The sequence below is a fragment of the Cibotium barometz genome, chromosome 9 (genome assembly GCF_041138505.1).
Source record: "Cibotium barometz isolate CiBa-2024 chromosome 9, ASM4113850v1, whole genome shotgun sequence".
Taxonomy (NCBI): domain Eukaryota; kingdom Viridiplantae; phylum Streptophyta; class Polypodiopsida; order Cyatheales; family Cibotiaceae; genus Cibotium; species Cibotium barometz.
Window position 1 is genome coordinate 9,364,384 of NC_141054.1, and position 72,089 is coordinate 9,436,472.

At 40.4% G+C, this 72,089-nt stretch overlaps 2 protein-coding genes and 1 non-coding gene across 3 annotated transcripts; 2 read left to right on the plus strand and 1 right to left on the minus strand.

The window, feature by feature from the left end:
* Positions 1 to 29,905: 29,905 nt before the first annotated feature.
* LOC147635238 (mavicyanin-like) lies at positions 29,906 to 31,150 on the minus strand. Its single transcript, XM_086802144.1, has 2 exons — positions 30,667 to 31,150; positions 29,906 to 30,558 (listed from the first exon to the last, which is right to left on the minus strand). The coding sequence occupies exons 1-2, from the start codon at positions 30,854 to 30,856 to the stop codon at positions 30,176 to 30,178; spliced, it is 573 nt and encodes a 190-aa protein (XP_086658270.1). The 5' UTR covers positions 30,857 to 31,150; the 3' UTR covers positions 29,906 to 30,175.
* Positions 31,151 to 55,163: 24,013 nt separating this feature from the next.
* LOC147635239 (rRNA 2'-O-methyltransferase fibrillarin 2-like) lies at positions 55,164 to 59,252 on the plus strand. The gene is made up of 6 exons (XM_086802460.1): positions 55,164 to 55,364; positions 56,382 to 56,770; positions 56,861 to 56,938; positions 57,024 to 57,200; positions 57,929 to 57,997; positions 58,834 to 59,252. The coding sequence occupies exons 1-6, from the start codon at positions 55,328 to 55,330 to the stop codon at positions 59,008 to 59,010; spliced, it is 927 nt and encodes a 308-aa protein (XP_086658586.1). The 5' UTR covers positions 55,164 to 55,327; the 3' UTR covers positions 59,011 to 59,252.
* LOC147635240 (small nucleolar RNA snoR60) lies at positions 57,281 to 57,349 on the plus strand. The gene has a single exon (XR_015266722.1). It is a non-coding gene; the product is annotated as a small nucleolar RNA snoR60 (small nucleolar RNA).
* Positions 59,253 to 72,089: the final 12,837 nt, after the last annotated feature.

Sequence of the window (72,089 nt, forward strand, 5' to 3'; positions counted from 1 at the left end):
GAAAAAAACAAAAAGCAAACAAAAACCATTACCAGTTTGGGATCCTATCTTACCCATTAGCCTTGAAAGGGTTCACATATGTACTTTACATGCAGAGCTGAGAATAATAGATAAACTAATCTAACTTCACTTGGACTATTCTTATTCAATCAAGGAAGGTCATGGATTAACTGAATTGTCTAATGCATGCATAGAAAAATGTGAGGCTTTGTTTATCAAAGATGGGTTTCCATGGAGGTTATGTGGAGCTTAAGAAAGACTTAAAGCAGTCATGAGAAACTAGTGATGTTATAGTTGATGTCTCAATGGGTGGAGCAAAGGCAAGGAGGTTCTTGTCTAACTTTGAAGGTAAACAATTGAATGCAGTTTGGGAGTGCTAGAAAGAGTTATGTGAATGCACAACAAATCAGGCAAATGATCCAACAATGGCCACAAATAGAATGGAAGTATGGGTGCATTTAAATACTTTTGTCGAGCTTTTTCGACAATCTAAAGCTGAAGGAGATTATACAAAAAAATTCAAAGAGGCTATCAAAGCTCTTGTAAACTCCATTTGTGAAAGCATGGGCAAAAAAGGATATTACCTTTTATCTGGTAAGCCACAATAACTAATGTCAACCACCTTTTATTTTACATGACATAAATTATAAAATGTTAAATAACTAACATGACACCGTTTGTTTTATCTTGTAGCATATCCTGTTGAACCACATTGTATTTTTTGTGGAGACCTATGGACCATTTGGCAGTATGGAATACACAAGGAATGGAAAAATCTCATTATCAAGCACGCACATGGTACTTCAGGACAACTCATCATGGTGTAGAGCACATTTATGGGTAAGAGAAGAGAGCTTGAAATCTTGAGAGTAGGAGATCGCTGCTCTGCGGGCTCTGCCTGATGGGATCCCACTCTTTCCTCTTTCTCTTTGTCTCTTGATGTTTTTTGCTCTTATCAAAAGATTTCCTCTACATCTTCTTCTACATTAGCATGTCAATTAAGCATGTATACATCCATTTGGGCTAGCGAACACACAAGTTTGCGTGCACACACACACTTGGCCTTATCGAGCTTTGTGTTGCTCCATCTTTAGCAGCATTTTCTGTGCATTTTTTTATTTTTATTCTTAAACAAAGGCTTGGACTCCTCTTGGTGTTCAATCCGACTGCCATTTTAACTTTGAGCCAAAACTATTGGAACCTACAGTGGTGTAGCTTTCCACAACAAACTCAAACTATTGTCACGATTTGTTTTTTTTTTGTTCCTCGATGTAATTTTTCTGATCGATACAAATTTGCAATCTTCTTCTTCTTCTTCTTCTTCTTCTCTCAAATGGATGTATGCACATGTAGCTACTATTACATATATTTATCCTACCTCCTACGATTGAGTACAACCAGCACTCAAGTTAAACCTTACTGGTGCTAAGAAGAACAAAGAATAAAATAACTAATCCTACCTTGCTAATGCTAGTGCAAGGAAAAGAAGAAAACTAATTAGATAAATCTCTTAATCATGTACTAAGACCAATGATGCTAAAACAATAACTAAATGAATGAGAATGATGTGGAGATGAAATGGAGAGCTAGCCCTTGGCTCTGATACCATGTTGAGAACAAGCTCTCCTACTAGCAAAACATCTACCTAATCAAGCACTAATTCTACATTAATCATAATATAATTAACAAGATTAATCTAAGGTGGATGATACCTGAAAGATCCCTATCCCCACCGCACAATGAATTTTGGGGTGCTAGCAGTGAAAGTAGCACTTCTTGCGTGGGGGCAAGGTCCCTCACTCGGGGCCTTGCCCACGGATATCCGGACAAGAGACTAATCCCTTGGTTCTTCCAAAACCAAACCCGAAAAAACTTCCCTTGCCTCTAGAAAGCACGGGTGATTCCTCCAAGATATTTTTACTCTAACGTAGTTAAAAGCCTTAACTAACTGAACTGATATGACTGAACCCATAAGTCCCATAGTCAGATCAAGGAAAAGATTACACTTGGATCATAGAAACCAACGCTTTTTTCCTCATTGAGAGGCACAGCCGTTGATTCTTTTCCATAGAACAATTTTTATTCGGGATTTACTTCATCTATCGTACCATAACCAAAATTTAGTCTCATTTTAGGGATCCATCAGTCCACCCCAGTCCCATAGGTTAGCCAACCGCCCAACCACTGTAGTGATGGGATCCAATTAGGAATTTGGTTAGGTTTTGTCTCGGTACCAGGGAAAAGAGTTCCCAGGCCCCCTAGCTGGATATTCATGCAAACTTAAAACTAGTCACACCACTTACGCACCCAATATGAAATTGCCTTTTTCACAGATTCAATTGTCTTTAAAACAATCATTTAATGAAACCATAGTGTCACACTGATCATAATCCTCTAAAATATCCGGTTGAATCCTAGTTTCCAATCATTCCTTTAATGGTGTACCTATGGCATCATTAGCAACCGAAATGCTCACCACCTGTCCACTCAGGGGCCTTTTCGATAGTTCCTACCTCATAGTACTCGACAATATATTCACATATCAAAATGGAATCTCCGTTGAAGATTGCAAGATCAACCAACAAATCCATATAAAAGAGCCATGGACTCATCTGTTGAGGACCAGCAAGGTCAATCAACCAGATCCATGCCCAAATTCAGAAAACAACTCTTACTCCTTGTTCCAATATCTTCCCCGATGCACGTGTGGGTATCTTCGGCAACCCAGAGCTCGAGCACCGTATGGTCAGCACCCTCTAGGATCCTTCGCAGGTCACCTAGCGCTTCACTCATAGGCCGCTTCCTTGGTCCCTCATCCACCGTACCGAAAGCTCACCATTTAAATAGACCTCGGCCGACCTTGTTATGCGAGACAACGTCCTCCGTTGACTCTCCGTCAGCTATTGCAACTTTATCAGCTAGGTCTCTATGACCTCATTCACAAGTTGGTCAAAATGCTTTCCCACCATTCTTGACATAAAGCAGTCATTTAAAAACAGGCCATAAATACAGTTTCTATAACGAACTCTTGTCTTTCCACATCAATCTACATTACTTAATCCACATTCATTTCATATGTATTCCCATTCTCCTCACATCATTTTCCATCTCATCACATCTTTCTTCATTTATCCTCATCAGATCTCATCCACTTGCATCTACCCATATCCATATCTTATCACATCATATTTTTTCACATCACATATCATCCATTCACATCTATCCCAATTTACATCACATCCATTTCACATCACATCTCCTTCATTCACATCTATCCCGATTCACATCCCATCTTTCATCCATTTACATCACATCTCATTCATTCACATCTATCTTGTTTCACATCACATCTCATCACATTCATTCACATCACATATTATTCATTCACATCCTGATTCACATGACATCACATCTCATTCATTCACATCACGATTCACATCACATTACATCACTTCTCATTCACTCACATCTATCCTGATTCACATCCCATATCATTCATTCACATCTCGATTCACATGACATCACATCTCATTCATTCACATCCCGATTCACATCACATTGCATCACATCTCATTCACTCGCATCTATCCATTTCACATTCACATTGCATCACATCTCATTCACTCACATCTATCCATTTCACATCACATCACCTGCATCCATTCACATCCATCACATCACATTCATTCATATCCATCATATTCACATCCACATATATTCATGTCACATCACATTCTTTCACTCGAAACTGACAAAAGAGTTTGTTCTTGGTCATAGTTTGATTCACGGTTCGAGTCTGATAAGATTTTTCCTGAACTATCTTTCTCGAAAGGGTTTGATAATTCAGTTACTACTTAAGAGAATTCTAATTTTGATATTAAACTTCTTTATGCATCTATTTATGCATTAAAAATCAACTTTAATGGGAATAGCACTTTTAAAAAAATCCTTTTATGCATCTATTTATGCATAAAATCAAATTTAATAAGAATAACACTTTTAAAATAAAAAGAATTTCTTTTAACATCTTTCTATGCATAAAAATCAATTTTAATGAGAATAACACTTTTGAAATAAAAATAATTCCTTTATTCATCTTTCTATCCATAAAAATCAATTTTAATGAGAATAACACTTTTGAAATAAAAATAAATCCTTTATGCATCTTTCTATGCATAAAAATCAATTTTAATGAGAATAACACTTTTGAAATAAAAATAAATCCTTTATGCATCTTTCTATTCATAAAAATCAATTTAATGAGAATAACACTTTTGAAATAAAAATAAAATCCTTTATGCGTCTTTCTATGCATCAAAATCAATTTTAATGAGAATAACACTTTTGAAATAAAAATAAATCCTTTATGCATCGTTCTATGCATAAAAATCAATTTTAATGAGAATAACACTTTTGAAATAAAAATAAATCCTTTTTGCATCGTTCTATGCATAAAATTTAATTTTTATGGGAATAACACTTTTGAAATAAAAATAAATCCTTTATGCATCTTTCTATGCATAAAAATCAATTTTAATGAGAATAACACTTTTGAAATAAAAATAAATCCTTTATGCATCTTTTTATGCACAAAAATCAATTTTAATAATTAATATCAATGATATCCATGCATATTTCATAGGTGAATATATACATGGAGTAATTAGAATATTTCTTTTAGATGCAAAAATGGTGGGAATTACTCTTTTGGAATAACATAAAAACAAACTTTCTTTTCCATAAAATTTTGGAAAATTTTACCATAACCTCCTTTGTATGGCTAACCATTTCGCATTTTTAACATTCTATTTTAACTTAAATTAATCCAAATTAGATTCATAGATCTCTAATCTAATCTCTTAGTTAATCTTTCTAGGATTAAGAAAGGTTGGAATGTAAAGAAGAGAAGGGGATGGCCTTTTCATCAAGGCATAGCATTAACTAAAAAACATAAAAATTAAGAAAACCATAGATTCTTCATTAAACAAATAAGAAAAATAGATTACATGGAGCTTGTAAGCTCTCCTTTGGCTTGAGGGATTGAGGGTTCTACTCTTGTTTAAAGCAAGAGTGGTCACCAATTCACTTTGGAGAGGATTAGGCCAAAAACAATTGAATTATTAAAAAATTCAATGTAGATGGACAGCAGCAGAGTAACATTGCATAAACACCATTAAGCTTTTACGAAGAGGGAGGCTTCTATTTATAGGAAAGTGAGCCTCTAACCAAGCAAACTGATTCTAGAATATTCCAGATCGATTTGGTCAATTTTTGACCATTTTGGGTCATTTCAGCTTACTTTTTGGATCTAGTTTTGAAATAGGAGAGAAGAGAGATGAAATATCTCATTTTATTGATTTAAAATTGGAGGTAATGATGAGAAAAAGGCACCTACTTCATGAGGGGAGATCCCCACACTGAGGTGTCAAAATTTAATTTTTTTAATTCTTTTCTTTGGTCCTTAGTCCCCTCTTCATCTTATGTGAGCATTTACTCATTTTTGGGGGGTTTTTCTTTTATTCTTCAATTTATCTCTTTCCTACATTTGGATTAATCCTATTGGTCTATAGAAACCTTAATTAAAAAAATTTAAAAAATCTGGACCCTTAGGCTAAGGTCTTTTGTGCAAATTATAATTTTTTTCTAATGCACCTCAGGAATTTCTTTTTGAACTTCTGTTTCAGGGAAATTTATTTTAATAAGAAGGGATATTTTTCCATCCAAAGATATCTAAAACAAAATTTACTCTCTCTAGAATATTTTCTCTCTCTAAGCCAAAACAGGTAGAAACAAAATCTTTTATTATTCTGAAAAGGGGATTAAATACAGGGGAAGAAACTTGACATCTTGAGGGACTGGGGAGGAATCTTACATCCTACCCCACTTAAAAAACACGAGATGTCCTCATCTCGTAGGTGGAGTATGATCTCTTTCATTTTCTTCTTCTTCTTCAATCACTTCCAGCGTTATTGTCTTGGAAGTGGACGGCCAATTTGGGAACATCTCTCTTTGACTTGCCCTTTTTTGAGGCGAAGGTCTTGCATTACTTTGGATTGAAACTGTGGGTTAGTTAGAGGGTCTAACCACCTTGGGATTTTCTTGATTTTGGTGAAAAGAAACCTGATTACTCTGGAAGGAAGGAGCTGGAGTCTGGAATCTTGATCCCTAATTTCCCTGCCCCGAAATCCTTGATCCAAAAGGAGTTGGGCAATCCATACTACGATGCCCAAATCCTTGCAATTATAGTATTTCACTCCTTTGTTCAAGGGTGGAACTTCTGAAGTTGAATTCCAGGGGATTGAGTTTCAGGAAAAGTATATTTCTTCTATTCTGGAACTCCCCATATCCTGGGCTTGACCCTGATATCTCTTAGGCGGTGGAAGGTTGGAATCACCTTCTAGTACTAAAAACCTTTTGAAAGGTGATGGTGCTGGGGGACCTTGACATCAAAGGCCTTGGCGAAATCCTTCGCCATCCGCACTGCTTTGGCCATAGAAGCTGGCTGGGCATTCTTCACCAGGATATTCAAAGATTCGTTCAGTCCCCGAATGAACCTGATCATCAGCTGTTCTTCATCTAGCAGTGGCGAGTATTTGGGGAGGAGAGCGAACGCTTGGTGATATACTTCAATAGTTCTGCTCCCCTAGGTTAACTCTAAGAATTCGTTCATCTTTGTTTTCAAAAAGCCGAGAGGACAGAACCTCATCCATGTCTGGGTATTCCGATCCAAACGGTTTATCTCGCAGTGGTTTCTCCATGCCACTCTGGCTTATTCTACAATCCTCAGCCTTGCAAGAGCCATTTTGCTCTTCTCATTGTACCCGGTGACATCAAAGTACTCTTCCATTGCTTCGATCCACTTCTCCACAGTCTCGCCCAAGTTTTTCCCTTCACCTTTGAAAGGTCTAGGCTGCGATCTATGAAGAGTTTTACGAACATCCAAGTTGAGCTCTTCCTCATCGAGTTGGGGGTTATCATTTCTACCACCATGACAACCTCGATCCATAATCCTATCAATACAAAAATTCTTGCTATATCCCTTTATTTATGATTCAAATCCGATTTTAGATCCAACTGATTCTGGGGTTCTTTAGATTGGTCAGCTCCCCACAGAATCATGGGATAAAGATACTCATTATCAGATAACAATTCATTCAGAACATATCATTCATATCTTTAACACAATAATGGTCTATTAGATCGAAATTTTCATCTGAACATTCCTCCATGGGGATTTCAATTATACAGATTTTTAATTTGTCATCCCTTAACTTGATCCATTGGGTCAAGAGTTAACAGTAGAAATCTGTCAAAGCACAATCCACTAATCTCATAGTGATTTGCTGAAGTCATTATCGTCATACCAGTTTTTACGAACATCATCCACAGGGACTCGTCCCATTCATCCTCATTGTGGTTTTGCTCAGCTTATCACTTATCAACCAAAAATTTAGGAATCATCATTTTTCAATCAGAATCCAAATCAACTCATCAGTTCTCAACCAAAAATTTAGAATCATACCAACCACATTTGAATTCATCATCTGGATAGCATTTTTGCTTATAATTTCAAGATCTTAGATTTACTCGTATATACTGCCAGTAAAGAGCTGCAGTTATACCCTCGGTATATATGGGTAGTCACGGTCCTTGGAACTATAAGGTAAATACCATCATGTCTAGGCCTCAAGCAAGTCAGGGATTCCATACAATTGCGGTACTTCCATCTGAAGACCCAATTATCAATTTATGAATTTCATTCTGAATATCAATTTGTATGAATTTCATCACACAATTCCAACCTTTTACTGCTACTTCATAAATTTATGACATTTTTGGCTTCTCGGTTGATCCACTTTAGCCAATTCGCTCTGATACCAGCTGAAAGATCCCTGTCCCCCCCACCGCGCAACGAATTCTGGGGTGCTAGAAGCGGAAGTAACACTTCTTGCATGGGGCAGGGTCCCTCACTCGGGGCCTTGCCCACGGATATTCAGACAAGAGACTAATCCCTTGGTTCTTCCAAAACCGAACCCGGAAAAACTTCCCTCGCCTAGAAAGCATGGGCAATTCCTCCAAGATATTTTTACTCTAACGTAGTCAAAATCCTTAACTAACTGAACTGATCTGAACGAACCCGTAAGTCCCATAGTCAGATCAAGGAAAAGATTGTACTTGGATCATAGAGACCAACGCTTTTTTCCTCATTGAGAGACACAGCCGTTGATTCTTTTCCATAGAATAATTTTTATCCGGGATTTACTTCATCTATCGTACCATAACAAAAATTTAGTCTCATTTTAGGGATCCATCAGTCCAGCCTAGCCCCATCCAGTCCCATGGGTTAGCCAACCGCCCAACCACTGTAGTGATGGGATCCAATTAGGAATTTGGTTAGGTTTTGTCCCGGTACCAGGGAAAAGAGTTCCCAGGCCCTCTAGCCGGATATTCATGCAAACTTAAAACTAGTGACACCACTTCCACACCCAATATGAAATTGCCTTTTTCACAGATTCAATTGTCTTTAAAACAATCATTTAATGAAACCATAGTGTCACTAATCATAATCCTCTAAAATATCCGATTGAATCCTAATTTTCAATCATTCCTTCAACGGTGTACCTATGGCATCATTGGCAACCAAAACGCTCACCACTTGTCCACTCAGGGACCTTTTCGATAGTTCCTAGCTCATAGTACTCGGCAATATATTCACATATCAAAATGGAATCTCCGTTGAAGATCAGCAAGATCAACCAACACATCCATATAAAAGAGACATGGACTCGTCCGTTAACCAGCAAGGTCAATCAACCAGATCCATGCCCAAATTCAGAAAACAACTCTTACTCCTTATTCCAATATCTTCCCCGATGCACGTGTGGGTATCTTCGGCGACCCCCAGAGCCCGAGCACCGTATGGTCAGCACCCTCTAGGATCCTTCCGCAGGTCACCTATAGCGCTTCACTCATAGGCCGCTTCCTTGGTCCCTCATCCACCGTACCAGAAGCTCACCATTTAAATCGAACCGAGGCTGGTCAAGACCTCGGCCGACCTTGCTACTCAAGACGTCCTCCGTTGACTCTCCATTCAACTGTTGCAACTTTATCAGTTAGGTCTCCACGACCTCATTCACAAGACGGTCAAAATGCTTCCCCAGCATTCTTGACATAAAACAGTCATTTAAAAACAGGCCATAAATATAGTTTTTATAACGAACTCTCGTCTTTCCATATCAATCTACATTACTTAATCCACATTTATTTCATATGTATTCCCATTCTCATCACATCATTTTTCATCTCATCACATCTTTCTTCATTTATCCTCATCAGATCTCATCCACTCACATCTACCCATATCCATATCTTATCACATCATATTTTTTCACATCACATATCATCCATTCACATCCATCCCAATTTACATCACATGTCATCCATTCACATCCATCCCAATTTACATCACATCCATTTCATATCACATCTCCTTCATTCACATCTATCCCGATTCACATCCCATCACATCTCATCCATTCGCATCACATCTCATTCATTCACATCTATCCCATTTCACAAAATTCAATGTAGATGGCTCAGGACAAGAGCAAAGTAATGGAGCATAAACACCATTAAGCTTTTACAAAGAGGGAGGCTTCTATTTATAGGAAAAAGTGAGCCTCTAACCAAGCAAATTGATTCTAGAATTTTCCAGATCAGTTTGGTCAATTTTGGACCATTTTTGGGTCAGTTCAACTTACTTTTTGGATCTAGTTTTGAAATAGGAGAGAGGAGAGATGAAATATCTCATTTTATTAATTTAAAATTGGGGGTTATGATGAGAAAAATGCACCTACTTCATGAGAGGGGATCCCCACACTGAGGTGTCAAAATTCAGTTTTTTATATTCTTTTCTTTGGTCCTTAGTCCACTCTTCATCTTATGTGAGCATACTGTTTTTGGGAAATTTGTTTGAATAAGAAGGGATATTTTTCCATCCAAAGATATTTAAAAACTGAACTATCTCTCTCTAGAATATTTTCTCTCTCTAAGCCAAAACAGGTAGAAACAAAATCTTTTATTATTTTGAAAAGGGGATTGATTATAGGGGAAGAAATTGGACATCTTGAGGGGCTGGGGAGGAATCTTACATCCTACCCCACTTAAAAAACACGAGATGTCCTCATCTCATAGGTAGAGTATAATCTCTTTTATCTTCTTCTTCTTCTTCAATCACTTCCAGGGTTACTGCCTTGGAAGTGGACGGCCGATTTTGAAACATCTCTCTTTGACTTCCCCTATTCTGAGGTGAAGGTCTTGCATTACTTTGGATTGAAACTGTGGGTTGGTTACAAGGTCTAACCCTGGGATTTTTCTGATTTTGGCGAAAAGAAACCTGATTACTCTGGAAGGAAGGAGCTGGAGTCTGGAATCTTGATCCCTGATTTTCCAACCCTGAAAACCTTGATCCAAAAGGAGTTGGGCAATCCATACTGCAATGTCCAAATCCTTGACAGTTATAGTATTTCACTCCTTTGTTCAAGGGTGGAACTTCTGAAGTTGAATTCCAGGGGATTGAGTTTCGAGAAAAGGACATTTCTTCTATTCTGGAACTCCCCATATCCTGGGGGGCTGACTCTGATATCTCTTAGGCGGTGGAAGGTTGGAATCACCTTCTGGAACTAAAAACCTTTTGAAAGGTGATGGTGCTGGCTTTGATGGGACCTTAACATCAAAGGCCTTGGCAAAATCCTTTGCCATCCGCACTACTTCCACCATGGAAACTGGCTTGGTATTCTTCACCAAGATATTTAAAGGTTCGTTCAGTCCTCAAATGAACCTAGTCATCGGCTATTCTTCATCCAGTGGTGGCGAGTATTTGAGGAGGAGAGCAAAGGCTTGGTGATATACTTCAATAGTTCTGCTCCCCTGGGTTAACTCTAAGAATTTGTTCATTTTTGTTTTCAAAAAGTCGGGAGGACAGAACCTCATCCTTAGGTAAATTTTGAGATCATTCCATGTCTAGGTATTTCGATCCAGATGGTTTGTCTCGGGGTGGTTTCTCCATGCCACTCTGGCTAATTCTACAATCTTCAGCCTTGCAAGAGCCATTTTGCTCTTCTCATTGTACCCGGTGACATCGAAGTACTCTTCCATTGCTTCAATCCACTTCTCCACAGTCTCGCCCAAGTTTTCCCCTTCACCCTTGAAAGGTCCAGGCTGCGATCTATGATGAAGAGTTTTACAAACATCCAAGTCGAGCTCTTCCTCATCGAGTTGGGGGTTATCATTTCTACCACAACGACCTCGATCCATACAAAAATTCTTGTTAAGTCTCTTTATTTATGATTCAAATCCGATTTTAGATCCAACTGATTCTAGGGTTCTTTAGATTGGCCAGCTCCCCATAGATTCATGGGATAAAGATACTCGTATAGAACTCATTATCAGATAACAATTCATTTAGAACATATCATTCATATCTTTAACACAATAATGGTCTATTAGACCGAAATTTCCATCTGAACAGTCCTCCATGGGGATTTCAATTATACAAATTTTTAATTTGTCATCTTGATCCACTAGGTCAAGAGTTAACAGTAGCAATCTGTTAGCACAATCCACTAATCTCATAGTGATTTGCTGAAGTCATTATCGTCATACCAGTTATTAGGAACATCATCACACAGGGACTCGTCCCATTCATCCTCATTGTGGTTTTGCTCAGCTTATCGCTTTCAACCAAAAATTGAGGAATCATCATTTTTCAATCAGGATCCAAATCAACTCATCAGTTCTCAACCAGAATTTTAAAATCATATTAACCACATTTGAATTCATCATCTAGATAGCATTTTTGCTTATAATTTCAAGATCTTAGATTTACTCGTATATATTGCCAATAAAGAGCTGCAGTTATACCCTCGCTATATATTGGGTAGTCACGGTCCTTGGAACTATAAGGTAAATACCATCATGTCTAGGCCTCAAGCAAGTCAGGGATTCCATACAATTGCGGTACTTCCATCTGAAGACCCAATTATCAATTTATGAATTTCATTCTGAATATCACTTTATATGAATTTCAATTTATATGAATTTCATTCTGAATATCAATTTATATGAATTTCATCACACAATTCCAACCTTTTACTCCTACTTCATAAATTTATGACATTTTTTGCTTCTCGGTTGATCCACTTTAGCCAATTTGCTCTGATACCAGCTGAAAGATCCCTGTCCCCATCGCGCAACGAATTCTGGGATACTAGCAAAGCGGAAGTAGCACTTTTTGCGCGGGGTAGGGTCCCTCACTCGGGGCCTCACCCACGGATATCCGGACAAGAGACTAATCCCTTGGTTCTTCCAAAATTAAACCCAGAAAAACTTCCCTCGCCCAGAAAGCACGGGCGACTCCTCCAGGATATTTTTACTCTAACGTAGTCAAAAGCCTTAACTAGCCGAACTGATCTGACCGAACCCGTAAGTCCCACAGTCAAATCAAGGAAAAGATTGCACTTGGATCATAGAGACCAACGCTTGTTTCCTCATTGAGAGGCACAGTCGTCGATTCTTTTCCATAGAATAATTTTTATCCGGGATTTACTTCATCTATCGTACCATAACAAAAATTTAGTCTCATTTTAGGGATCCATTAGTCCAGCCTAACCCCATCCAGTCCCATGGGTTAGCCAACCGCCCAACCACTGTAGTGATGGCATCTAATTAGGAATTTGGTTAGGTTTTGTTCCGAGTACGAGGAAAAAGAGTTCCCAGGCCCCTAGCCAGATATTCATACAAACTTAAAACTAGTCACACCACTTACACACCCAATATGAAATTACCTTTTTCACAGATTCAATTGTCTTTAAAACAATCATTTAATGAAACCATAGTGTTACTGATCATAATCCTCTAAAATATCCGGTTGATTCCTAATTTTCAATCATTCCTTCAATGGTGTACCTATGGCATCATTAGCAACCAGAACACTCACCACCTGTCCACTCAGGGGCGTTTTTGATAGTTCCTAGCTCATAGTACTCGGCAATATATTCACATTTCAAAATGGAATCTTCGGTGAAGATCAGCAAGATCAACCAACAGATCCATATATAAAAGAGCCATGGACTCATCCGTTGAGGACCAGCAAGGTCAATCAACCAGATCCATGCCCGAATTCAGAAAACAACTCTTACTCCTTGTTCCAATATCTTTCCCGATGCACGTGTGGGTATCTTCGGCGACCCTGAGCCCGAGCAGCATATGTTCAGCACCCTCTAGGATTTTCGCAGGTCACCTAGCGCTTCACTCATAGGCCGCTTCCTTGGTCCCTCATCCACCGTACCGGAAGCTCACCATTTAAATCGAACCGAGGCTGGTCAAGACCTCGGTCGCCCTTCTACTACACGAGACGTCCTTCGTTGACTCTCCGTCAGCTACTGTTGCAACTTTATCAGCTAGGTCTCCACGACCTCATTCACAAGACGATCAAAATGCTTCCCCAGTATTCTTGACATAAAACAGTCATTTAAAAACAGGCCATAAATACATTTTCTATAACAAACTCTTGTCTTTTCACATCAATCTACATTCATTTCATTTGTATTCCCATTCTCATCACATCATTTTCCATCTCATCACATCTTTCTTCATTTATCCTCATCAGATCTCATCCACTCGCATCCACCCATATCCACATCTTATCACATCATATTTTTTCACATCACATATCATCCATTCACATCTATCCCACATCTCATCACATCCATTTTACATCACATCTCCTTCATTCACATCTATCCCGATTCACATCCCATCACATCTCATCCATTCACATCACATCTCATTAATTCACATCTATCCCGTTTCACATCACATTACATCACTTCTCATCCGTTCACATCCCATATCATTCATTCACATCCCGATTCACATGACATCACATCTCATTCATTCACATCCCGATTCACATCACATCTCATTCATTCACATCCTGATTCACATCACATTGCATCACATCTCATTCACTCACATCTATCCATTTTGGCACATCACATCTCATTCACTCACATCTATCCATTTCACATCACATCACCTCCATCCATTCACATCCATCACATCACATTCATTCATATCCATCACATTCACATCCACATATATTCATGTCACATCACATTCTTTCACTCGAAAGTGACAAAAGAGTTTGTTCTTGGTCATAGTCTAATTCACGGTTTGAGTCTGATAAGATTTTTCATGAACTATCTTTCTCGAAAGGATTTGATAATTCAGTTACTATTTTACTGAATTTCTTTCTTTGAATATTCACTTAACTGATTTGTAAATTAATTACAAATTTCAATGATGAGAAATAAGTTAATCATTTATGTGAATATTTCGATCTCGATAGATCTCCTGAATTTTTCTTTTTACAATCCAGGAGAATATAAAACGATAGAAATTTTTCTCTTAGAGTATTTAATTATTCATTTATCAAATACTCATAGAATTTAAACATAGAATTTAAGAGAATTCTAATTTTAATATAAAAATTCTTTATACATCTATTTATGCATTAAAAATCAACTTCAAGGGGAATAACACTTTTTTAAAAAATCCTTTATGCATCTATTTATGCATAAAATCAAATTTAATAAGAATAACACTTTTGAAATAAAGAGAGAGATGAAATATCTCATTTCACTGATTTAAAATTGGGGGTAATAATGAGAAAAAGGCGCCTACTTCATTAGGGGAGATCCCCACACTCAGGTGTCAAAATTCAGTTTTTTAAATTCTTTTCTTTGGTCCTTAGTCCACTCTTCATCTTATGTGAGCATTTACTCATTTTTGGGAGGTTTTTCTTTTATTCTTCAATTTATCTCCTCCCTACATTTGGATTAATCCTATTGGTCCATAGAAACCTTAATCCAAAATTTTCAGAAAATCTGGACCCTTAGACTAAGGTCTTTTGTGCACATTATAATTTATTTCTAATGCACCTCAGGAATTTATTTTTGAACTTCTATTTCGGGGGATTTATTTTAATAAGAAGAAATATTTTTCCATCCAAAGATATCTAAAAACTGAATTATCTCTCTCTAGAATATTTTCTCTCTCTAAGCCAAAACAGGTAGAAACAAAATCTTTTATTATTCTGAAAAGGGGATTGATGATGACAAGGAAAGAAACTGGACATCTTGAGGGACTGGGGAGGAATCTTACATCCTACCCCACTTAAAAAACGCAAGATGTCCTCATCTCGTAGGTGGAGTATGATCTCTTTCATCTTCTTCTTCTTCTTCAATCGCTTCCAGCGTTACTGCCTTGGAAGTGGACGGCCGATTTGGGAACATCTCTCTTTGATATCCCCTATTCTGAGGCAAAGGTCTTGCATTACTTTGGATTGAAACTGTGGGTTGATTAGAGGGTCTAACCCTGGGATTTTCCTGATTTTGGCAGAAAGAAACCTGGAAGGAAGAAGCTAGAGTCTGGAATCTTGATCCCTGATTTCCCTACCCCGAAAACCTTAATCCAAAAGGAGTTGGGCAATCCATACTGCGATGTCCAAATCCTTGGTAGTTATAGTATTTCACTCCTTTGTTCAAGGGTGGAACTTCTGAAGTTGATTTCCAAGGGATTGAGTTTCGGGAAAAGGACATTTCTTCTATTCTGGAACTCCCCATATCCTGGGCTTGACCCTGATATCTCTTAGGTGGTGGAAGGTTGGAATCACCTTTCTGGAACTAAAAACCTTTTGAAAGGTGATGGTGCTGGTGGTGGGACCTTGACATCAAAGGCCTTGGCGAAATCCTTCACCATCCGCACTGCTTCGGCCATGGAAACTGGCTTGGCATTCTTCACCAGGATATTCAAAGGTTCGTTCAGTCCCCCGAATGAACCTGGTCTTCATCCAGCAGTTCTTCATCCAGCAGTTGGTGAGTATTTGAGGAGGAGAGCGAACGCTTGGTGATATACTTCAATAGTTCTGCTCCCTTGGGTTAACTCTAATAATTCGTTCATCTTTGTTTCCAAAAGGCTGGGAGGACAAAACCTCGTCCTTAGGTAAATTTTGAGATCATTCCATGTCTGGGTATTCTGATCCAGACGGTTTGTCTTGCGGTGGTTTCTCCATGCCACTTTGGCTTATTCTACAATCTTCAGCCTTGCAAGAGCCATTTTGCTCTTCTCATTGTACCCGGTGACATCGAAGTACTCTTCCATTGCTTTGATCCACTTCTTCACAGTCTCGCCCAAGTTTTCCCCTTCACCCTTGAAAGGTCCATGTTGCAATCTATAAAGAGTTTTACGAACATCCAAGTCGATCTCTTCCTCATCGAGTTGGGGGTTACCATTTCTACCACGACGACCTCGATCCATGATCCTATCAATACAAAAATTCTTGTTAAGTCCCTTTATTTATGATTCAAATCCGATTTAGATCCAACTGATTCTAGGGTTCTTTAGATTGGTTAGCTCCCCACAGAATCATGTTATAAAGATACTCGTATAGAACTCATTATATTAGATAACAATTCATTCAAAACATATCATTCATATCTTTAACACAATAATGGTCTATTAGACCGAAATTTCCATCTGAACAGTCCTCCATGGGGATTTCAATTATACAGATTTTTAATTTGTCAATCCTTAACTTGATCCACTGGGTGAAGAGTTAACAATAGCAATCTGTCAGCACAATCCACTAATCTCATAGTGATTTGCTGAAGTCATTATCGTCATACCAGTTATGAACATCATCACAGGGACTTGTCCCATTCATCCTCATTGTGGTTTTGCTCAGTTTATCGTTTTCAACCAAAAATTCAAGAATCATCATTTTCCAATCAGAATCCAAATCAACTCATCAGTTCTCAACCAGAATTTTAAAATCATATCAACCACATTCGAATTCATCATCTAGATAGCATTTTTGCTTATAATTTCAAGATCTTAGATTTACTCGTATATATACTGCCAGTAAAGAGCTGCAGTTATACCCTCGGTATATATGGGTAGTCACGGTCCTTGGAACTATAAGGTAAATACCATCATGTCTAGGCCTCAAGCAAGTCAGGGATTCCATACAATTGCGGTACTTCCATCTGAAGACCCAATTATCAATTTATGAATTTCATTCTGAATATCAATTTGTATGAATTTCATCGCACAATTCTAACCTTTTACTGCTACCTCATAAATTTATGAGATTTTTGGCTTCTCGGTTGATCCACTTTAGCCAATTCGCTCTAATACCAGCTGAAAGATCCATGTCCCCACCGTGCAATGAATTCTGGGGTGCTAGCAGTGGAAGTAGCACTTGTTGCGCGGACAGGGTCCCTCACTCTCAGGGCCTCGCCCACGGATATCCGGACAAGAGACTAATCCCTTGGTTCTTCCAAAACTGCCGAAAAAACTTCCCTCGCCCAGAAAGCACAGGCGATTCCTCGAGGATATTTTTATTCTAACGTAGTCAAAAGCCTTAACTAACTGAACTGATCTGACCAAACCCGTAAGTCCCATAGTCAGATCAAGGAAAAGATTGCACTTGGATCATAGAGACCAATGCTTTTTTCCTCATTGAGAGGTACAGTCGTTGATTCTTTTCCATAGAGAATAATTTTTATCTGGGATTTACTTCATCTATCGTACCATAACAGAAATTTAGTCTCATTTTAGGGATCCATCAGTCCAGCCTAACCCCATCTAGTCCCACGGGTTAGCCAACCGCCCAACCACTGTAGTGATGGGATCCAATTAGGAATTTGGTTAGGATTTGTCTCGGGTACCAGGGAAAAGAGTTCCCAGGCCCCCTAGCCGGATATTCATGCAAACTTAAAACTAGTCACACCACTTACACACCCAATATGAAATTACCTTTTTCACATATTCAATTGTCTTTAAAACAATCATTTAATGAAACCATAGTGTCACTGATCATAATTCTCTAAAATATCCGATTGAATCCTAATTTCCAATCATTCCTTCAACGGTGTACCTATGGCATCATTAGCAACCAGAACACTCACCACCTGTCCACTCAGGAGCCTTTTTTTGATAGTTTCTAGCTCATAGTACTCGGCAATATATTCACATATCTGTTGAGATATCGAGCTCATCTAGTGAGGCGGTGAACACTAATGACCCGCCTGGGGGATAGGCCCCACACTTACACCATTGGCATGGTTAGTGAGATCATGGGTGATATGCGGCCAGTGGGATGACAGGCTGTGTGACAGCCATTCTAGAGACTAGCATAGTTATAGCGCCAGCTCATTTAGTTGGGTTCACACTATAGAGAACCCTAGTATGTATTTGGTTGAGTACCTTTTCATATGTGTGTACTCTTATCTTTGTATATGGTGTGTTGAGTGTTGTGTAAAGAAGAAGAAGATTTTCAGGCTCTCACCTTGTGTGTTCTCTTTTAGGGTTTTGTGAGTGTGTGTGTGTGCTTGCAAGAGCTCAAGCTCTCTTCTCCCCTGCATCTTTTCATGGTATCAGAGCCTAGTTCATGCTAAGGGCTGAGCTGCAAGTAAGAGAAGCACAGGAAACGATACGAGGGTAAGAGCTTCATCTACTCTTCCCTATTTGTGTTGGCGAGTACACCCTTGTCGGGAGCTCTATGGGAGGCACCGGCAAACGATATCTGATTGAGGAGCTTTCTTCGCAGGAGTAAAGCTACAGGGCAACTTAAATGTCCTATCAGACTAAATTTTTCCGACCAAAAACGCGTTTCGAGCGCGTTAGGACCTCCGTTTTTTGAAAAGCAAGCGAGTTCGAGCACTATGGGTAAGTCATCGATTCTATGCAGAACTCTGTTTTAAGAACTGCAGGAAGACAGATTGGTTGTGCAGACATTGTGTGTGCTGCAAGGAGGTCAAATAGTTGCCATTGGGTGTATGTATGCACATTGAGGTCACTGGTTGTGACATTTGAGTGTAGTACAGTACCGCTATAGAAAATACACTAGTGACATTTGAGTGTAGTACAGTACCACTACATAAAATACAGCAGTTTGTGCAGGACAAACCAGAGTGCTGTTTCTGGTAAATTTGTGTCTGCTAAGATGTCAAATGATGGCATAAACCAGATTGTTGCTGAGAAGCTTGACAAGAACAACTTCCATGCTTGGAGGTTCAGGTTGACAAATTTCCTGATGGGAAAGGGTTACTGGGACTACATAGAAGGTGAGCATGAAGAGGCACCGGAGATACCGGAGATCAATCCGACTGCTGTTGCAGATGTGAAAGAGTTCAAGGATTGGAACCAAGGAGCCAGAAAAGTTATGTATTGTGGCTCTCTATCAGTATACAGGACACCATGATTGGGCACATACAGGATGCCAAGTCCCCCAAGGAGGCATGGGACACCTTGGTAAAACTCTATGAAACGAATACCAAGGCACGAAAGATACAGTTGAGGAATGAACTTCATACTGTGGAGAAAAAGAGTATGTCTGTGAATGACTATGCATTGAAGATCAAGGGTATTGTGGAATCCCTTGCATCTATTGGTGTTTCAGTAGATGATGATGATAAGGTGGAAGTCTGTCTATGTGGTCTCGGGCCACAATACAAGACGTTCAAGACGTCTATTCAAACTCGGAAAAACATTCTCAATTTCACAGATTTGGTATCTATGTTGATTATAGAAGAGAAGAGCTTGGGTGAAGACCAACAGTCTTCACAAAACAAAAACAATTCAGAGCAATAGGCCTTCTACACAAGTTCAGGAAGAGGACGAGGTAGAGGAGGCCGTGGACACAGCCAAGGAGGTGGCCGAACAGGTAATCAAAATTATGGCCAGCAGGCAGCAGCAACAACAACAGTCCCAGAATTCACAACAACAACAATATGCAGGTGGAAGGGGACAATTCAGAGGCGGGAGGAGTCAAAGAGGTCATGGAAATTGGCAAAGGCAATATAATGATACACGTGGAGCTTTTATTGTGGTAAGTCTAGACATGTGCAGGCAGATTGTTATAAGAAGCAGACTGACATGCAAAATGAAAAATTGCAACAAAACAACTATGCATCCTCGAGCAGAAATAGTGAGGATAATGAAAGGTTGTTTGTTATGTAGCATGGTGTTAATGCCATGTCTGAAAATGTTGAAGAAGCACATAAAGATGATGTATGGTACGTTGATTCAGGTGCTTCGAACCACATGACAAGTCATGGGGAGTGGTTCAAGGAGATGAAAAACCTTGAAAGACCAGGTTTTGTGGAAACAAGGGATGACACTGCTCATCCAATTGCCCATGTTGGAGATGTGCCATTGTCTATGCAGGATGGCAAAGTGAAGTACCTTGCAGATATACTTCATGTTTTGAACATAACAAAGAATCTGGTTTCAGTTGGCCAGATGATTGAGCAGGGTTTACAGGTTCGGTTTAGCCCTGATGGTTGTTATGTTGAAGACTTTAAAGACAAGTGTAGGTTGGTTGCAAAAGGCAATAGAGTGGGCAGAATGTTTACATTGAGTGTAAACATGCCTGAAGTGAGTGCTGCGATGTTTGCAAATGGTTCAAGAATTGTTGCAGACACAGACATTTGGCATAAAAGAATTGGACATGTGAATGTGCAGAGAATGAAGTCTATGCAGACTAACGGGATTGTGACAGGGCTGCCAAAGTTTAAAGTTGAAGGTATGCAGAAAATATGTGAAGCATGCCAATTTGGAAAGCAAACAAAGCATGTATTTCCATGTGACAAAAATGTGAGCAAAAATGCACTAGATGTTGTGCATTCAGATGTATGGGGTCCTACGAAGACCGTCTATGGGAGGCTACAGGTATTATGTGACATTTATTGATGACCACACAAGGAAAGTGTGGGTATACTTCATGAAGGAGAAGATTGAGGTGTTCACTCATTTTCAGAATTTCAAAGTTATGGTTGAAAAGCAAACAGGGAAACATGTAAAGTGCCTAAGGTCAAATGGAGGAGGAGAGTACTTCTCCAATGAGTTCTCTGAATTTTTACAGAAGAATGGTATTCAGAGACAGTTTACATGCAGATACACTCCGTAACAAAATGGAGTTACTGAGCGAAAAAGCAAGCACATTGCTGAGATTGCGCGAGCATTGATGGGAGAGAAGAATATGCCGCATAACTATTGGGCTGAGGCTATTTCTACAGCAGTTTACATCATAAACAGGACTCCAACTGTAGCCATACATGATGTAACTGCACAGGAGAGGTTTACTGGCAGAAAACTTGATTTGTCTCATCTGAAAGTCTTTGGATGCATTGCATATGTGCATGTGCCAGATGAGCTAAGAACTAAGCTGGATCCAAAAAAGCTGAAAATGTGTGTTTATTGGGTATTCCCTTGAGCAAAAGGGATACAGGTGTTATAACCTTGCTACACGTGAGTTGAGGGTAAGCAAGGATATTGTTTTTTATGAGATGAGCAGCTGGTATGCTGCTGAAAAAGAAGCTGTTGGGGCTGATGTGAGTGAAAATGTGGTTGCACAGAATACAAGTCAGTAATCACAGTCTTTGAGTGGACCAAGAGAGTCCTCATCTAGTGGTTCAGTTGATAGACCCATGGAGTGGCAGGCTGCATCATAATACCAGTCCTACAAATGTGATTAGTACATCACATAAAGGCAAAGAGAAAGTGGTTGAGCCCCTTAGTATGACTAACATTTCTGCAGGGCATTCTCATGTTGATGGAGAGTCTAGTGGCTCAGAGATGAGCCTTGATGAGGATCTTGGGATACCAGATATGAGAACACCTGGTGTAAAGAAGGCTATGAAAGCCATGAATGTAAAGCTGCGAAGATCTGGGAGAGTGAAGAATCATGTGCAGAGGTTTACCTATGATGGTTATGTGGCACATCACTATGCATACATGGCAAAAGTTGTGCAGGTTGTACACATGCATTGATGTGTCTGTTGGAAATGTGTGTTGGGAGAAAGCTATGGATGAGGAGATGGATGCACTATATGGAAATGAGACTTGGGATTTAGTGCAATTGTCTGAAGGCAAGAAAGCCATTGGATGCAAGTGGGTGTACAAAGTGAAACATAACAGTGATGGAAGCATAAGTAGGTACAAGGCTAGATTGGTAGCCAAAGGATATGCGCAGACATATGGCATTGATTATGAGGAAACTTTCAGCCCAGTTGCCAAGATGGCAATAGTGAGAGTTGTGATAGCAGTGGTGGCTACGTTAAAGCAATGGTCTTTACATCAGATGGATGTAAAGAATGCATTCTTGCATGGGGATTTGCAGGAAGAGGTGTATATGTTGTAGCCACCTAGTTATGAGGATGTGAGTCACCCCCCCGAACGAGCATGTTTGCAAGAGGTTGAAGAAAGCCTTGTATGGCTTAAAACAAGTACTAAGAGCATGGTCTGACAAGATTTCTGAATATCTTGTCACTATTGGCTTTCATGTAGCCAATGCAGATTTCTCGCTGTATGTGAGACAGAGTGATAGAGGGGTTGTGCTTGTTGTCATCTATGTAGATGATCTAATCATTACGGGGGACCATGATGCAGAGATCTTTGATGTAAAGATCTTTCTTAAACAAAAGTTTGAGATGAAGGATCTGGGGGAGCTCAAATATTTCTTGGGCATTGAGGTGATTAGGTCACCACATGGTATTGGATTACTGCAGAGACAGTATGGCTTGGACATGTTGTCCAAGTATGGTATGATAGGTTGTAAGCCTATCTCAATGCCATTGGATCACAATGGCAAGTTGAGTGCATATTCAGGAAAGATTTGGAAGGATCCTACTATGTATAGGTGCATAGTAGGAAGCTTGATCTACATGACGATCACCAGGCCAAATTTGAGCTATGCTGTTGGGTTGGTGAGTCAGTTTATGCAGGTTTCTCGGAAGCCGCATTTGGATGCATTGAGACGCATACTGAGGTATGTGAGGTCTACTTTGCATTGTGGACTATTTTATGAAACTGGGACAGAGATATGTGTACATGGGTACACAAATGCTGATTGGGCTGGTAGTATCTCAGATAGAAGATCTACTAGTGGCTTCATGTTTTCTTTGGGGAGTGCTGCTGTGACTTGGAGCAGCAAGAAGCAGCCTACGGTTGCTCTATCTAGTACTACTACAGAGGCCGAGTACAAAGGTGCTGCTATGGCAGCATGTGAGGTAGCTTGGTTGAGAAAGCTACTTGTAGATTTGGGTCTATCAGTGGATAGACAAGTTGTCATTTTCTGTGACAACATTAGCAGTATACAGTTGGCCAGGAACCTAGTTTTTCATGCTCGCACGAAGCATATAGAGGTCTACTACCATTTCGTCAGAGAGAAGGTTTTGGTAGGAGACGTTGATCTTGTTTACGTCAGCACACAGGATCAGGTCGCTGACATCTTCACCAAAGCATTGGGTACAGAGAAGCTCCGCAGATTCAGGGCTTTGCTTGGTGTACATGAGATAGAGTTGAGCTCGAGGGGGAGTGTTGAGATATCGAGCTCATCTAGTGAGGCGATGGACACTGATAGCCCGCCTGGGGAATAGGCCCCACACTTACACCACTGGCACGGTTGGTGAGATCATGGGTGATATGCGGCCAGTGGGATGACAGGCTATGTGACAGCCATTCTAGAGACTGGCATAGTTATAGCGCCAGCTCATTTAGTTGGGTTTACACTATAGAGAACCCTAGTATGTATTTGGTTGAGTACCTTTTCATATGTGTGTACTCTTATCTTTGTATATGGTGTGTTAAGTGTTGTGTGAAGAAGAAGAAGATTTTTAGCCTCTCACCTTGTGTGTTCTCTTTTAGGGTTATGTGAGTGTGTGTGTGCTTGCAAGAGCTCAAGCTCTCTTCTCCCCTGCATCTTTTCAATATCAAAATGGAATCTTCGGTGAAGATCAGCAAGATCAACCAACAGATCCATATAAAAGAGCCATGGACTCATCCCTTTGAGGACCAACAAGGTCAATCAACTAGATCCATGCCCGAATTCAGAAAACAACTCTTACTCCTTGTTCCAATATCTTCCCCAACGCACGTGTGGGTATCTTCGGTGACCTAGAGCCCGAGCACCGTATGGTCAACACCCTCTAGGATCCTTCACAGGTCACCTAGCGCTTTACTCATAGGCCGCTTCCTTGGTCCCTCATCCACCGTACCAGAAGCTCACCATTTAAATCGAACCGAGGCTGGTCAAGACCTCGGCCGACCTTGTTATGCGAGACGTCCTCTGTTGACTCTCCGTCAGCTGTTGCAACTTTATCAGCTAGGTCTCCACGACCTCATTCACAAGACGGTCAAAATACTTCCCCAGCATTCTTGACATAAAACAGTCATTTAAAAACAGGCCATAAATATAGTTTCTATAACGAACTCTCGTCTTTCCACATCAATCTACATTACTTAATCCACATTCATTTCATATGTATTCCCATTCTCATCACATCATTTTCCATCTCATCACATCTTTCTTCATTTATCCTCATCAGATCTCATCCACTCGCATCTACCCATATCCACATCTTATCACATCGTATTTTTTCACATCACATATCATCCATTCACATCTATCCCACATCTCATCACATCCATTTCACATCACATCTCCTTCATTGACATCTATCCCGATTCACATCCCATCACATCTCATCCATTCACATCACATCTCATTCATTCACATCTATCCTGTTTCACATCACATCTCATCACATTCATTCACATCACATATCATTCATTCACATCCCATCTCATCACATTCATTCATTCACATCCCGATTCACATGACATCACATCTCATTCATTCACATCCCGATTTACATCACTTCTCATTCACTCACATCTATCCCGATTCACATCTCATCCATTCACATCCCATATCATTCATTCACATCACGATTCACATGACATCACATCTCATTCATTCACATCCCGATTCACATCACATTGCATCACATCTCATTCACTCACATCTATCCATTTCACATCACATCACCTCCATCCATTCACATCCATCACATCACATTCATTCGTATCCATCACATTCACATCCACATATATTCATGTCACATCACATTCTTTCACTCGAAACTGACAAAAGAGTTTGTTCTTGGTCATAGTCTAATTCACGGTTTGAGTCTGATAAGATTTTTTTTTAACTATCTTTCTCGAAAGGGTATGATAATTCAATTACTATTTTACTAAATTTCTTTCTTTGAATATTCACTTAATTGATTTCTGAATTAATTACGAATTCCAATGAGGAATAAGTTAATCATTTATCTGAATATTTCGATCTCGATAGATCTCTTAAATTTTTCTTTTTACAATCCGGGTGAATATAAAACGGTAGAAATTTCTCTCTTAGAGTATTTAATTATTCATTTATCAGATACTCATAAAATTTTAACAGAATTTAAGAGAATTCTAATTTTAATGTAAAAATTCTTTATGCATCTATTTATGCATTAAAAATCAACTTCAATGAGAATAACACTTTTTTTAAAAATCCTTTTATGCATTAAAAATCAACTTCAATGGAAATAACACTTTTTTAAAAAATCCTTTTATGCATCTATTTATGCATAAAATCAAATTTAATAAGAATAACACTTTTAAAATAAAAAGAATTTCTTTATGCATCTTCCTATGCATAAAAATCAATTTTAATGAGAATAACACTTTTGAAATAAAAATAAATCCTTTATGCATCTTTCTAATGCATAAAAATCAATTTTAATGAGAATAACACTTTTGAAATAAAAATAAATTCTTTATGCATCTTTCTATGCATAAAAATCAATTTTAATGAGTAACACTTTTGAAATAAAAATAAATACTTTATGCATCTTTCTATGCAAATCAATTTTAATGAGAATAACACTTTTGAAATAAAAATAAATCCTTTATGCATCGTTCTATGCATAAAAATTAATTTTAATGAGAATAACACTTTTGAAATAAAAATAAATCCTTTATGCATCTTTCTATGCATAAAAATCAATTTTAATGAGAATAATACTTTTGAAATAAAAATAAATCCTTTATGCATCTTTCTATGCATAAAAATTAATTTTAATAATTAATATCAATGATATCCATGCATATTTCATAGGTGAATATGTACATGGAGTAATTAGAATATTTCTTTTAGATGAAAAAATAGTGAAAATTATTCTTTTGGAATAACATAAAAATAAACTTTCTTTTCCACAAAATTCTGAAAATTTTTACCATAACCTCCTTTGTATGACTAACCATTTCTCATTTTTAACATTCTATTTTAACTTAAATTAATTCAAATTAGATTCATAGATCTCTAATCAACACAATTTTTTAAACTTCAAGAGAGTAAACAATAAGAAGAGTTTAATTAATCTTAGTTAATCTTTCTAAGATTAAGAAACACTGGAATGTAAAGAAGAGAAGGGGGTGGCCTTTTCATCAAGACATAACATTTGAATTTAATTCAATTAACTGTAAAATATAAAAATTAAAAAAATCATAGATTCTTCATTAAACAAATAAGAAACTTAGCTTACATGGAGCTTGTAAGCTCTTCTTTGGCTTGAGGGATTAAGGGTTCTACTCTTGTTTGAAGCAAGAGTGGCCACCAATTCACTTTGGAGAGGATTAGGCTAAAAACAATTGAATTATTAAAAAATTCAATGTAGATGGCTCAGGACAGGAGCAGAGTAACAATGCATAAACACCATTAAGCTTTTACAGAGGGAGAGGCTTCTATTTATAGAAAAAAGTGAGCCTCTAACCAAGCATTCTAGAATTTTTCAGATCAGTTTGATCAATTTTGGACCATTTTCGGATCAGTTCAACTTACTTTTTGGATCTAGTTTTGAAATAGGAGAGAGGAGAGATGAAATATCTCATTTTATTGATTTAAAATTAGAGATAATGATGAGAAAAAGTTACCTACTTCATGAGAGAGGATCCCCACACTGAGGTGTCAAAATTTAGTTTTTTTAATTCTTTTCTTTGGTCCTTAGTCCACTCTTCATCTTATGTGAGTATTTACTCATTTTTGGGGGGTTTTTCTTTTATTCTTCAATTTATCTCCTCCCTACATTTGGATTAATCCTATTGGTCCATAGAAACCTTAATCCAAAATTTTCAAAAAATCTGGACCCTTAGGCTTAGGTCTTTTGTGCATATTATAATTTATTTCTAATGCACCTAAGGAATTTCTTTTTGAACTTCTATTTTGGGAGAATTTATTTTAATAAGAAAGAATATTTTTTCATCCAAAGATATCTAAAAACTGAATTATCTCTCTAGAATATTTTCTCTCTCTAAGCCAAAACAGATAAAAACAAGATCTTTTATTATTCTAAAAAAGAGATTGATTACAGGAAAAGAAACTGGACATCTTGAGAGGCTAGGGAAGAATCTTAAAATACCTAAGTGAACTCATGATGATGAGTATGTGTAAGACTTAAGCACAATTATGTTACAAGATTAAGACTTGTAGTCATAAAGAGGCTTGAGATGTGTGCTAGTAATATGATTTCATTACTTGAAATGGCTCCCTTTTATATGAGAAGGTAGACTCTTCGGCTTGTACATCAATGTGGGATATATTCCTTTGCTCATGTGGCTTCATGCTATGCTTTGTACTTTCTTAGCTACTCGGACGAATCCCTGGCCAGCTGTTGCAACGTAACTCTCCTTAGTTTAAACCATAAGCCAAATGCTTCCTCCAACATTCTGACACATAAGACAGACCTTTTCAAAAAACAAAGTTTCTATGCAAGTAAGAATTTTCCGTTGTGTTTGATTCCATAAGACCCTTTTTCTCAAAATCTAGATTTTCTTAATGAAAATCAAGAATCTCGTATTTCGATAATCCACCCATAAATTTTTGACTTATTTCTCGATGATTTCAGGTCTTAAGAAAACTTCTCTAAATCACTGCTAATCTATTCTTCGTACTGAAGAAATGGAAATGGTCCCAAGGTTTTGCTTAATTTCTGATTCAAGAGAAAGGTAAGCATCTTACAGGCCCACCATTCTCACATGGTCTTGGTCTACTCTAAGTATGATGCTGATCACGAGAAGCAGATCTTGGAGATACTTAGAAAACATACTCTTTTCTAGGAAGAGTAAATATATTTTCTTCACTCGTATTATGTATCTAGGATTTTTATGGTATCAAAAGATAAAATCTTGATTCGTTCGGCAAAGAGACAAGTTATCATTGTTTAGCTTGAACCAAAAATATAATGAAACTTAATGCTTCTACTTTCAAAATATCCCCCGTCCAATCCACACCTAATCAAAATTAATTAATGCTTACACACCTAATGAAACTCAATGCTTCTATTTTCAAAATAGATTTCACTCTTACACAATCTCAACTATTTTATATTAATATAATATCAATGCCTTTAAAGCATCAAAACCATACAAAAGACTAATGAAATCAAGATTTTACGAGTTGTGACTATAACTAGAATCAAACTAAAGTATCCAAACAACGCATAACCATATGATATATACATGAACTTGAATTAAACTGAGTTGCGACTATAACTAGAATCAAACTAGAGTATCCAAACAAGGCATAACCATATGATATACATGAACTTGAATTAAGCTGTAACTATAACTAGAATTGAACTAAAAAATCCAAACAAGGTATGATATGCATTAACTTATACCAACTATCCCACTTTAATCCACACTTAATGAAGCTTAACTTATGCTTCTGAGATAGATTCTTGATCACAATTACTCCACTATTCCTTGGGTTAACTTAAGATCAAATCAAAGTCTTTACATCTTCAAAACCATGCAAAAGACTAATGAAATCAAGGTTTTACAAGTTCTAACAACCGTAATCAAACTAGAGAAGACGTGAACCATGTTTCCATAGTATTCCAAGATTGTCACGTGCATCACAGAAGTATACTTGACCAAATTAAAGACTAAGCTTCAGCAATAATTAAGAGACCCAAGATTTACACTTGGACATACAAAGAGACCGAGCGTAAATGGAATTCCTAATGTAAAACAAATATCAAGGATTGAATATTAGCTAGCCAACAAAATAAACAACTTTAAAACTTCTCAAAAATGCGAGCAATTTAATACATTTGTGATTAAGTTTTCCTCGAGATTGTGTTCCATGAACTCGAATTATGCGCTAAGGGACGACTTGAAGCCTTTCATCACTTAAGACTCTATAAATAGAGTGCTACATTAGACTTTTTTAGACCCTAGAATACCTTGAAACCGAATTATTGCCTAATTATGCAAGATGCATTAAATTAAGATCTTTTGTGGATACAAGTGACTAACATCGATTAATGAGTTAATCAGCAATATCTAGCACTAGGAAGTCATTACATTCAATTGCAATATACATTCAGTTAGATCTTTTGGGTACTTGCACAAATGACTAACATTAGTTGAATTAATTACCTAACGTTAACAAATCATAATTCCACAATTGCATGCTACAAAATTTAAGTTCTTAGTCCCTACACATTAATACTTCATTAGTAAAAGAACGATTCTTTTAAAACCACAATCTCCAAATTTGAAATTTCCAACTAGCTTTTATTCTATTTTTTTGATATTTTAATGCAATAACTCCTCTTGCATGCCAATGAGATGATAGCTCAAGTGGTTAAGGTGTTTGCCTAGGACCTCTTGGTCCTGGGTTCAAAACTCCCTTTGGTACTTCCTAAGTGGTATCACCTATAGGTGGATAACTGAGCACCTATAGGAAGTGAAAAATCGCTACCTATGAGAGGATCTTGGATCTAAGGACAGTCAAAAAAAAAAAATCTTGCATGAATGCTAAAACCATGTGTCGTGCTTGATTTTCTTTGCATTAGAGAGAAAACTAACCGTACACAGGTGAAGAGAGCCGTACACAGGTACAAAATGAAAATGGTACAAAGATATTTAAACATGAAAGATGGTGAGGTAATAGCAAGCAAAGCTGTACAAGGGTAAGGTGCATATGGTAGGCAAGGTAATAGTCTAGGGGAGTTGCCTTAAATATGCCCAATTAAAAACAAAAAAAAATAGGAGAAGAAAAAAAAACGCATAGGTGCAAGACCAAGAACAAAATTATCAAAATTGTTGGTGAGACTTACATGAGAGATGGTATGAAGGTTAGAAAAGGCCAAAGGTCCCCCAGAAGAAGAGGAGAGAGGAGAGAGAGAGAGAGAGAGAAGCATCAAGATGTAGCCTACACAAGGAGATAAATCGAGCATAAAAGACTAATGCGCAAACCTAAGAGCATAAGGCTTGTTGCTGATTTGGAAGCAGACGCTGATGAGGCCATAGCCGGGGGCGTGGCCCCACCCCCCCCACCACCAGAGATGGGTGCAGGGGCTGGTGCTGCCAAGGCCTGTGATTCGCCCACGTTTCCCAGGACCTTCACTTGGAGCTTCTGGCCAGCTTGGCAGTGGCCGGGGACCCCACAGATGAAGTAGTGGGACCCGTTCTGCGAGAGCTGGATGGTGGTCTTGCCATCGTTGTAGCTTGCCAGAGGGCCCGTGGCGTTGCAGTACCTGTAGCTCGAGCGCGTCACCAGCAGCACCGAGTGCGCATCCTTCTCATAGTTGAACACTGCATGCAACCCACACGACGCAGCAAAGCCCATTAATTAAAAAACGCACAACGCTCGCTCATCAACAGCTAGCTATGCCTAAAAAACCTTGCCACACGCGAGCTCACCCAACGAGTCGCCCACGTGAAACGCATACGCGGATGCCCACTTTGCATAGTTCAGGTTCGGATCCGACGGTATACTCCACCCTGAAGAGCCCCCCACAGTAAAAGATGTAGAAGAGTAACAAACGGGCAAGAAGACGCACGCCAACGCAACCAGTACAAGAGGAGCACAGCTTGTAGAGATCGCCGCCATAGCCAGAGCTCTGTGCAGTTCCCCAAAAAACGCTGCTCAACCAGGAGGAGAACAAACGAAGAGGAAAGGAGCAGGAGGTGATCATTAAAGAACCACTCCCGAGTCACAAGATGGAAGTGATGGCTTGTAATGGGCTTTATTTAACTCTCGATTCATTCATGTTTGGCTCGAATTTTGCGCTGCTTTGATGACAACCGTCATTTACATCCAATCCAATCGAGCGCTTGGTTATCATTGCCTAACTGAACGGCTATATGATGGTCCTGACTCTGTTCTTTATTTATAAAGAATGTTTACAAACCCAAGGGCCAAGATATAGGGTTTAAGAATAATTACTTGTGTCGTTGATGGGTATGGCATGCCGCATCACGCATGCCTATCATACATACTAGTCTTCATGGCATGCTCACATACCTACACAGTCACCCCACCCCTGAGCCTCTCTTCATCCTTGGACGATCTCTCGAGGAGCTCATCCCATTCCATGGCATCTCAACCATCTCGCCTTGACTTTAATATCGCATCACAAGGTGCATCTGATCGACTAATCTGGTATCACATGGACAATCCTAACATGAAATGTGCCATTAGTCATTGTCCACAGTTAGACAGCCATGGAATGCAAGGCCTTTTCTGCCATAAATGCACGAGTAGGTGATGCTCCCCAAGGCCTTTTCTACCACAAATGCACAAGTAGGTGATCCCCCCATGCATGGCACACCCAACGAACTTTGTGTAGTCTCACACTACATTGGTAATCTAAATGGCAAGCAAGATAGTGGTGCTCTCCATCCATGTTCTTGGTCATCTTTGAATCTAAGAACATGGTCATCATCATGTCTAATCTCATTGACAAATGCTAACACAGAGAAGGTCATGTGTATCCTTTACATTGGCAATCTAAATAACAGGCAAGATTATTAGGGTTGGAAATCAAAAAAAGGGCCTTGTATATATTAGTTCCATGATTAAAGGAGGATTAGCTCTAGGCGAATAAAAAAGTGCCATGTGTGGTCCAATGTTGCATTTGACCTTCAACTACTTTTGCCCCACTATCACTAGTTTTGGTAGAAGTTGAAGGTTCGGCTCCAAATTTGTCTCCAAATTCAAATTCAAAATTTCCCGTCCAAATATTTAAAGGCATTCATATCTCCTTTATTTGTTTGTTATTCATTGTTGGTCTTGAATGAGGCCAAACTATTTTACTATTTTAAACGTTTTTTTTTTAGGTGAGAGAGTATTCACTCTTCTTCTTATGATTCTCTGCTTCACAAACAAAAAATGGTAGAACTCAGGTTCTTCATCGTCGCGACATCCTTCAAACATGATACATGCCATAATAGCTCACAAACAAGTTGAAAGCAAAGAATGGAAACCAACAACATACAAGGTCCATGACTGGGTGACCATGCTTCCATCTTGTAAAGGTCCCCACATAATCAAAAGATGCAAGAGAGGAAACGTTCAATTCCATTGGAAAGGACGGATCTTAGGGTTCAAAATAGGAGAGGATAAAAAGTGGTATGCTAATGTGCAGCATGTCTACACACCAAAGGAGATGAACTTGGATCCCTCGACAATTGAGCGACCAATTCCTGCACATTGTAGGTATTTGAGTACTGGCAATAATGTTTCATTTGGTGTGTTTAATTGATTTTAAATTTATGGTGTAGATGTTTTTCCAATCAACCAACATCGAGTGGCAACCTGTTGAATCGTTTTCAAGTTCATTCAATGTTATGCACACTGAATTCGGCAACATTCTATATCCTGATCAACCATATTCATTTTTCATAAAGAAAGGATTGTACCTCTGCAATGCAAACTATATTGTTCAACCTCGGCCCACAATATATGGAAGTCTAGAAAAAGTTCATATACCAACAGTTCATACGCTTATTGATTGGGAAACTCCAGAAGACAAATAGACTGTTAATGTTTTCAGGTCAAAGATATTTGTTGATATACACTCTTCAATGAAAATTGGAAGGATTTCAAAGAGGATAAAACTTTCATGGTTTCTTTCTCTTCACATCTTTGGGTGCTTTAGTAAAGTAGGGATGCATAGAACTAGGACAATGTAGCTTCAAAAAAATATTGAAGCCTCAACACATTTGATGAATTACTTGGTGAGGAATGGAAGGTTAAGGAGGAGATACAGAAAGGGAATCTATTTATGTGTCGGGCATGCAATGACTCATTGATCTTGTCATACTAAATTCAAAATTCCATGACAAACACTTTACATGGGCTTCCAATACAGGCGATGGAAGAAAACACAGGGTAACTGGGTTCCATTAGATATGGAACAAAAGGATTTGAAAGTATGGCTTACTTCTAGTGAATGGAAGGTCTTTACAGTGAGACTGTTAACCCAATTCTAGGGTTAACAAGAGCTACCATCATTATCTTACATCAAAGAGTCACGGTAGATACACCAAAGAGTCATACATTTAAGATATGAAGCAATAGTGTCCCAAGCTACAACTTGGATAGGCGCTCGTAGTGGTGTGAAGGAGTATTTATGGCTATTCACACTTCAAGAGCATGTGGTAACAAGTTAGGATGAAGTCCTAAGTGATGTACTTCATGGATATATTATGAGAGTAATCATTGTAATAGCATTAGGCCTCTTATGAGCCTAAAAGTGCTCGGCCGGTCACTGTTTAAGTGAGTGTGAACACTTTTAGGCCTCTTATGAGCCTAAAAGTGCCCGGCCGGTCACTGTTTAAGTGAGTGTGAACACTTATGGCCATGTATATAAGTGAATTTCTCTCATAATACAACACACTCTCCTATTGTGCAATTGAGTAGATTGCTCTTACTAATCTCTCTCCTTAATGCATGCTGGTGAGTATGTGTGAGTGAAGTGAAGTGAGTATGTGTGAGTGAAGTGAGGTGAGAGGAGAGGGACGAGTACCCGTAGTGCAACGCAGCGGTGCAACAATGTCGCGGGAGGTGCGGTGGAATTGCTTCTCAAGGAGTTGTAGACGGCGGCTTGGAGACCTCAAGGGTTACGAGCTTGGCCATTGAAAAGATCCTCACGACAGTTGTTGCGGTTCACCAAGTAATCTCTTTTTGGATGTGTTTGAAGGAGGGTTAGGATGAACCTTAACATTTTTTGCACCGCTCTGCTGAGGAGCCATCCCTTGGCTTTTTCCATCGTTTTTTCTCTAATCTATGCATTACCCATTGCCCTTTAGCTTGATTAATGGTTTCCCATGAAAAGGATGTGGATTTGATGGTGGTTTGTGTGAGATTTGGTGTAGAATAGCTCTCTTTTTTATTTTTGTAAAGAATGTTTTTTGCTTAATTTTTAGCTTAATTTGTTGTTTTTGTTGTTGTTATTATGATTTTTCATGTTCTTAGGGCTTGCACATAGTTTATATTAGGCTTAGTTTGCATCCATTGCATCAAACAATGCAATAGAATGCAATTTTTAGTGAATGTTAACTCTCTTTAGTGTTAAACATGGAACTAAAATCATTAATTTTAGCTTAATTGTGTGTTTGTTGTTGAAATTGTTTGTATTAGAGTGTTATCAAGCATTAGGAGTAGCTTAATCTTTCAAAAAATTTCTTGAAACCATAAAAAAATCCTTAAATTTGACTAATTTCTCTTAATGGATTGGTTTTTATCATTAAGGGTGATTAATCTTGTTCAAGAGGTTAAAAAATTTAGAAAATGTGTTAATTGGGGTCTAAATTGATCATATGAGTAGTCGAAATTGGTGTTTTTAAGTGTTTTGAGAGCATCTAGATGTATTAAAACACCTAACTACATCAATTTTTTCTCATCAATTGGAGAAATTTGACTCTCCTTGCTTAATTTTGCCTTGAAAGAGGAGACCATAATTAATAATCTAATTAATTTCCTATTTTAGATTAATTTACACATTTGTTGATGCACAAAGATTAGCATTCCCTTACTCTATCCAATGATGTGCTCAATTGTAAGAATTAATTAGGGATTAGCTGTTAATTAGAGTCCTTGATTAGTGTAAAAGAGAGAAAGAGTAGTGAAAGGATTAATCTTGTATTAATTCTTAATCACTTTTTTACATAACTCATTAAGGCTAAGCATTCAATGAGTAGATGCTCATGAGTTGTCAAATTGTCCATTTTGGGGGTCATTTATAAAGGGTGTAAGGGGTGTCATTAAAAGGTTGACTTTTTTTATTCCCACTTACCTTTTTGGGAAAATGCCCATATCTCTTTCATTTTAAATTCAAAAAATATTCTCCCCAAAAAGGAAAATTCGTATTTCTCACTAGACTCCAAAAAATAAAAATAAAAAAAATCGTAAAGTCCGATTCACGGCGTGAACCATTTTCTGCAACTTCACAGCACCAAAGGGTTCACACCCTCGAGAATTGCATCCAAAAAATTTGAATTTAATATTTCGGTGAAGTCCGGTTCACGGCGTGAACCATTTTCTACAACTTGACGACCTAAGGGTTCACGCCCTCGGGAACCACGCCCAAATTTTTTTTGAATTTAATATTTTCGTGAAGTCGACGTGAACCATTTTTTGTAACTTCATGGCCTAAGGGTTCACGCCCTCGGGAACTGCACAAAAAAAAATTGAATTTAATATTCTTGTGAAGTCCAATTCATGGCGTGAACCGATACGTTCACGTGACCCAAAAAAAATCAATCAAAAATCAATCAAAATTTTTGAAATTTGTGAAGTCCACTTCACGGCATGAAAAGGGGTCCGTCAGAAAAAAAAATTAAAATCGAATTTAATATTTCTGTGAAGTCCGATTCACGTCGTGAACCGATAAGGGTTCATGGCGTCACCCTTCGTTCATGCAACCCAAAAAAAATCATTTAAAAATCAATGAAAATTTTATGAAATCCGTGAAGTTCGCTTCACGGCGTGAAAAGGGGTCTGTTGGCCCCCAAAAAAAAAGACTCTGGAAAACACCCCTATTTGGAGGCCCATATCTCCTAAACCATATATCTGATGAAGATGCTCTAGGGCTTATCGAAAAGCTGACATCGAGCTCTTCGACTTTGGACATGGCCGTCCGAAGTCAAAATCGATCATTTTGGCCTCCAACCAGTAGCCTCAAAATTCGACCCGGAAATCAAGGAAAAAAATAGTCCAAAAACCACGAAAATCACAAAAAACAATGCGAAAACGACAACAAGCCATATTCGGGCTCCTTTTTGAGGGTCCAAACGACAAAGTCATGGACGACTCAGGGAAACAAAGTTATAGTACTCCAAAAATACTACAACTCCCTCATACAGAGTTTTTTCAAAATTCCTTTTGTTTGGAACACCCTCAAAAATGTGTTGCAAAACAAGGGAAAAATTTCTCAAAAAAATTTCATCTTGAGACAGTGATGGAAAATAGGTTTTAGAACCTCCTTTTCCATCTGGGAAGTTACTAGCATACGCTTTTTCCAAAAAATTATCTCTAAGAGGTTCATATACGTATAGTGCCTAAGCTATTTAGGACGAATTGACCGAACGAAGTGTATGCCAAGCCTCTTGAGGTTGTAACTGGCTATGGGAGAATATAAAAAGTAAAAATAAAAAATAAAAAAAATGTATTTGCTCATTAAGGAGCATTTAGGCACTTCGACATGGCCACAATAGAGGGATTACAAGGGATCACACAAGGACTCAACCCAATGGCTAACATCTTCGAGCCATTGAGATCTATGCTACAAATGCACCTCTCGATACCATTGGCTATTCTTATAACAAGCATGTCATTGGGTTTTACACTCCCTGTCACTTCGATTCCACCGGGCTTTAGTCCCTTACCTAACATTCTCGTAAATCCTATAAGTACCAACCCTTTCCTGGATACTCACACCCTGGACATACTGACTAATCTAGGAAGGGGGTAGCCCAAGGACTCAGTGAGTCTCTCCCAACAAGAGCACTCACATATACGGCCTTAGTGACTCATACATAAATACGGCCGTACAAATTTCCAAAATTATGGACAAATACGACAGAACAACAGACCCTGTTCAATTTCATTCAAATGATTGAACAAAGATGTGAAGCCTCTGGAAATCCCAACTATCCCACCAAGGTACATGCGTTGAACCTATGCTTAGAGGGAAAAGCTAGTCGATGGTTCATCACATTGATGCCTGCGAGATCAAGACCAACTTCAAAACCTTGAAATCAGCCTTTATACATGGCTTTTCCAGACAAGGTGATCGGTAGAGTGCAGCAACAAAACTCTATTCAATTGAGCATCAACCAAATGAATCCATTAGAGATTTCATCCTTCGTATAAAACTCTTGGACTCACGTTGTGAGTCATGGGAAAAATTAAACGATGTTCAATTGAAGAGATGTTTCATGATGGACTTGAAGAACAACAGCTTACACAACTTGATCATTGTATGTAATCTGGAAACATTCGATCAATGTTGTAAAGAAGAAATACATTTAGATGATAACATGCTGGAAGATGATCATGCTACAAGGTGTTCCTCATCTAAACCAAGTGAGGCAATGGCAAAAGAAAGAGCGATCTCGGAATTGACATTCCCCGAACTCTATGCAGCCTTGCTTAAAACCTTCCAATCGACATCTCTAAGAGAGGATAAGAACCTTCAAAACCAGACATCCTTAATGCCTCTACAAGTGAGGAATGAAATGCCTTGTGCCGAGTGAAATCACTACGACTATCCCAATCCCCATTGTGCATACAAGGCACCTGTTCTTCTATAGTGCATATATTGTAAAACTTTTGAGACCACGATACTAAAAAGCAGGAAGTTAATCGAACACTTCAGTGTTTCTATTATCGTGGACCTCATAGGGTGGCAGATTGCACAGTTTTGAATACTTCCATGCCCATAGTCATCACTGACACTTTGCGACCCATGTGTGAACAATGTGGCATTGATCACATGTTCCAAGATTGTCCTCCAAGATTGTCCAAGACGAGTTGATTCCATGCAACTTATCTCACGAAATATAACTCTTAACATCTTAAGTGTACAAAACGGGCAATTATCCACGGTACCCTTGAATGTGCTTACATGTTTACAAGCCAAGGCACGAAAAACAATAAAAAGGAACGCAAAAGACAATACCTCAACATGGGTAGAAGAACATTCTTTAAAACAAAACCCAAAATAGAAAATAAAACCTTCTAAAACCAAGAAAAACAAGGGACAACAAACTATCAAAACCAAGGTTGAATTAAAGGGCAGGGAAAAGGAGCCTGTAGAGGACATAATCCCAAAAGAGCCAAAAGCTATACATGATACAGAAGCATCCATCTCAAAGACCACCACACAAACTACAAAAACCATATGTGCAACACAGGATACAAAAGCCTAAAAGAAAATTCGATCTCATCGCATGGGTAACATAATGAAAAACTGACAAACCAAAGAAAGTCAAAAAAATGAAACAAGTTCGATCTCGTCGCATGGGTAACATAATGAAAAACTGACAAACCAAAGAAAGTCAAAAAAATGAAACAAGTTCTAGTACATCACTAAGTGAGGATGAAACAAGTTCTTACTCTTCACTGAGTGCACCACATAGACCAATCAAGAGACTAGAACCCACCCAACCACCCCAAATGGCTAATAATGATCACATGACATATACGAAACGCAAAAAAAGCAAGCTCAAGAGATCATTCTTAGCTTGGTTGAATGTCTTACAGGGTCACCGGTTGTGATTGAGCCTCATAATGCCAATCCTAGAACAGCAACCAAAATACAAAGCCCAGAGAAGTACCACTTTCCCTTTCAAGAGGAAGACATACTCTCTACAGAAGAGTCATTTGAGACAGATTGCACAAACTATATGCTTGTGAAAGCACGTGAGGAATTCGATAATTCCCTTACAAGATTAAGACAGTCTCTCAAAACCTCATTTGGAGGAATGCTCTTCTCTCATGGTGGTGAAGCTAGCATAACATCCACACTTGCATTTTTAAGGCCTCAACCTGAGTTATACCAAGACATAAAGAACTCCATATAACGGGACTGTGAGGATTCGCAAGTTTCTAAATAGACCTCATTAAGAATTGTCAAAGGGCCAAGTGTGCTAGTGTACACATTGGGTACTCTTGAAAAAGCTAAGAGCCAAAACGAGAATGAAATTGAATGGGAATATGAAACAGAAACAAGATCTGAAGCTGAAACAAAAACTGAAACATCCATGGTTCCTTTGGAAGATTCTCTCATAGTATGGTTGGATTTCCCTACATGCAATGATGTTGAGCACAAACACGCATTAATTAGCCCTCACGCTAGTCATAACATCATGACAATAGTCACTTGGGTGTCCTTGGGACAACCTAAACTCATCCCGACATACAATAGTCTTGCAAGAGGAGCCAATGGACAAAACATTGAAGTTCGAGGTTACTTTAGCTCCACTACTCAAACAATCAGTGGAGATATGGAATTTACATTCCATGTTACCCTAGATTCTCTTGAGTATGATGTCGTCCTTAGTGGAACTTTGATAGCTGAATCGTTGTATTCAATAGATGAATAGTCACCTTGAACACTCCTATAGGCAATGTACAATTGTTATTAAGGGAGGAAGAGACCTTGGAGGAGCTGGAACTTCCAACATATCTTACTGAAAAGATCCCTAGGATTCTGGTTGGATTGGAAATTTCCCATAAAATCACCACAGCACAGCTTTATCCAACATGAGAACACAAACTCATAACCCTCGAGCTAAGGGATTTTTTAGGTCAACCAACACTCATAGCCCATCCAAAAAGAATGAACTTTACACAAGACTTGAACATGCCATGTTTGGGGTACTTTGAACATACAATGTATATTGAAACTAACTCCCTTACTTGCAAGTTTTTTGTGGTTATGTGTTGGAAGTAGATTTAATCTTGGGGCATAAATGGACTATTGTTGCCCAAGCACCACTATGCTTTGCTAGTGATAGAGTTATCACATGATAGTAGTCAACAACAAAAAGTTGACAATACCATATTGCAAGGAAGAGGATCCAACGTTCATGGATTTCTATGATGCTGAACACAAAAAGTTACAAGCCTCTTCCACAGAAGCCCCTCTACACAATAACCTACCATTTGCGTCTACAACCGACTCCGTTAGAGCATCTACTCCTACAACCCCATCCTCACCTACAAAGTTTGATTCCAAAACCTCATAATCAATAGCTATTCCTGAAGAAGTTCCCATAGCTCAACCTTTTATCTCTAACAAGAAACTCAAAGGAAAAGCCCTAGAGCCTATGTAACTTCATCGACAAACCTCACCAAATGAGACAACCACATGCTTGAAAGCCTCATCATCGACATCCACTCCATAAGAGACTGTAGCCTCATCATCATAAAAAATGTCCATGAGTCTCAAACCTGTAGCCTCAGCTCCAACAACCAGAGTCAAGGAGGGTCCCAAACCTTCCACATCAACCCAAAAGAAAACTCCACCAAGACAACCACAATTAAGGTATCTTAATAGTATCAAGATGTGGGTGGAAAAGCAACTACTTGTAGCTCAAGGCTACTATGAAGGTGCCAAACAAATTTGGGTGCCTCGACAGTCAAAGCCTCTTCCCCAACACAGCACTCAGAGGCCAAGGAAAAAGAAAAGTACTCCATAATATAGTCTACAAAAGCCTATGTGAGTTCCTCAAAGAACTCCACCAAGTTAACAAGTGTGGGTACCAGAAACACTACTGTAGGCACAAGGGTACTACCAAAGAAATACCAAAGCTTGGGTCCCCAAGCGCATCACAAAATCCCCTAAGCTTGCACAAAGAAGGAAGCCTCAGCACCAAGCACATCGGCCACTAGTTTATAACGTTAATCAAAGATGGGTGCCTGTGCATGTGCTTCAACAACAAGGATACTATGATGGTTATTCCATCATATGGTTGCCAAAATTGAACAATGTGAAGAAAGCCTCACCACCGACTTCAACACCAACTGCTTCACCTAAAGTTCAACAAGAATGGAGGCCCAAGCAACAACAAGCAAATCACTCAACCACTCTCTGCATTCTGCACCAACACAAGAGCTTGTATGTTCAAGCAAACAATGAGCAGTCTTACCTACTGCCTCGACAACATTTGTGCAACAAATTCAAGAATCAATACACACGTCTGCAAACGGAGACTTATGAGCACATCAAGGACAAAATAGCAATGCTCTTGTCACCCCTTTGGATGTGAGAAATAAGTGCACAAGAAGTTGTTGCTCGCAAGTAATGACCTAGCTGACCCATAAAATCAATTAAAATAAAAAAACTATCGAGGTCAAAACCTGCAACTTCACAGGATCAAAATCTGCAATCTCACGGAATTCCCTTTCATGGAATTCCATCTCACGGAACTACACTTCACGGAATTCCATCTCACGGAACTACCCCTCACGGAATTGCCTCTCACGGAATTCCAGTTCACGGCCTGCACTTTCATGGAAACACCATTTCACGGATTAACTTTCACAGGTTTGGACCATTTCACGGAATATCCCTTCACGGCCAAAAACCTACAATCTCACGAGATTAGACTGTTTCACGGAATACCCCTTCACGGCCAAAAAACCTATAATCTCATGAGTTCAGGTCTCGCAAGAGTTAACAGTTTTGCAGCTTAAGAACCTACACTTTCATGATTTAAGTCACATCACGAATTAAGCCATCTCATGCATTAACACTTGCACGATGATCTTCAATAGCCATTATATATTTGTTAAGCTTATTGCTTACTATTATTTTGGCTAAATTAATATAGCAGCTGCTCCATGAGTACATATCCATACTCATGCATAGGAGAACATTTGTACCAAAGCCTCACCATCGATAACTTCTAGGTATATCTCTAGATGGGGGGCCATGGTGGGCAAAAGCTTGGTCAATGGTACAACCTATCGCTTGGAATTTTCCTTCAAATAATGAATGTCGCTTCAATGAATCAAATGAGAAACTGAGAATCACCATCTTGTTCTGATGATTAAGTCTACGTTCCTCCGAATCCTTCCCTCTCCTCTCTCCCATTATTAACATCTCTTAGTGTTCCCACTAAACAAAAATCACATGTAACCTTGCTCATGATCAAACTGAGCCAAAAAAAAAGGAGGGCTCACACATATAAAAATGCAATAATTTGTAAAAAAAAAAGACCACTCCCCCACCCCATTAGGAATTTCTAATAAACCACTAACCTCTTCATTCACTAACTAGCTTTTCTTATTCCTTCCGGAGGAACAAAGACCATGAATGTCACTCAACATCAAAGCCATCAACAAAGCTTGTTCATTCTCCCCACACAAAGGTCTTCAAATGCGATCACGATCGCCATCAGGAAGGGGGGGATGTTAACCCAATTCTAGGGTTAACAAGAGCTACCGCCATTATCTTACATCAAGGAGTCACGGTAGGTACACCAAAGGGTCATACATTCAAGATATGAAGCAACAATGTCCAAAGATACAACTTCGACGGGTGCCCATAATGGTGTGATGGAGTATTTATGGTAATTTCCACTTCAAGAGCGTGTGGTATAGAAAGTTAGGATGAAGTCCTAAGTGATGTACTTCATGGATATATTATGAGAGTAGTAATTGTAATAGCATTAGGCCTCTTATGAGCCTAAAAGTGCCCGGCTGGCCATAGTTTAAGTGAGTGTGAACACTTATGGCCATGTATATAAGTGAATTTCTCTCATAATACAACACACTCTCCCATTGTGCAATTGAGTCTTGTTCTTACTAATCCTCTTGCTAATCTCTCTCCTCCCTAATGCATGCTAATGAGTGTGTGTGAGTGAAATGAGGTGAGAGGAGGGACGAGTACCTGTAGTGGAACGCGGCGGTGTGACAACGCTCGTGCGGGAGGCATGGTGGAATTGCTTCTCAAGGAGTTGTAGAGCTTGGAGACCTTAAGGGTTACGAGCTTGGCCATTGGAAAGATCCTCATGATAGTTATGTTTACCAGGTAATCTCTTTTTGGATGTGTTTCAAGGAGGGTTAGGGTGAGCCTTAATAGTGTCTCTAAAGTGGACATTCAAAAGATGTTCGTGCATCATTGGAATGCATTCTATGCAATGAATCAATAAAATTTCTTTTTCGTATGAATGAACAGAAAATCGGCAAAAGATCAGAGAAGACATTTTATTGCGCTGATATTCCTATATTAGCAGATGTATTTTTCTCTCTCTCAAACATTTTGTACTCCCTTTTTTTACAATGCAATGAACATTGTTTTTTCCTTTACATGTAGCGACATTTCATCCAAGTAATAGTTTAAAACATGTCTACAAATGTGAGTTATCAACTGTAAGATCCCTGCTCCCTTTGCGCAACGAATTCGAGGGTGCTAGCAGTGGAAGTAGCACTTCTTGCTGCGCAAGGCAGAGCCTCTCACTCAGGGCCTCATCCACACAGATATCCGGACGAGAGACTAATCCCTCAGTTCTTCCAAAACCGAACCTAGAAAAACTTCCCTTGCCCAACAGACATAGGCGATTCCTCCAGGATATTTTATTCTAATGTAGACAAGGTCATCACTAACCAAACTGATCCGACCAAACCCGTAAGTCTCATGGTCAGATCAAGGAAGAGACTTGCACTTGGATAATAGAGTCCAATGCTTTTTGTCTCATCAAGAGGCACAGCCATTGATTCTTTTCCATAGAACAAGGGTTATCTGGGATTTACTTCAACTATCATACCTTAACAGAATTGAGTTTCATTTTAGGGATCCATCAGTCCAGCCTAACCCCATCCAATCCCATGGGTTAGCCAACCGCCCAACCACTGTAGTGATAGGATCCATTTAGGAATTTGGTTATGTTTTGCCTCGAGTACTAGGGAAAAGAGTTCCCAGGCTCCCTAGCCTCAAGCAAAGTTCGAGAAAGTCACACCACTTACACACCCAATATGAAATTGCCTTTTTCACAGATTTAGCTATCTTTAAAACAATCTTTTAATGAAACCATAGTATCACTGATCATAATCCTCCAAAATATCTAGCTTGAATTCTAATTTCCAATCATTCCTTCATCGCTGTACCTATGGCATCATTGGCACTACTAGAATGCTCACCACCTGCTCACTCAGGGGCCTTTTTGATAGTTCCTAGCTCATAGTACCCAGAAATATAATCAAGTATTACATTCTTTTCTTCCCCAGTGTACTTATGGCATCATTGGCAACCAGAATGCTCACCACTTGCTCACTTAGGGGCCTTTTCGATAGTTCCTAGCTCATAGTACCTGAAAATATAATCATGTAAGAAAGATCCAGATGGACTCTCCGTTGAAGATCAGCAAGATCAACCAACAGATCCATATAAAAGAGTCATGGACTCATCCGTTGAAGACCAACAAGGCCAATCAACCAGATCCATACCTAAGTTTAGAAAATAACTCTCCCTCCTTGTTCCATTTTCTTCCTCCTCGACGCACGCGTGGGTATCTTCGGCGACCCAGAGCCCCGAGCACCGTATGGTCAGCGCCCTCTAGGCTCCTTCGAAGGTCACCTAGAACTTTACTCATAGGCCGCTTCCTTGGTCCCTCATCCACCGTATCGGAAGCTCACCATTTAAATCAAACCGAGGCTGGTCAAGACCTCGGCCAACTTTGGTACGCAGCGAGACGCCCTCCATTGACTCTCCGTCTCAGTTGTTGGAACTTTATCACTTAGGTCTCCACGACCTCATTCACAAGATGGTCAAAATGCTTCCCCAGCATTCTTGACATAAAACAGTCATTTAAAAACAGGTCATAAATATAGTTTCTAACGAACTCTCATCTTTCCACATTGTTCTACATCATTTCTTGTTATTCCACATTCTTCTAAATCAATTCACTTTGCTTATTCCTCATCCAGTCATATCTATTCCCATCATCCTTCATCTATTCTCATCCAATCACATCATATTACATCTCATCACATCTATCCACATCACATCACATTCATTCACATCACATCCATTTACATCTATTTAGATCCTCATCACATCACGTCACATCCATCCCATATCTACCCATATCCACATCACATCTCATCCATTCACATCTACCCTGATCCACATCACATCCATTCACATCACATCTCATCTATTCACATCTACCTAGATCCACATCACATCACATTCATCCACCTTACATCTCATCCATCCATTCACATTACATTACATTCATTTATATTCATTCAAATCCACATCTCATCACATCACATCCATCCACATCACATCTCATCCATTCACATCACATCTCATCCATTCACATCTCATCACATCACATTCACATCCATTTACATCTCATCATATCATATTCACATCACATCGCATCCATTCACACCTACCCAGATCCACATCACATCACATCTACCCAGATCTATATCACATCCATTCACATCACATCACATCCATTCCCATCTCATTATGTCACATTCACATCATCTCACCACATCCATTCAGATATCATCACATCACATTCACATCCATTCATATCTCATTGCATCCATTCACATCCATTCATATCTCATTGCATCCACTCACATCACATCTCATCATATCCATTCATATCTCATCACACCCATTCACATCCATCACACCCATTCACATCCCATCACACCCATCACTTTCATTGTATCCACATCACATCACATACATTCTATCCATATCACATCACATACATTCCATCCACATTACATCACATCCACATCTATCCATATCACACCACATCCATTCACAGCTCATCACATTCATCCTCATCCATCCATTCATTCACATACACATTTATCACCTTATATCTCATTCTCATCCATTTTCATCGCATCACATCCTTTCACATATCATCACATCTACATCCACATCCATTTACATCACATCACATCTCATCACATCCATATCCACATCCATTTACATTGGAGCCAACCAGTCCACCCTCCCAAATTCTAAGCCACTATGTGATGGAGGGTAACAAAATGTTTCCAGTGTACTTAGCTACCCCAATCCCATGGGGCCGGGACATGAATACAATGGCTAAACGACCACCCATGCAATGTTATCATTGTGCAAGACCTCACCGAGTGGCTAAGTGTCCAATTAAGAAAGGATGGCAAGTACCTCTATAAGAAGGCGCTTCCGCATTAACCCCTTTATGTGTTGGGTGTGGGATAGACTATATGTATAAGGATTTTCTGCTGAGACCAAGGACAACAATGAAGGCTTGTGAAGCTAATCCCAATGCCAGCATTAACCTGCTGAGTGTAAGAGAAGGCTTCATCCATACGGTCCCTCTCAACACTGTAACCAGATTGCAAAATAGACAGAGGGTCGTAGCTCGTGTTCTAGTACAGGATCGACCTCACGAGACCAGGTACACACAAAGGTTTATCTCCAAAGAATGTCCCTGAACAAGCCGAGAAACTAGATGCTCGAGAAAGAAAACCACGCAAATCGACAAAGGGGATAGCTGGGTAGTTATCAAGAGTGGTTCGAAAGATGGCATGACCACACATGCATCAACGTCTTCGTCAGAAGAGGAATGTCTGCTACACTTGGCCACCCAAGCTAGGGAACAGATTGACACTCACCAACTCCCTAAAAATCTTGCCGAATACCCTAGCCCCATGGAGGAGAAGGAAAGACTCTTGGTAGCCCAAGAAGTGGTCAAGGGACTGCTAAGCTCAGATAGGAGATGAGCCTCCAACTGCTTACCTTGAGCCATGCCCTCGGTCTCCAACGTGAGACCCAATGAAGAGGCTCAGGTAGAGCTCCTAGACCAATCACCCCCTCATAGGCCAACACAAGCAGCAACACCACTGTGATAGCTACCCCCCACTAGAGAAACTGGGTAGGTGAATATCTCAAAAACCTGGGATGACCATCTCAAAAGAACAGACACAGAGATCCCCATCCAAATACCTTATACGAATAAGAGCTTGAGAACAAGCCAAGCGACCTTCCTCACAGAACAACCTCCACTCCTAGAGACATTGTTGGTCTCTCTGCCTTCCTCTCTCTCAGATCCAAATCCCCATTGCACCTTGCTTCAAGGTAGCCCAAGCTTTTGGAAAGATCTGAAAGATTGGATGGAGGGATGCCTCTAGGCAAGCATGCAAGAATCCATGGAGCTAGACAGCACTAATGAGTCTAAGGAAGATGAAATTGAACCCCATGAGATCACCGGCACCCCTACAGTTCGAGTAAATAAGCTCGGACAATATTTTGAAGGTGATGAACTTAATGTTGCATTGCCGATAACCTTTGACGGCCTCCAGGTCACAGTAATCCTAGACGGAGGATCAGGAGTGAGAATTATTACCAAACAATGCTGAGAAAAATGGGGAGCACCTGCCATGGATGACATAACATTACTGGTAAAACTCCCTGACGAAGCCACCGCTAGACCCATTGGTCTATTGAAGGATTTGAAAATAAAGATCCTTGGAACCACCTTCCGACACACCCTTGTGGTTATGATGAACTTCGAACGTCAGCGAATTTCATATGATTGCATCCTTGGGCGACCTTTCATGAGGGAAACTAAAATGATCCACGATTGGGATAGATCAACCTATGTATGGAAGGTACATCCCATGAGCGACAGACCCTTTGTAGAGTACTCAGTAAACAACTACCAGATCCACTGTAGTCCACATGTATGCCATAAAACAATAGATGATGAAAAGGATCGCGAGGAATGTGCACCTCTTCCGGAGCTAGAAGACTATGAGAATTGGATGCATATCCTTGCTACCCTGGACATACTCCCAAGAGGCATGGGAACTAGGTTCGCTACAGCAGATGGGCAGGAGATCACATCTCTCTACATGCCTAGCACTGCATACCTACCTAATGTCACCACTCAGGAACCTGAATAGGCCGGTACAACGGAACCATCACGGGGAACACGCTCACACAGAACTTGCAAGCCTAATGGATTCCCTGGGCTAGAATGCTCTGTTTTCCCTATCGATTTAGACACCCACTAGCTAAAATATGTAGGGGATCTTGAAGCACATGACCACTTCAACCAAATATGGAAAAAGGAGTTCACAAATAACTCCCTTCTGGTCCACACGACCACCCCAAAGCCAATGGAACCCACTGATCCCAAACCCGAACCCAAAAGCTTTACTACTCTGTGCACAAAGCACGCAATAAGAAGTTAGCGCTGGTGGAAAAAGAAGCCAAAAAACTAATAAAAGAAGAAAGCGCTAGGGCAGAAGAGACCAAACAAGTGTCCAAATACTTCAAAACCTTCCAGATGGCTGACAGATTTGTGCAATATGACTCGACCCAAAGGTCCCACAATGGACACCCAGGGATCTCATATGATGGTCCAGGCAAGCTAAAGGAAATTAACCTAGCAGGCCCAGGCAAAGACCCGAGGCTAGTATACATTAGAGATGACCTCTCTACTGATGAGGAAGAGACTGAGCTCATCGCTCTACTCACAGAATTCTAGGATTGCTTCACCTAGAAGTACATGGATATGAAGGGTGTACCTCCTCAACTAGTTAAGCACACCATTCCAATGGTCGATGAAGCAAGACCGGTCAAACAAAGGGCTTACCATATGAACCCAAAGTATTCCAAGATGGTCCAAGAAGAAATTGATAGACTCATTGACGCCAGATTCATCTACGAAATAGAGCACACAGAATGGGTATCACCCATAGTAATAGTGCCCTAAAAGAATGAGAAGGTAAGAGTCTGCATGGACCTTAAAAAGGTCAATGCCGCCACTATATAGGATCATTATCCCTTACCCTTCATGGAGCACGTACTTGAACGGAAGCCTACAGCTTCCTTGATGGATTCTTTGGCTATAACTGGCTACAACTAGGTGTTGATCGACCCAAAGGATCAACACAAAATAGCCTTTGCCACAGAATGGGGAACTTACGCATACCACATCATGCCTTTTGGACTGACCAATGCCCCGGTACCTTCCAGCAACTAATGTGCATAGCCTATAAGGAATATCTTTGGAAATTCCTTGAACTCTTTATGGATGACCTTTGTGTCAACTCCTTGTGGAAGGCACACCTTGACTACTTTCGAAAGGTGCTAGAAAGATGCAGGATGTACCACATTTCATTGAACCCACTCAAATGCCAGTTTTGGGTAAGGCGGCATGGAGTTATCCTAGGACACATTGTCTCCCGATAGGGAATCTCCACGAACAATAACAAGGTGCGGCTCATCCTTGAGCTACCCCCACCCACCAATTTTAAGGGAGTCTAGCGTTTCATGGGACATGTTGGCTATTATCGGTGCTTCATCTTTATGTATGCTAATATAGCTCGACCTCTTTACGGACTCTTGATCCTTTTTTAGTAGACGAAGGAATGCCAACATGCTTATACCACCCTCAAGAAAGCCTTGGCTAGTGCTCTTATTCTAAGGTCCCCCAATTAGGACATTATCTTTTATGTCCACATTGATGCCTCCACCTTTGTTGTTGGATGTGTGCTGGCCCAACTTGGTGAACACAAGATGGATTTTCCTATTAGCTTTGCTAGCCGCTAACTAAACGAGGCCGAGAGAAATTATACCACGACTGAAAGGGAAGGGTTGGCCATGGTGTACACCATTAAGAAGTTTCGCTATTATCTTATGGCGACCAAATTTATCTTCTTTGTAGACCATCAAGCTCTTCTATACTTGGTAAACAAGCCTTGTGCAAAACAGGAAGAATCACTAGGTGGCTGCTGCTAATCTTGCTTGAGTTTGACTTCACTGTCACACAGTGCGGAAGGGCTCACAACATGTCTTAGCAGACCACATGTCTTACCAGATGCCGCCGTGTTCCAATTATATTTAATTCTTGAATGGAGCAAGGAGGTAGCACACTTTCTAGCCAATGACTTACTAGTTGACCCCCTCCTAAATAAGGACCGTGCCCGACACCTCATTAAGCAGGCAACCCCCTACCAACTCATTGTAGGCCAACTCTACAAGCAAGGGAAAGACAAAATTATCAGACATTGTGTCCGTGAAGACGAATATGTCTTCCTTCTAGAATAGGCTCACTCTGCCTGTGCTCGGGACACTTTATAGTAGATATCATTACATGCAAAGTCCTCACAATAGTCGGGTTATGGTGGCCCACCTTAGTGGCTGATGTGCAACAGAATACATCAAGCGGTGCGATGAATGCCAAAACAAGTGGCAATCCCCCGCTTTAAGGACAATATGCCCCTAAATCGTGTTGTGTCCTTGCAACCCTTCGAAAAGTGGGGCATTGATTTCATTGGACCCATTAGTCCTGCAACAAGATACACTCAAGCTTGATATATAATCGTTTGCCCCACGGACTATTGCACCAAATGGGTCGAAGCTTGGGCTACCTGTAAAGTTGATGCATGCTTTACCACAAAATTCCCATATGAGTCAGTCTCATCACACGCTTCGGTTGCCCCCTTGAGCTTGTGAGCAACAATGCAACACACTTCATTAATGATAATCCAATTCCTCTTACAGGAATTCCTTGTCACTCATAGAAAATCTTCCCCATATTACTCCCACAGTAATTTCCAAGCCAAAAGCACTGGTGCCATTCTCACCAAAACTGTTGAGGCTAGCTGCAACGATTGGGAACAAAAGTTATAGGCAACACTTTGGGCCTATCGAACTTCCTACAAGGCTGCTACCAATGCCACACCCTTCAGTTTGACATATGGTATTGAAGCGGTTATGCCAATGGAGTTCTTGGTCCCAAGCTTACGCATTGTTGTACAAGAAAAACTCATGGGGAATGTCTTAGGTTGTTGCCTGTTCAAGCTTGAAAAGTTCGATGAAACACGCCTCCTAGCTATATATAGCATAATTGTAGAAAAGCTAAGGCATAAACAATGGTTCGATGACCAGTTGAAGGACAAGCAAATGAATGAGGGTGACATGGTCCTCCTCTTCAGTATAAAAACACATAAAAAGAAACTCAAGCTCAGAGGCTTAGGACCCTTCCTAGTCTCACTGAGATACCCGCAAGGTGTTGTGCACATAGAGACACTTGACGGTGTCGAAATGGCGGGATATTTCAATGGTAGCAAATTAAAACTCTACTATGGCCCACTAATCGAAACCACCCTAAGGGCCATTTATGACAAAAAACAAAGAAAAAAAGATCATGAAGAAATTAAACACATAGCCTAACAAGAGGCTAAAGCGAGGCAAGCCAAACTTAGGTAGAAAAATATAGTGGTCAACATGGCCCAAGTTGTAGACCTCGAAGAGGAACAAGTTGTAGACCTCGAAGAGGAACAATGGGAGGTGAAGCTTGCTCGGTTATGGTTAGGAATGACCACCTCGATGAGCTTCACCCAAAAATTAGCTCTTGTAGATACAGGGGCCAATTACAACCTAATGTCTCATGAGACATGGCTTTCCCTCGGGGAACCCCCATTGAAAGAGACTTCTGCCTTGCACAACAGCGGCATCTCAAGAAGTTCACTGCTTAGGCACAGTCACACTTTTGTTTCACATTGGAAATAATCCCTTGGAAGGGAAGTTTTATGTGATGCCTGTAGGAACCATGCACAAAGAGATACTTCTCGGAAGAGGTTGGATGGGACACAATCGGTGCAACATTGACTAGGATGCAAGGACAACTACCCTACAGTTGGCCTCCGGCCAAGTTACAATCCCCATGACGAATGAAGAACCTGTACTACCCGCTGCTCCCTCATGCCAAGAAGTCACTCCTCCACTCACCACCATTGTTCCACCCTCCCAATCCACACCGATCCATACCGCTCAAAAAGAGGCCGCTCATCACTTCGGACACGCCACTGCCTCTCACATCTTCTCCCCTACCCCACTTGGCAGCAGCCCAATTTCGCCTCTCAAAAAGCCACCCAAGTTGCTAACCCCCCACAGAAAACTAACCACACTAACCCTCCTAACAACACTAACAAACGCACACAGGGCAAGCCTTCTCAACAGTGGGTACCTAAAAGGCTTCTAACCACGCAAGGGTATTATGAAGGTACTTCTACTTTGTGGATCCCTTGACGATCTAGCTCTCATCCTCATATACCGGCACCCCCAAGCTCCTCGTTCCTCTTGTAGGCAGCCAATTCAACAACCCCAAGCCCATAGGGTATAGGACAAACGAAAGCCCAAACACTCTCCAAGGCCACACTATCCTCACTCCTACCCTTAGCCTTGCCCTAACAACAACTTCCCGGTGGATCCCCAAGCCTCTACTACAGGCTCAACATTACTATGAGGAAAATTGCGCCATTTGGGTCCCCAAATCACCAAGGCACCAACTCCCTCTTGTCACTCCGCAGTTATCCACCCTTCAATGGAAATGCAAAGTGGCCTCCGCCATGAATACTGCATAGGAGAAAGGGAAGCAAAAGCTTCACGACGATGACCCCTTGCTACCCCAACAGCAGCCCACAATCCATACTGAGGATATACCCTCGACGTCGGCTACTCCCCGACCTTCATTGTCAGGCTACCTCGGAGTACACCCAATCAACCCTTAACCTCTCCATTCTTAGGCACTCCCTCGTCCTCACCAACCTCTGAACCCCTCAAGGAAATCCCAACCTCGCCACCATCACCTAATTGGAATCGTCTCCTCCATTTGACGAATTGGACACATAGTCAGTACAAAAGCCGCAATGGGGTGCTGGCAGCATAGCCCATGGGTACAAAACCTGTTTGTAGGGTGCCCTTAAAAAAAAACTATTTGCCACGGTCGTACCGAATTTGCCACGGTTGTACCATTCAGAACATCAGGGTTACCACAGCCGTACCAACACCACTTAAAATGCCATGGCCATTCCATTTTCATCCCCACTTGTTGCCACACGGCCGTACCGAATTTGCCACAGCTGTACCATTCTCCTTCAGCGTTGCCCCACGACTGTTCCATCCTCAGCTCCAATTGCCACGCCCGTTCCAACCTCAACATTCAAATTGTATGCCCGTTCCCAACAAATGCCATGCCCGTTCTTCCAAATGATGCTCCAATTGGTACGCCCGTTTCCTGGGAATGCCATGCCCATACCATCCTCTTGCCAACGGCGGGGCTGTGTGTCCTGAAACCTATATATATGGGCCCCACCCTCTCATTTCCTCACTTTCAGCTTTTACCCTACCCAAATTGTTGCCAATTTTTTTCTCAAGCTTTCCCTTTCTGACCACCCTCCCTCACCCATGGCCGACACATCAAACTCCTCCCCAGACGTCCTCAAGCACCCCACCCTTAGGAAGAAGTGCCGATGGGGGGACGCTTCGAGGAGTATGACCTAATTATCACACTTGGGGGAGTAATAATGAAGTAAGTCAGTGGCGGCCACACAGTCTAGTCCTTTATGAAAAACAATCATAAAGTGGAGCCTAAGCTATTGTACTTCACTGGACCATGCTACAGGGCCATTGCAGTTGATCCAGCTGTTGTTGCAACCCGCTTAGAGCAGCTTGGGCTGAGGCTTGTTGCCCACTATGGAGCCATGGGGACCTAACCTATACAACTGTCTATACTTTACAGAGACTTACGATGCAAACCAGGGCACAGGTCAAGTGCTGGACAATGAGGGACAGGTGCATACATTCCATCTTATTGTCAATCTGATTTGAGAAGCCCTCCACCTCCCTCGACTAGACCAACCATATGTGCGGCTCACCAATGTCCCATGGTTGACTAAGGGCACTTTCATGGGCACCACTACCAAAGACAGCGTGGAATGGAGCAACATCACTCAGGAGGAGCTTGTGATGCCAGCAAGGGCTCTATCTTTTTTGTTGACCACACGGTGGACTCACAGATTTAGCAGATGCAGTCTCTCGACCTTGGCCCGAGTCCACCAGGGAACGCCCGCCGTTAACTGGGTGAAATATTTACATAAGGAGTTGCATACAGTTTGCTCTAGCCCCCAAGGAAAGCTCGCAGCCCCACCACCCTCCTCACCACCACACCACTGGATGGGAGGAGCTTCCCAGGGCTGTGCAGCTCAGTGGACATGATGCAGCGACTTCTCCTACAGCCGGCTTCCTGAAATCGACCTGTCAGGCTTTCTCTCAAGACTAGGACGATTATCCGTGTCAACTCAATCGGTATCGCTGACGAGTCTACATCCATCCCCAGGCGTTGGGTACAATGTATTTCCCCACCAACCTTGTAGCCGTCACCTGGAATCCGCGCTCCCCATCTCTTTGCCTCCCCCCCAATCGTCTCCCCAATCACCACTGCCTAAGCACCATCACCCGGGCCCCAAAGGCAAAGAGCCCATCCCCCCCCAATCTAGCCAGGGCCCCACCCTTGAAGAGTAGGAAGCTGAAGAAGCCAAACGCAAGGCCGTTGAGGAGGAGGCACAAAGGCATGCTTTTTTGGAGTAGAATCTTTTTGAAACCCCACCCCACGTAGGATCATCTCCTTTCCCCCCTCATTACTCTGAAAAACGGGCCCTTCCTCTCCTCAATCCTCCCATTTCAATACCGTGGAAACCCTCCATTGGGCATGCTAGTTAGCAGCTTCAAATCCAACGAAGCTTATGCAAAGAGTGTCCGTGCATTGCATGGGGAAGTACCAAACTTCGCCCAGGGCTTCTCTGACATGGCTCGCGAGCTCATACCACAAACGACGGACTGCATCTATCGCCAACAGTAGATTGCTTCATTGGCGCAATAACAAATGTTGCTGGCGAGGGCTCAGGAGCAGCAAAATGTCGAGGATCTGTACACATCCACCCTGAATAACAATCATCTCCAAAAGGTCATCGATGAGAAGAAGTAGCGCTTGATCAATGCCCTCTCCACCATTTCAGAACTCCAGCACCAGCTCTAAGCAGCACAAGAGGTAACATAGAGGCCACACCAATTTAGTAGGTTGAGTGGAGGGTCGACTTCCTCATGCTCAAGTGGTGGCGGCAGCAAGATCTCGCCTTCTTCCAAGGGTGGGGGGGGGAAGGGTTTCTTGGTGGCGACGGTGACGAGTTTGGAGGGGTGTGTGATGAAGAGGAAATAGTGGGTGAGGTTGGCATGAAGGATGGGGGGAGGCTTGGCCGATGTTGAGGGTATATCAAGGAGGCCCAAGTTCAGTGTCAATGTGGGAGGTGAGGGGGGGTTGGTGAGGGAGGTGGAGCGGGAAAATGGATGGGTGTAGATTATTGTGAGGGGAAGAGGTGGAGTGTTGTGGTGCCTGGAGGGGGTGGGGCTCCTTCTCCACCGTCCTCGTCTCGTCATGGCCGCTATTGTTGTCTTCCTGCATTTCGATTGAAAATGAAGGTAACAAGCTCTTTTCAATCTTATGGGGTCATATCTATATAATTCAATGGTGGGACATATCACACCTAGGGGCTCCCAAGTTACTAATTTGGGCCTCCTGCTGGACGCGAAGCCATTTTGTGGAGCCATAGCATGCCACCGCATGCAGGCAGACAAATGTCTATGAAGTAGGGTTTTTGGTTGTTCTCGTCATCACAGGCTGAACTCATCGAGAGCTTACTCCTGGTGTGCTGACTGCTTTGTGTGTGCTGGTGTTAGCAAAGGATATAACTATGAGGCCTCCGTTGAGCCGTGGCGGGGGCGGTCGAGGTAAGACGTTGTAACCCCTTCGTGCAGCTCCTTTTAATTTTGTGTGTGTGTGTGTGTGTGTGTGTGTGTGTGTGTGTGTGTGTGTGTGTTTGAGAGAGTGAGAGAGAGAGAGAGGAGAGATTTTATGGCACTTGAGAGCTGTTTTGATGATTTTCTGGCGGGAGGTTTTGCCTTGATAAGCGAGGTAACACGAAAATTGTCTTATGGTCGCTATGCCAAATGTGTCGGGCAGCCTTTACCCTAGAGGCAAGCTCGTTACATGGCCATTCCTGAACAGGGGAGGTAGAGAGCTTGACTTTATCTAAAGCCTTTACACAGCCATGATGAGGTAGGGAATTTCTATTGGGGAGCCGGTTTTTGGGCAAAGGGTGATCGGCGGCAGCTGGGAGCGTTTTCAGGGTAACCCCGTGACCCAGGACTTCAAGGTCGCTTCCCGGAGTGATGGCTTCGTTACTGGTAGTGTGCATTCCATCACTGATGGTGATGTACAGGTACTATCCTAGCAGCCATGTTAGATTCTATTCGGAATGGCAGAAACTGGGAGATCTGGTGGTTTAACGACTTTGGCATTTAGTGCAGAAGCTAAGCTATGGTTGTGATGCCATAGATACAGAAACCTAGCTTTTGACCTTATTTGAAGGTGTCACATGGTATCTGTGGTAACAAGTTCTTTAACTTGGAGTGGAAGCTGGCGTCCTGCATGAACACCTCTTAGAGAAAAGCTCTCTAGATGCATGCCTTATGGGTGCAAGGGTACCTTCACAACGTTTGCTGTGTTGCCAGCAAACATGTCTTTGACAAAAGCTGCCTTGTCACAGGGAATACAGCTCGTCTAAGGGAATGGTGGCATCAGGGTGCTGCCCGGCACACTTGAGGGTCTGGACAGGGCTCTCACTTTTGAAGTCTCCCTAACATCCGCTTTGAACTCGACACTATGCGCCTATAATTTTTTTCTGATGGAATGCTGTTTGTGTGCTTCATTGAAGCTTATAAGGTGTGCTTTGGGTGTATTCACAGGAGGCCGTGGTGGTAGGGGAGGTGATGGTGGAGGAAGAGGTGGATTTAGAGGTGGGGGGAGAGGAGGTGGCGGAGGACGTGGAGGTGGTAGAGGTGGAGGAAGAGGAGGACGTGGTGGTGGCAGAGGAGGAGGCCGTGGTGGAAGAGGTGGAATGAAAGGAGGGTCCAAAGTCATCATTGAGCCACACAGGCATGAAGGAGTCTTCATTGCCAAAGCGAAGGAAGATGCTCTTGTCACGTTGAACATGGTTTCTGGCGAAAGTGTTTATGGAGAGAGGAGAATATCCGTGGAGGTAGAAGAAGGAAAGAAGTTGGAGTACCGGGTCTGGAATCCATTTCGGTCAAAGCTTGCTGCAGCCATTTTGGGTGGTGTGGACAATATCTGGATTGTATGTCTTATCTCTCAAATCTATATGTGCAGTGCCCACCACATTTCGAAAGCAGATTGTTACACATTTTTTTTTTGCTCAACTTTTCAGAAACCTGGTGCGCACGTGCTGTATTTGGGGGCAGCTTCTGGTACCACAGTGTCTCATGTCTCAGACATTGTTGGGCCGGTAGGTACATATGTGAGGTTTTTTATACAGGTCATAGGGGTGCTTGGTTCTCACGTTTTTGGTTCTACCTGCTTGATTTCTGCAGACAGGAGTCGTGTATGCTGTAGAGTTTTCGCACAGAAGTGGGCGTGATCTTGTCAATATGGCAAAAAAGCGCACAAATGTCATACCTATCATTGAGGATGCTCGCCACCCGCAAAGGTATCGCATGCTGGTGGGGATGGTCGATGTAATCTTTGCTGATGTTGCCCAACCTGATCAGGTAGGTTAAGGCATCGCTTTGTTTGAGACTAATCTTTAAATGTAGGAATTGGTCAATTGTGACTCTGTGGTGTGAGATAATGGCAGATGATGACTGTATTTGGATTCCCCTTCATGATTTGTGACTGAAGAAATCCAGATGCTGATGCAATAGTACGTTTAAATATTGTTAGAGTAGAAACTTTGAACCGGCATCAAAGCTGATGATGAACTTATTCCCTTGACTGAAGAAATCCAGGTGCTGATGCCATTGTATGTTTAAATATTGTTAGGGTAAAACCTTTGAACTGGACATCAAAGCAGATGATGATCTTATTCCCCTTCATGATTTGTGACTGAAGAAATCCAGGTGCTGATGCCATAATATGTTCAAATTTTGGTAGGATTAAAACTTTGAACTGGCATCAAAGCAGATAATGGCCTTTATTCCCCTTCATGATCCTGTGACTGAGGCCATTCCCGACTGATGCTGCCAGTTCTGTCTGCTAATGCTTATTGTCCAAACAAGTATATTTTTTGTGCCAACAAAGCTTATGCAGAAGACCTTTGGAGGGCTATTGCTTAAGCTAGTTAGTTGATTGCTGATTTAGACATGGGAACCGACTAAGTTTTGTGACTTGAGATCTCTTGCTGTAGAGGGATGGGCGTATCATAATGTAGGATTTGTTCTTCTGTCAGCAATGTATTCTGCTGTATTAATTTTTTGGTTTTCTTTTGTTGGTGTTGCAGGCACGTATAGTTGCCTTGAATGCTCACTATTTTCTGAAGAATGGAGGACATTTTGTCATATCTATCAAGGTACTTCTTTAACACCAGATAGCATATTGGTTCTTTTGATTGCTATTTTTTGAGAATGCTTCTTTGGCTTTGCTTTTTACTCTAGCCTTCGACTATTTCCACTCTTTTTGTCTAGAAAAGTGCCTTATTACTAGGGCACTGTGAATGTAGCCTTGTGCATCTGCTTTTTATAGAGAGGCAAGCTGGTCCAGATGAGATGAGTCTTAATGGCATAGCTAGTATTGCCTGGGGACCACATATGATTCATATGACTGCAGTGAAGTGCAGGGAATGGGACAAGCCTGCTACAAATTACATGATCCATATGACGGCACTGAAGTGCAAGGAATGGGACATGGACCTGAGAGAGAGAGAGAGAGAGAGAGAGAGAGAGAGCCAGTGACATCAGCATTGCTGTTGTTTTGAACAATGGAGGGGGCAAGTATTAGCAAGGCATGCTGAGCTACATCTTTGGGTCAAGGAGGCTTGTTGAGTTGTGTGTGTGTGTGTGTGTGAGAGAGAGAGAGAGAGAGAGAGAGAGAGAGAGAGTGCTAGGGACATCAGCATTGCTATTTTTTTTTGAACAATGGCTAAGGGTAGTATCGAACCATATGATAATTAGCAAGGCATGCTTAACTACACTAGAGAAAGAAAGAAAGAAACGTCTATGGAAGGCCAAAATGGCTTCTGAGACCAAGTCCACAATACGAAGTACATGAATGTCCTAAATCAAATAGCTGGTCCAACTAAACAAAAACTTCAAAAGTCCTATTAATCATCTAATAAAGCTACGATGCCAGGCATCAAAAACATTCACCTCAACTCAAAGTTGCTAATTTGCTTGGTTTTGTGAACAGGCGAATTGTATTGATTCAACTGTTCCAGCCGAAGCTGTTTTTGTCCAGGAAGTGAAAAAGTTGCAGAAAGAGCAGTTCAAACCAGCAGAGCAAGTGACTTTGGAACCTTTTGAAAGGGACCATGCTTGTGTTGTGGGTGGCTACAGGATGCCCAAAAAGCAAAAGGCAGGGGCTTGAAATGTGTGTTTTGTCAGGGTATGCAGCTTTGTCTCAGGGTTGGAGTGGGGTATGGTGGACCTTTCAACTGATGGGTTACACTTGTCTGTCTGACACAATGATATTTTCACTCCCTTGCTTTGGAACAGTACATACGGGGTACTGAAAGGGTTAGTAAATGCATGAGCCACACCTAAGCTGGTTCAATAGCTTGTATGTGCCTACCTGACTCGTTTTTGGAAAAAATAGTATGCTGTTCTGTCCGTCTCCTGGGTTTCCAAAACAAAACGTGTAGATCTTGGTCATCCGTGTAGATATCTTAAATTTATATGCATGAAACCAGTAGTATGAACCTGCGCCTCCTGTTGTGCTCTGAGTGAAAATGTCATAGCAAGTAGTCTTTGCTATGCATGATGGAGTTGATGATTTGAAGCTTATTAATTAGATTTTGATAGAGACAAGATTTCTCTTGTGAGCGATTGACCTATGTATTTACTTTGAGCATATCTTAGGTTCATCAAGTTTGGAGATTAGGCAAATTTGTAGATTAGTGTTGTTTAACAGGGCTGCATAATGCTACATTTTGTGTGCTCTCTCATTGCAGTCATTGGGCTGCATCTTTTCTGTTCATGCATGCATGCTCATTTTAGGAAGGCTTTCCTTGTGATGTGGGTGTATTGTTAGATGCTTACGACTATCTATATTGCATGAAGATTCCTAGAACAAGCAATCCCCATCGCCTACTCACATTTGTAGTCAAAACCAGCAACCAATCCTTTTCATGAAACACTGACACTTGGTGAGTTGTCAAAATCAGGTGTAAACAATCCTTTTCATGAAACACCTACACACTGGACGAGTACAAGCTGTTGGCTACATATGAATCGTGTCGACAAGCAACATTATCCAAAGTAGACTCAGACAACTCACCAACACTTGGCGCGAGTTGTCAAAATCAGGCGCTAACAATCCTTTTCATGGAACACCTACACTGGGTGAGTATTCATCAATTTCAATCTGTTGGCTACATATATATCTTATCAACAAGCATCGTTATCTGAAGTAGACTCGGATTTTTTGAGAAGACACCTTGCTCTAGAGGCCGTCTACCAATGCTACGCAAGGCCTAAGCACTAAGTGTATGTTTACACTAAACAAAGGTGGTTGGTTCCTAGGGAAAGAAATAGACAAGACAACAATCGTGAAGTATACGGAAGCTGTATACCTAGGGCTGATCTAAACAACAATTGCGGCGGAAAAATGATAGACAACAATTGTAGAGTATATGGATATGCCATAACCAAGGGATTACAACTACAAACCAAGTGACCAAGATTATCAACGATATGTGGGCAGAGAGAACGTTGTGAGGGATTAAGGAAAAGCGTTGTGAGGGATTTAAGGAAAAGCCAAGTGACAACGAAGAAGAACAAGAAGAAGTGAAGACTTTTATTGAGCTTGAACGAACAAACTAAGGGAGACTCTTGCTACCATCGTAACATTCTCACAAGTCTCTAACTCTACTAATCTTAAACTTGGAAAAAAGAGTTTCGTATTTCAAAAATGATTTTTTAAGTCTAGTGTACGTCATTTATGTATACTATGCCAGTTCTATGCTTGCATCACCATGTACGTTGCAACAAGATTGTGTTGCATGCACTTCAAGGTAGTTAGACTTAAAGGTGAGTGTGTCATGAAGTTTATACTAGAAAGGTTCTCCGATCTCCCCCCACTATGCATGAGAGAGAGAGAGAGAGAGAGAGAGAGAGAGAGAGAGAACCATGGCTACGCTCTATGCCTCAACGCTCTATGTTGCACTTGAGAGTGATCAGGGTGGAAGCCAAAGGACATGGTTATTCTACAACTTTGCACTTGAGCTCATGGTGAGTTATTTTAAAGAGATCCGAAGCATTAGAGCCAAAAGATAAGTTCATAATGTCACTCCTAGGATGCACAAATCCCTCTGATTGGCTTCAAAGTCTTGACTTTTTAAAAAAGCATATTTGGGATACAAATACAACTATGTGGGCCTTATTATTATTACAGTAAGGTTGATCTAGAAAATATGAGATGGTAAGTGGATACACTATAGGCTCGTGTATCAAAGTACAAGCTGGAATAAGTTCATTTTGAGTGTACAGCTTACCCTAGCAGCCATTTTTGTGCCTTACAGAGACTTTCGCATAGTACCAAGAAAGTTTAAAAAGTTTGTTTCTCTATGGTTGTCCTTTTTGGAATATATCAAAAGTTTATATAAACAATTAGCATTACCTTCCATTGATTGAAGACACAAGGTTTTTCTTTCTATTGCTCAAAAGAGAGGCTATTACAATTGAGATTTAAGCCGTTTTCAATAACCTTCAAAATCATTTATTTACTAGCTATATGGTTTTTTTCCTTAAAAACTCTTTATCATATGTAGACATGTGCTAACCAATACATATACTAACCAAACAAACTCAACTGATTTCACATCCTTTACCATTTCCAAAAAGTTTATAAATGAATCTTGAACCATTTTTTGGACTTTAGCCACTATTTTGGACGATTAATGTCAAATCCTTATTGAATTAGTACTTTATGATGTCCATCATACCCCCAATATATTGGTTTATGATGTGGCCGAGGCTCGGGATAGCACACACGTGCTACCATTGATTTGTGCAAGGTTACTTTCATCACTCACATGGATAAGAAGTTCATCATCATCAATATTGGTTTCATTAGAATGGTCTTCATCAATGGTTTCTTCGATGGCCACATCAAGACCATCAATCAAATGTGATAACGGCATGCCAATTATTTGTCACTACCATTGTGATATATAATTTATGCTAGAACAAGAAAAGACTTTACGATGATTTTTAAAAAAATAAAAAAAACCATGATGCAGTTGAAGGGGTGGATTTTGACTAGATCAAAGTGTTTTGTAAAATCACTTGTTCTGAATAAAAAAACCCTGATGCAGCTCAAGGGGTGGATTTTGATCAAATCAAAGTGTTTTATAAAATCACTTGTTCTTCATTTGTAAGATTAATTGTTTATATATGTAATGGAGTGATACTAAAGTTGAGATAAGGAAAAATCACCACCCATGAATTAATGCAAGATTAAGGAGATAATCTCATACAAAGAGCCATCATGCTTAAGTGAGTTAACCTCTCACCAAGAGGATGGAAACAACCTTCCGTAAGCCTATGGTAGCCAAAGGCTCCAAGAACAATCAAATTTCGAAAAGAGATAATACCAAAAGATCATAAAAGGGTACAAATGATAGCCTATGAGTCCCTTATATATTTGAGCCCATGACCATGGTCCTAGACCTAATCTAAAAGTTGTTGCTTCATTACAAACCATCCCCTCTATAATGATTTTATCCTCGAAATCAAAGGGTGGTTGTGCACAAAAGACACATACAGAAGGCTATATACAAAAGCCGAAAATCACATCAAAAAATTGAATGTCAACGTCATCATCAATGGCATATGACCCCTCCTAGATCAAATGGAAAGGAATGTAGTGCAATGCCAAAGATGAAGCCAACAATATGTCCTCTGAGTCGAATATGCAAATCCAAAGAGTCGTATGACTCCCTAAGATCAAATATAGAAAGGATAGCAAGCTCTCATCGTCATCCATGATGAAGCTTATCATGCAACCGCCTAGATCGAAGGAAAATTTGAACCATTCAAACTCCAAAAGAATAGCCCTCCAACCACGTGGATCAAATGGTAAATATGGAAGACCAATGTCGATGATGAGGCAAGCCCAAAATCCTCCTGGGTCGAAGGAAATGCCAACAACTAGCCCATCCTCATAGTTGTAATGTGAGTATGACATTGAAGACATCCACACGATGAGCTTAAAACTCATGGGTCGGAAGGTCGAACTACTGTCTTGGCACAAAAGAACCATCGTGTAGGCCAAGACTAGAATGTGCTCTGCAGGTACATTTGAATGTTGGGCCACATAGTCAAAAACCATACACTGCAAATGGCAAATGATGCATCCAAAGGTAAATGTTGCGGCTCCACAAAACATAGGGTCATGCCAATAATCATAGGAACCACACGTATATAGCTCGTAGTCAGTATCATGCAAAGTCAAATGGAAATTGACGCTGTCACCCAATGTAGCACAACTCGAAATCTTTGAGGCAGCACGATCTCCACTATACCCTTGTGTGTATATGCATGACCTAGACTATGTATCACATCCTCATGTGTAAATCCCTCCATATGTGCATGATTCTTCAAAGTCAAAATTTGATCAATAGGATCATCATAAATGTCATTGTCACTGAAGACTGGCAATGCATCCAAAAAAATCATCATCCCAAAAATAACTAACCCTAGAATCTCCAAGGTCACTAAAGTAATCCTCATAGGTAGGGTCTATCTATAATGGATCTAAGAAAATATCTAAGTTTAATGTTAACTCTTTAGATCCATATGAATAATCATGTGTCTTCTATGAGATCTCACCTCAGTAAAATCAACACTACCCTCGTACTTCATACCTAATTGCTCAAATATATACACTATATCCACATAAACGCTGCTAGGTAAGTTGTGAGAACTATGAGTAGAGGTATCCTGAACATCTCCACATGTAAAATATCTAGAAGAATAGCCTGATAAATCTAGCACAAGAAACTCAGGCCTATGCTCAAGTGTATCCCATGACCCCATATGTGAAGTGTCATTAACCTCGTGTATGCTAATAGATGCATCACTAATCGAATGCTGACCCACAAGATCATCTAATACCATACTATGATCCTTAGGAAGGTAGGTAGGCCTAGGTGTATCAACACTCGTAATGCTTGATGCCATCCCTACCCATTTGGCACACATCTCGTCCTCATCAAATAAATGTCCAAATGACTAGGCATCAAACTTCATAGGTCGAACATCCAATACTAGCATGAATATGCCATCTCATACTAGCAAGAAGTCGACGAATGAAGATGTAGAGGTATAAGCCTCAAAGTGCCAAAGGCATGTGCGAACGCGGTAAAAGATATGCAATACATGACACGAGAAGGAAAATTAAAATGGTAATTGTAGAGCCATGATGATAGTGCATGAGTGGCTCCCCTACGATCTCTATAAAAAATTCTATCAAAACAATGTCGATGAGGATGTGAATTCACACCATGGCAATCAAATGAAAGATACAAGTAGTAGCCCATGGTCACATGTGAACACTACCCAACGTGCTTCAAACGTGTGAACAAGGTGTGAAAAAGATTTATAGAAAACACGAGATGTGTAAACAAGGCCTAAACAATACTCAACACAAGTCAACGTGTACTCCACTGAAAGAATTCCCAAATATGTGAACACACCTCATCAAGCACAACACGTGTGAAAAGTCCTAAACACAAACAATCAAGGCATGTGAACACACCTCATCAAGCACAACACGTGTAAAAAATCCTAAACACAAACAATCAAGGCATGTGAACACACCTAAACAAGCACAACCCGTGTAAAGGCTTCACCTTTAGGGTTGAGTGTGGAATGAAGAAAAATAAGTAATGTGAAGAGCTAGTGTTCAAATCAATTGGGATCCGCAAAAGATTTTAATGGCCACCACAATGGGGAAGGGGTCAAAATTGGGTCAAACGTGAAAGGGAAAAGTTAGGTTTTTTTGGACGGGCAATCTAAGCATTTTCTTTTGTTTCCTCCCTTCACCTTCTTTTTCTCATGTTGATAGCAGACAAGTTTTTTCAATTCTCCTGTTTCCTCAAGCACTAGCTGAGCCTTTAGGGCGGTGAAGCTTGTTTCTTCTTTTTTTGAGCTGAGCCTTAGGTAACCAAGGCCCCTTTTTTTTGGTTAGAAGTTCTTTTATTATAAAAAAACTGCGCTCTATAAAAACCACCATGAGCTACGTTGCTATTTTTTTAAAAATATAATTATATAATGATCTGAGAGGTTGAAACCCTTGTGATGGCTTCAAAATCTCAAAGAGATGGCCAAGGTGCACTATTGTCTACTGGTGACCGAAAGAGAGTGATGGCAGTGTGCGTGTGAGTTTCAGAGGGTCTTGGAGGTTCTACTTTAGCATTATCAACATGATTCGCTGCAGATAATCTTCTTACCTCTTAGAAATTGAAACTGCTTTGGCTTTGTTTGCTTTTACATGCACGACAAGGGTTTGCCTTGCTTAGACACTAGGCATTCGTGGATGCCGTTGGTGGCACTATTGAGCTGTTCTCTTTAAAATAATAATAATAATAACGTTGATGCTATTGTGCTAGTGGCTGAGAGTGTATTAGAACTTCAACTTAAATGTAAATTGCACAATAAACTGCTCAAATCTGCAATAGCACTGAAATTTGCATAGAATCTTCAATCTTCACCAATTCTTAACGAGAATTGTACCAAAATCTGCACAACAACTTTCAATATCCTCCAAAATTGCCAAGATTCCCTAGAATAAGGTAACTATAGAAGAAAACTAAGGTTTATGAATAGATTTGATGAAAGAAAGTACTAATGAAGAGGATTTAACAAGAAAATTCTAAGAAAACCACTTTGAAAATGGCTAAAAACGTTAATTCAAAAATCAAGATTCTCTCAAATATGTGCAAGAAGTAGGGTTAAAAAAATTTATCATTAGCTTATATTCAAAAATAATTATCATTAATCCCATTACTAATCCACTCAAAACGAAATTAAAAAAAATCTAAAAACTCTGTAAAAGTACTAGTCTAAAAATGGATTAAGTATTAATCATTTTTTAATCCAAAACATCAAGATCTAAGCCAAGAGCTTTGATATCAAATGTAATGGAGTGATACTAAAGCTGAGATAAAGAAAAATCACCATGGATTAATGCAAGATTAAGGAGATAATCTTATACAAAGAGCCATGATGCCTAAGTGAGTTAACGTCTCACCAAGAGGATGGAAATAGCCTTCCATAAGCCTATGGTAGCTAAAGGCTCCAAGAATAAACAAATGTCCAAAAGAGATAATGTCAAAAGATCATGAAAGAGTACAAATGACAATCCATAAGTCCCTTGTCCAAAAGAGATAATGTCAAAAGATCATGAAAGAGTACAAATGACAATCCATAGCCCATGACCATGGTCCTAGATCTAATCTAAAAGTTGTTACTTCATTACAATATAACTATGAATTTACGCGATGATTTAAATGAGACAAGTGTATTCATATGATTGCTCGTATTATTCCTAGAACATAGTAGTAGCAAGTGTTCACAATCACATGTGTGGGTTAGTATTTCCATAAATGCTTCTCTAGGAAAATACTAAGAGTTGTCACAAATGGCAAGATGGTGTTAAGCTATCACATGTATTGGGTGAAAAAATCTAGAAAGGCTAATAACTCACCAAGAGATAAATTTTTACATGTAAAGGGATCATTTTGTGAGGTGTTTACATGGCATCACCTATGGTAAATTATTTTGTGGCGGCAAAGCACAGTTTGCATGGCATGCACTGCATATAATATTACATTGTGTTTTGTGACAAGGAAGAGAGAGACAAATGTGATAGAACTTGGATTACTTCAAAGGTGATTTCTCTTTGAAAAATGAGGGAGGGTATTAGCAAATATAATTTGTGTGTGTGTGTGTGTGTGTGTGTGTGAGAGAGAGAGAGAGAGAGAGAGAGAGAGAGAGAGAGAGAGAGAGAGAAATTTACACTAAGGTCAAATTAGGAAATACCATATGATGGTATAAGTCCAAGCCCCAAGACCATTTAGTGAAGTAGTTGTACTTATAATTGTGAGAGGAAAACTCTATATCTCAAGTTTCACTTGGCTCTTGAAATCCTTCTTGAATGAACACTTTATTATGCATATTATGGATTATGATATTATTCATGATTCTCCTTGGATTTCTTTTCAATTGTTAAGGCACATAATCATAGCCATGGTACTCTCTCTCTCTCTCTCTCTCTCTCTCTATATATATATATATATATATATATATATATGTATGTATATATATGTGTATATATATATATATGTATATATATGTATATATATGTATATATATATATATATGTATATATATGTATATGTATATATATGTATATATATGTATATGTATATATATGTATATATATATATGTATATATATGTATATGTATATGTATATATGTGTGTGTGTGTGTGTGCGTGTGTGTGTGTGTGTGTGTGTGTACACACACACACATATAGGGCTGAAGCGTTAAGGTGTAGAACTTAGTTAGAAAATTGGCTCAGCATCATGGTTCTAAACACCTTAAACTAGCATGGCCATTGGCTCGCATCATGGTTCTAAACACCTTAAGCTAGCATGGCCATTGACTCTCCTCACCCTTTTGTTGTAAAAAGAGCCCACCATGGATTCAAGTGTTGCATGCAATTTTTTTTTTTTGGAGGAGGTGTAACAAGGCAGAATCTCTCCCCTGAATTTTTTCTTGCTCTCCCATTCCATGATCGTAAGATGATTAGTCCATTGTACTAAAAATCGTTAAACACTCGCACTCAACTCTCTCTTAATCTCTTAAGATATGTCACATCATTAGGGTATCTTGTAACATGGGTGTTCCTTCATGCATTATTTACTGTCTCACTTACTTTGATAAACATACACTAACTCACTTTAAGCATATGAGACAATGATCACATCATAGCTCACAAGTGAGTTGTCACGACATAGAGTACGATTTCTTTTATTGCATTTAGAAGTATCACCACATATTGTTGTTATCCATAGCAATATTCATTACATATGATAACTAAGAGAAACCAATAAAGACAATCCATCATAGAGATGAGATGTGTACACCAAGTAGATAATAGATCTTCTTTATTAAGATACATCTTATACAAATTATCAACGAGTATTTATACGAATTAAGATACATCTTATACGAATTATCAACGAGTACTTATACCTTTGTGATTCTTCTTTGTCCCATTGATGAAGAACCTGCAACTTGATCTTTAATGTGTACTCTATTGTGTACTCATGAGTCGTTCTCGTGTGCCACTCTTTTCTTGAGCACACTCAAACTTCTTCTCGATGAGAATGCCTAGCGCATGAGAAACCATGTGCAAGCTATCATCATAGAATGCTCCCAATGTCCACTTGGTGCTCACAAGTTTCCTCGCATGGTGCCAACCACACGTACAGTGGAGCACGGTTGCTCACCCCAACCAGACTAGTGTCCTATCGGCTCAACTATCCATCATCGGCCTCATGTCATGTCTACACTCCCAGCCGTGCACAATCCATCGTGCTTGCTTGGTCAACCATAGTGTTAGACTAACTCCAACTCTGGTAGAGAGTCACTCCATTGACTTCTGCGTGTCCCCACTATTAGGTCTACTCATGTTAGAGCAGTGGTCTCACGATCCATCATTTCAATGTCGAACGACCCACACGACTAATCCGCCACCCAAGTGGTCTCCTAGGTGTGTGCCTGCTCTCTTCACGAGCATTCCCCTTAGCGGTGTGGCTAGGGCTCCCCATTATGGTACCTTGCCCATGTGTATGAAGGTCTGCGGCCTATGAGCATCCCCATAGGAGCCTGGGGGCCAAGGCCCTTACTATGTGCGCTAGAGTTGGCTCCAAGACCTCATGCTTGGTCTTGCTCCAAGCCACATGCATAGCCGGCCACCAACCAACCCTCATGGTCCAAGTCGATCGGCCCAGTGACAGCTCCAACAGCCCGTCAACGCACACAGTACGCGGCCTCCTAGTGGCGCATGGCGCACAGCTCCACCATGCTCGGCCTACTTTGCATGCAAGGCCAAAGGCCTCAAGCGCACAGCCAAGGCCCTTGTCGAATGGCCTTGAGCACATGGGCCAGGGCGCGAACGAGGCTGCCAGACCTCTACACATGATGTGCCTCTTCATGCCCAAGGCTCCCAGCACCTTAGGGGCATGGCACTTAACCTTAGCGCTCCAGGCCGGCCATCCAACGTTCTCTAGTGCTCGTCAATGGCTCTCCTCCATGCACATGAGTGCCAACCACACGTTGGATTTAGCCTCATGACCACGGCGCTCTTCATTTCCAGTAGGCGGCCCACCCGGCTACCCCACGCTCAGGGGCTCGCCCCCCTCTGTGTTGCGCAGGCGGCCAACACCTGGCCATGGCGACTTCACCTCTCTCTTGCACACGAGCTCGGTCCACAGCCGGCCCAACTTCGTGCTGATGCGCAGGCTCAACACGGGGCTCGGAGCCCACCTGGCCATGGCAGCACCTCCTTCATGTGGTGCGGTCATTTCCTCTTCGTGGGGTTTGGCATCTCCCTCGCCAAACAACCTCTGTCGCCTTCACGTAGCCCCCTTTGTGGCTAGGGGTGCCAGCTCTTGGTCTTGGTGGTGTACTTCCGTCTTACACTCACCAACATTACCCTTGTTCTTTTTAATGAATTGAATAGCAAGAATAAGAAGTGCTGAACCCAAAAGAGAATTTACAAATGTATAGTGCCAACTCGAATGGTTCGTTGTCTTTGTTCTTGCGCAAGGGTGTCCACTTCTTTTGACCACGCTCATGCTGAGCCTTGGTCTCTATGCGGTATAGACTAAGCAAGTGTTTCCATCTTTCATGTCTTGCAAAAGGTTCTTTAAAGTACTCTTCTTTAGGTCTACAATAGATCCTCCGATCTTTAAGAGAGATCTTCATGGACAAGTCCGGTTCCTTGCCATCTTCAACTCTGAGTATGCCAAGGACAACATGAATCGTCCATAAGTACCTACTTTCCCATTTCCATTTGGGATAAACCTTATCATGTGCAAGGACTTAAGAAAGGATCCCAATCCTCTCTTTCTCCTTCTTACACCTTACTCGACCTCATGGGGCATCCCCATGTGTGAGATCCGTCTTAGCACAAGGTCAGCCATCATGGCTCCATGCATGTCACTAAATGCAACACACGCTCATGCCCCATTTTTCGCTTAGGAAGAATCATCCAAGATGATCTCCCCTCTTTTTATAGTGGAACCACCACACTCTGTGGTTAATGGTCTTAGTGGTGTACTTCCGTCTTACACTCACCAACATTACCCTTGTTCTTTTTAATGAATTGAATAGCAAGAATAAGAAGTGCTGAACCCAAAAGAGAAGTTACCAATGTATAGTGCCAACTCGAATGGTTCGTTGTCTTTGTTCTTGCTCAAGGGTGTCCACTTATTTTGACCACGCTCATGCTGAGCCTGGGTCTCTATGCGGTATAGACCAAGCAAGTGTTTTCATCTTTCATGTCTTGCACAAGGTTCTTTAAAGTACTCTTCTTTTAGGTGTACAATAGATCCTTTGATCTTCAAGAGAGCACTTCATGGACAAGTCCGGTTCCTTGCCATCTTCAACTTGAGACGAGTGCTTGATGGCTCTAATATCAGTGTAACAAGGCAGTATCTTCCCCCCCCTGAAATTTCGCTTGCTCTCCCATTCCCTGATCGTAAGATGATTAGTCCATTGTACTTAAAACCATCAAACACTCTCACTCAAATCTCTCTCAATCTCTCAAGATATGTCAGATCATTAGGGTGTCTTGCAACATGGGTGTTCATGCATTTAGTTATCTCTCACTCACTTTGATAAACATACACTAACTCTCTTTAAGCACATGAGACAATGATCACATCATAGTTCACAAGTGAGTTGTCATGGCATAGAGTATGATTCCTTTTATTGCATTTAGAAGTATCACCACATATTGTTGTTATCCATAGCAATGTTCATTACATATGATAACCAAGAGTAACCACTAAAGACAATCCGTCATAGAGATGAGATGTGTACACCAAGTAGATAATAGATCTTCATTATTAAGGTACATCTTATACAATTTATCAACGAGTACTTATACCTTTGTATTGGAAGCTCACGGTTGGCCCTCTATTAAAAATCAACTTGAAAGAAATACACAAGCTTAAAATAGAAGAAAACTATGCACGCGACACAAGAATGGATTAAATCTCCCCCACCATGAGAGTGGCTCACGTCCTCTTCATGGTGTATTTAAATATATTTCCTTGTACAAAAAGAAAGAGCCAAAAATACATGTAGCCAAAATATGGATCTCCACATTGGGCTTGCATAAGCCTAAATACAAAAGTGTGAACACTCTAAGGTTTACTCATAAAATAGAACTAATGTATACCAAAATGTTGCACACTAATGTGCACATAAAATATCATTGCCATTGTCGAATAAATAATTGCCACGCGCCACGCGTCAATGGATTTCTGTTGAAGCAAGCCTAATGGATCTATGCACATCCCGCACACTAACCCTACCACTGATCTGCACTGACATTCACAATATAAGCTCAAAATATGTGACAAGTTAGAGGTGATCAGTCTTGCTTGCATATAAAATAAATATCTATCAAATAAATCCATAAATTCTAAATAATGTGAATAATTCCAACATTCCTCCCTAGTGAAAAGCAATTGTCCTTAGTTGCTAAACATGCAATATCTCAAAGTTGGTATCTTTGCATATTTAAACAACTACGTGCAATACCTCAATTCGGTGACCTTTGCGCACGAAAGTAAATATGAAGTTCAAAATATCCATCACAGAAATCCATAATATAAAAACCTCGTGCAATACCTCAATTCAGTGACCTTTGCATGAAAGTAAATATGAAGTTCAAAATATCCAGATGTCACAGAAATCCATAATATCAAAACCTCCAATACCTCAATTCGGTGACCTTTGCACGGAAAAAAGAACCATGTGTGATACCTCAAATCGGTGACCTTCACACATACGAATGCCAAATACCAAAAGAAACTGAGAATCGTGTGATACCTCAAATCGGCGACCTTCACACATATCAATATCAAATACCAAAATAAACTACCAATCGTGTGATACCTCAAATCGGTGACCTTCACACGATTACACTGGTCGCAATACCAAGTGTAAAACTCACTGCAACTGTCTATGAAAGGAGTCGATCAAGGCAGAGTGTGTAGCAAGGGCATGGTCTAGAATCCACTGAGATTCTTCTACAGGATGATTCTTGTACTTAACCAAATATCTGACATAAACATTGCCATTGTGAGTTGTAGTTTGCTCACAATCAAGAATTACTTTTGGAACTAAAATTTATGTATCAG

Bases quoted from the DNA above. Each gene is read 5' to 3' on its own strand.
- LOC147635238 (XM_086802144.1), bottom strand. From the start codon at position 30,856: ATGGCGGCGATCTCTACAAGCTGTGCTCCTCTTGTACTGGTTGCGTTG. The intron at 30,559-30,666 runs GTGAGCTCGCGT...GGTTGCATGCAG, and splicing joins TCACGTGGGCGACTCGTTGG to TGTTCAACTATGAGAAGGAT.
- LOC147635239 (XM_086802460.1), top strand. From the start codon at position 55,328: ATGAGGCCTCCGTTGAGCCGTGGCGGGGGCGGTCGAG. The intron at 56,771-56,860 runs GTATGTCTTATC...TCAACTTTTCAG, and splicing joins GTGTGGACAATATCTGGATT to AAACCTGGTGCGCACGTGCT. The intron at 57,998-58,833 runs GTACTTCTTTAA...TTTTGTGAACAG, and splicing joins ATTTTGTCATATCTATCAAG to GCGAATTGTATTGATTCAAC.